The following is a 72,089-nucleotide window of genomic DNA, read 5'->3' on the forward strand; positions in this document are numbered from 1 at the left end:
ACAGAAGCTTCTGCTCCTCTTCTACTCCGTGATTGTGGAGTGTGCTCCTCGATACTGGTATGGTACAGCTCCGCCAGCACAACTGACAGATGAAGGCTCCAAAAGGTGGTCAGAACCGCAGAGATGATCATCGGGGCCATCCTTCCCTCAGTCCAGGACCTGTACCTGTCCAGAGCTATTAAGTGAGCAGCAAAGATAGTAAAGGACCAGCTACACCCCGGCCACAGCATGTTTAACTTGCTTCCTTCAGGCAGGAATTACAGGGCCGCCCCCGCCAGGTCCACCAGAAGCCTCAAAAGTTTCTTTCCCCAAGCGGTCCGCCTGCTGAACTCCTGAACATTGACTGACTAGACGTACATGTAACTAACTTGTGTCCCTACGGTATACCTATCTGTATGACTTTACTTGCCTCCCCCACCTGCTTATCTGTTACCTACTTGGCTGTTGTATAGCAAACCGAAGACAAATTCCTAGTATACGCAAGTATAAGTGGCCAATAAAGCTGATTCTAATTCAGTGGAGCCTAATGTCCCTTTAGGGTGTTCAGGACCAAGGCCACTTCCACAAGAAAACACAGGTAGGCCCCTTTCCCGTAGAGTTTTCTTGAAGATCCGCCAGGAAAGGGAGTCTTTCAACTTGGCGAGAGAGTTGCCCATAAGGGTCACACCTAAACCTCTCAATAAGTAAATATCTCCCCTTGGGGAGGAAAAACAGGAGGCTTGATGGAGGAGGGGATATGAATATAAAAAGGCAAATACCACAGACTAATCCCAAAATATCCTAAACCATAAGGTTGGACTTCAGGAAACCTTTATAGACAACATGAGCACAGAGACAAAGGAGAAATAAGCCATTATGGACACAACAAACTTCTGATGACTCTAAACCTCTGGGAAGTCCATGGTTGACTAAGTAGCATTTTTCATCTCTCCATCCAGAATTCTTAGAAGGGATGCAGCAGGTACATTTTAGGGACAAACGAGAACCACTACATATTAGTTGTTTCTTTTAGTGGTGATGGACAGGAGCGATTCTTTCTGTGGCGTCGCTTCAGTAGGAGGAGTGCATATTCTCTCTCCAATTACTGTAAATGCACCCAAAAGAAGAAAATAAGAAATCCACCTCTCACCAACACTAACTATAGTCTTTAGATTAATAGGTCAGGAAAAGGAGGCACAAATAATGGGGAGGAGGGGAAGGATATAAGCATGAGATATCACCCCTGGGGAGGACAGGGGTCACAGGAAACTACAAACAGGTGCCTAAAAGTCAGGCGAGAACTAGAGACTAAAGCAAACTACAAGAACCCTTGGCAGAACAGGAAGCGACAAACTCTGGAGAACAGGAGGCTACAGACCCCTGGGGAGAACAGGAGACATGGAGGAGACAAAATCCCTTGGGGAGGAAAAACAGGAGGCTAGATGGAGGAGGGGACATGAATATAAAAGGCAAATGCCACACTAATCCCAAAATATCCTAAACCATAAGTATTTGAATAAAGGACGGCTGTGCAACTGCCACAGTGAAGTCCAAGAACAGAGCATTGTTTCCTCCCCCATCCGCAACTTCATATCGCCAGCACCATGCATTCTTTATAGCACCAGGTTGGGTGGGCTTTAACTGTCCTCTGTGAAGGAAAGGGGGGGGGGGGGGGGGGGATTCCCAATCTCACCCTTTTGTGGGTGGAATTTTGAAAAATCCCTCCTTAGTGGGTGCCTACAGTACATCACAAAAGCATATCTACGGTTTAAAATGTTAAGTTCCTAGTCCTTATGGTTCAGGAGATTTTATGACTCAGTGGTATTTACCATAGAGAGAGATAATGCCCATGGATAAAACACTATAAAGAAGTATTAATTGTAAAGCAAGCCAGCAACACACATTGTTCAGGGTAGAGTATGTATCATCAATGCCCATGGATAAAACACTGGGAGGAGTATTACTTGTACAGCAAATGCTCTGAAGAGTATAATCTTTTAATGAGTGACCTACCAGCGATCTTTGCGGATGAAAGTTTCCCATAAATATGATCTCTATGCCTGGTCTAGAAACTGATCAGCAACATATCACATGGTGAGTACAGAGCCATGCTACATTAGGCCACCTGGATCCACCACAACAGCGACCACCTAGATTCTACCGGTGCCAGGAATTCTACTGCAGGTCAAAACATTGGCGCTTAGATAATGGGAAAACAAAACTAATCTACACTAGTGAAAGGCTGAAAAGGCTCCTTTGCAGCATGGTAAAAAAGCTGTACAATTACCCTATCTTTTCCAGTGCTAGGCAATTACCCGAGTTTCCCTTACCTATACATCATCTACCGTTACTGTCTGGTATGTTCTCAGAGTTTCCTTTTACTTCATGGTATTTGGTCAATGCTGTATGGATTTCTCTTGCAGAATTATTTACATCTATATCAATGTTTTGGTACTCTCTTATTGCTCATCTTCCTGGTAATTTATGGTTATTGTACCATATACTGTATATCAATGATTATATGTCCTTGTTTATAGGGGGGGGGGGACATTGTTGAAAAAGAAAATAGGCTTTGTTTACCTACGGGTAAATCCTTTTCTCGTAGTCCGTAGAGGATGCTGGGGTCCACATTAGTACCATGGGGTATAGACTGGTCCAGCAGGAGACATTGGCACTTGAAGAGTTTGAGTGTGGGCTGGCTCCTCCCTCTATGCCCCTCCTACCAGACTCCATCTCGAAACTGTGCCCAAGAAGACTGACATCTTCGAGAGAAGGATTTAACACAGATAGTGGCGAGACTCACACTAGCTCACACAAACAAGGCACATAAAGCTAACTAGCTTGAAAAACTCAGCAACTGCTGAAAATAAGATTTTACTTACCGATAAATCTATTTCTCGTAGTCTGTAGTGGATGCTGGGGACTCCGTCAGGACCATGGGGATTAGCGGCTCCGCAGGAGACAGGGCACAAAAATAAAGCTTTAGGATCAGGTGGTGTGCACTGGCTCCTCCCCCTATGACCCTCCTCCAAGCCTCAGTTAGGATACTGTGCCCGGACGAGCGTACACAATAAGGAAGGATATTGAATCCCGGGTAAGACTCATACCAGCCACACCAATCACACCGTACAACTTGTGATCTGAACCCAGTTAACAGTATGACAACGTAGGAGCCTCTGAACAGACGGCTCACAACAAGAACAACCCGATTTTTTTGTAACAATAACTATGTACAAGTATTGCAGACAATCCGCACTTGGGATGGACGCCCAGCATCCACTACGGACTACGAGAAATAGATTTATCGGTAAGTAAAATCTTATTTTCTCTAACGTCCTAGTGGATGCTGGGGACTCCGTCAGGACCATGGGGATTATACCAAAGCTCCCAAACGGGCGGGAGAGTGCGGATGACTCTGCAGCACCGAATGAGAGAACTCCAGGTCCTCTTTAGCCAGGGTATCAAATTTGTAGAATTTTACAAACGTGTTCTCCCCCGACCACGTAGCTGCTCGGCAGAGTTGTAATGCCAAGACCCCTCGGGCAGCCGCCCAGGATGAGCCCACCTTCCTTGTGGAATGGGCCTTGACAGATTTAGGCTGTGGCAGGCCTGCCACAGAATGTGCAAGTTGAATTGTGCTACAAATCCAACGAGCAATCGTCTGCTTAGAAGCAGGAGCACCCAGCTTGTTGGGTGCATACAGTATAAACAGCGAGTCAGATTTTCTGACTCCAGCCGTCCTTGAAATATATATTTTCAATGCCCTGACAACGTCCAGCAACTTGGAATCCTCCAAATCGCTAGTAGCCGCAGGCACTACAATAGGCTGGTTCAGGTGAAACGCTGACACCACCTTAGGCAGAAAATGAGGACGCGTCCGCAGTTCTGCCCTGTCCGAATGGAAAATCAGATATGGGCTTTTATACGATAAAGCCGCCAATTCTGACACTCTCCTGGCTGAAGCCAGGGCCAGTAGCATGGTTACCTTCCATGTAAGATATTTCAAATCCGCCGATTTGAGTGGCTCAAACCAATGGGATTTGAGAAAATCCAAAACTACATTAAGGTCCCACGGAGCCACTGGGGGCACAACCGGGGGCTGTATATGTAGTACTCCTTTTACAAAAGTCTGGACTTCAGGAACTGAAGCCAATTCTTTTTGGAAGAAAATCGACAGGGCCGAAATTTGAACCTTAATGGACCCCAACTTGAGGCCCATAGACAATCCTGTTTGCAGGAAATGTAGGAATCGACCCAATTGAAATTCCTCCGTGGGGGCCTTCCTGGCCTCACACCACGCAACATATTTTCTCCAAATGCGGTGATAATGTTGTGCAGTCACCTCCTTCCTGGCTTTTACCAGTGTAGGAATGACCTCTTCCGGAATGCCTTTTTCCCTTAGAATTTGGCGTTCAACCGCCATGCCGTCAAACGCAGCCGCGGTAAGTCTTGGAATAGACACGGTCCCTGCTGAAGCAGGTCCCGTCTTAGAGGTAGAGGCCACGGATCTTCCGTGACCATCTCCTGAAGTTCCGGGTACCAAGTTCTTCTTGGCCAATCCGGAGCCACGAGTATCGTTCTTACTCCCCTTTGCCGTATGATTCTCAGTACTTTTGGTATGAGAGGCAGAGGAGGAAACACATACACTGACTGGAACACCCACGGCGTTACCAGAGCGTCCACAGCTATTGCCTGAGGGTCTCTTGACCTGGCGCAATACCTGTCCAGTTTTTTGTTGAGGCGAGACGCCATCATGTCCACCTTTGGTTTTTCCCAACGGTTCACAATCATGTGGAAAACTTCTGGATGAAGTCCCCACTCTCCCGGGTGTAGATCGTGTCTGCTGAGGAAGTCTGCTTCCCAGTTGTCCACTCCCGGAATGAACACTGCTGACAGTGCTATCACATGATCTTCCGCCCAGCGAAGAATCCTTGCAGCTTCTGCCATTGCTCTCCTGCTTCTTGTGCCGCCCTGTCTGTTTACGTGGGCGACTGCCGTGATGTTGTCCGACTGGATCAACACCGGCTGACCCTGAAGCAGGGGTTTTGCCAGGCTTAGAGCATTGTAAATCGCTCTTAGCTCCAGTATATTTATGTGAAGAGATATCTCCAGGTTTGACCATACTCCCTGGAAGTTTCTTCCCTGTGTGACCGCTCCCCAGCCTCTCAGACTGGCATCCGTGGTCACCAGGACCCAGTCCTGTATGCCGAATCTGCGGCCCTCTAACAGATGAGCACTCTGCAACCACCACAGAAGAGACACCCTTGTCCGTGGCGATAAGGTTATCCGCTGATGCATCTGCAGATGCGATCCGGACCATTTGTCCAGCAGATCCCACTGAAAAGTTCGTGCGTGGAATCTGCCGAATGGAATCGCTTCGTAAGAAGCCACCATCTTTCCCAGGACTCTTGTGCATTGATGCACAGACACTTTTCCTGGTTTTAGGAGGTTCCTGACAAGTTCGGATAACTCCTTGGCTTTCTCCTCCGGAAGAAACACCTTTTTCTGAACCGTGTCCAGAATCATTCCCAGGAACAGCAGACGTGTTGTCGGGGTCAACTGAGATTTTGGAAAATTCAGAATCCACCCGTGTTGTTGCAGCACTACTTGGGTTAGTGCTACTCCGTCCTCCAGCTGTTCTCTGGACCTTGCCCTTATCAGGAGATCGTCCAAGTAAGGGATAATTAATACGCCTCTTCTTCGCAGAAGAATCATCATTTCGGCCATTACCTTGGTAAAGACCCGAGGTGCCGTGGACAATCCAAACGGCAGCGTCTGAAACTGATAATGACAGTTTTGCACCACGAACCTGAGGTACCCTTGATGTGAAGGGCAAATTGGGACATGCAGATAAGCATCTTTTATGTCCAGGGACACCATAAAGTCCCCTTCTTCCAGATTCGCTATCACTGCTCTGAGTGACTCCATCTTGAACTTGAATTTTTGTATGTACAGGTTCAAAGATTTCAGATTTAGAATAGGTCTTACCGAGCCGTCCGGCTTCGGTACCACAAATAGTGTGGAGTAATACCCCTTTTCCTGTTGTAGGAGGGGTACCTTGACTATCACCTGCTGAGAAAACAGCTTGTGAATGGCTTCCAATACCGTCGCCCTGTCTGAGGGAGACGTTGGCAAAGCAGACTTTAGGAATCGGCGAGGGGGAGACTTCTCGAATTCCAACCTGTAACCCTGAGATACTACCTGCAGGATCCAGGGGTCCACCTGTGAGCAAGCCCACTGCGCGCTGAAATTCTTGAGTCGACCCCCCACCGCTCCTGAGTCCGCTTGTAAAGCCCCAGCGTCATGCTGAGGGCTTTGCAGAACCCGGGGCGGGCTTCTGTTCCTGGGAAGGAGCTGCTTGCTGCCCTCTCTTACCCTTTCCTCTGCCTCGGGGCAGATATGACTGTCCTTTTGCCCGCTTGTTCTTATAGGACCGAAAGGACTGCGGCTGAAAAGACGGTGTCTTTTTCTGTTGGGAGGGGGTCTGAGGTAAAAAGGTGGATTTTCCGGCAGTTGCCGTGGCCACCAGATCCGATAGACCGACGCCAAATAATTCCTCCCCTTTATACGGCAATACTTCCATATGCCGTTTGGAATCCGCATCACCTGACCACTGTCGCGTCCATAAACTTCTTCTGGCAGATATGGACATCGCACTTACTCTCGATGCCAGAGTGCAAATATCCCTCTGAGCATCTCGCATATAAAGAAAAGCATCCTTTAATTGCTCTAAAGTCAATAAAATACTGTCCCTATCCAGGGTATCAATATTTTCAGTCAGGGAATCCGACCAGACCACCCCAGCACTGCACATCCAGGCTGAGGCGATGGCTGGTCGCAGTATAACACCAGTATGTGTGTATATACTTTTTAAGGTAGTTTCCAGCCTCCTACAGCTGGATCCTTGAGGGCGGCCGTATCAGGAGACGGTAACGCCACTTGTTTTGATAAGCGTGTGAGCGCCTTATCCACCCTAGGGGGTGTTTCCCAGCGCGCCCTAACCTCTGGCGGGAAAGGGTATAATGCCAATAACTTTTTTGAAATTAGCACTTTTCTATCTGGGTTAACCCACGCTTCATCACATACATCATTCAATTCCTCTGATTCAGGAAAAACTACAGGTAGTTTTTTCACACCCCACATAATACCCCTTTTTGTGGTACTTGCAGTATCAGAGATATGTAAAGTCTCCTTCATTGCCGTGATCATATAACGTGTGGCCCTACTGGAAAATACGTTTGTTTCTTCACCGTCGACACTAGATTCAGTGTCCGTGTCTGGGTCTGTGTCGACCGACTGAGGTAAAGGGCGTTTTACAGCCCCTGACGGTGTCTGAGACGCCTGGGCAGGTACTAACTGGTTTGCCGGCCGTCTCATGTCGTCAACTGATTTTTGTAATGTGCTGACATTATCACGTAATTCCATAAACAAAGCCATCCATTCCGGTGTCGACTCCCTGGGGGGTGACATCACCATTACCGGCAATTGCTCTGCCTCCACACCAACATCGTCCTCATACATGTCGACACACACGTACCGACACACAGCAGACACACAGGGAATGCTCTATTGAAGACAGGACCCCACTAGCCCTTTGGGGAGACAGAGGGAGAGTTTGCCAGCACACACCCAAGCGCTATAATATATATGGGAACAACCCTATATAAGTGTTGTATCCTTATAGCAGCTTAAATATAGTAATATCGCCAAAAAAGTGCCCCCCCTCTCTGTTTTACCCTGTTTCTGTAGTGCAGTGCAGGGGAGAGTCCTGGGAGCCTTCCTCACAGCGGAGCTGAGCAGGAAAATGGCGCTGTGTGCTGAGGAGAATAAGCCCCGCCCCCTATTTCGGCGGGCTCTTCTCCCGGAGTTTGTGAGATCTGGCAGGGGTTAAATACATCCATAAAGCCTCAAGGGCTATATGTGATGTATTTTTAGCCATAAAAAAGGTATTATACATTGCTGCCCAGGGCGCCCCCCCCCCAGCGCCCTGCACCCTCAGTGACCGCTGTGTGAAGTGTGCTGACAACAATGGCGCACAGCTGCAGTGCTGTGCGCTACCTCATGAAGACTGAAAAGTCTTCTGCCGCCTGTTTCTGGACCTCTTCAATCTTCGGCATCTGCAAGGGGGGTCGGCGGCGCGGCTCCGGGACCGGACTCCATGGCTGGGCCTGTGTTCGATCCCTCTGGAGCTAATGGTGTCCAGTAGCCTAAGAAGCCAATCCATCCTGCACGCAGGTGAGTTCACTTCTCTCCCCTAAGTCCCTCGATGCAGTGAGCCTGTTGCCAGCAGGACTCACTGAAAATAAAAAACCTAAAAACTTTTTCTAAGCAGCTCTTTAGGAGAGCCACCTAGATTGCACCCTGCTCGGACGGGCACAAAAACCTAACTGAGGCTTGGAGGAGGGTCATAGGGGGTGGAGCCAGTGCACACCACCTGATCCTAAAGCTTTATTTTTGTGCCCTGTCTCCTGCGGAGCCGCTAATCCCCATGGTCCTGACGGAGTCCCCAGCATCCACTAGGACGTTAGAGAAACATTACTTACCAAGTAACAATGCAGTACATAACTAAACAAAAGTTGTACTGAACCAGATAACGGTTGCAAGAAAACGTAAGCGCTGGGCGGTCGCCCAGCATCCTCTATGGACTACGAGAAAATAGGATTTTGGTACTTACCAGGTAAATCCTTTTCTTTGAATCCATAGGGGGCACTGGAGTACTCTTGGGATATGGACGGCTTCCACAGGAAGTAGGCACTGAATAACTTAATTTTGGAACTATACCTCCCCTCCATATCCCTGAGTACCTCAGTGTTTTTTACTGAGCCGAACAGGAGCGATAGAGAGGTTGACAATGGAGCATTACATATAACATAACGGACAACAATAAAGTTGACCCAACATTACTGAGAACTAAACAGTTGACACCATAACTTGTTAATCTGAACCAGTCGGTGAAAGTGTGTTACCATAAGATCTACTGAACCTACCCCAAACCAGGTAAACTGCTCTGGGTGGGCGTCCAGTGCCCCCTATGGATTCAAAGAAAAGGATTTACCTGGTAAGTACCAAAATCCTATTTTCTTTTTCATCCACTAGGGGTCACTGGAGTACTCTTGGGACGTACCAAAGTTTCCCCCGCGGGCGGGAGAGCTGTTTGGCACCTGTAACACTAGGCGGCCAAAGCTAGATGCTGATGCCGCAAACGTATCAAACTTGTAGAGGCGCACAAACGTGTGCACCGAAGACCATGTAGCCGCCCGGCAAAGCTGTGTCGTAGAAGCTCCACGACTCGCTGACCATGATGTTCCCACAGCACGTGTGGAATGAGCTGTTATCGATGTAGGCGGCTGTAACCTAGCATGAAGGTAAGTCTGACGTATGGTCACTTTAAACCAACTGGATAAGGTCTGCCTAGAAGCTGGCCAACCCATCTTGGCAGCATCATAGAGAGCAAACAACGTATCCGTCTTACGAACGGTCGACGTTCGGGATACATAAATGCGTAATGCGCGTACCACATCCAACCTACCAGAGTCTCCTGTTAACATAGGAACTACTCTTGGTTGATTGATGTGAAAAGATGACACTACCTTTGGTAGAAAAGCAGAATTCGCTCGGAATTCCGCTCTGTCATCATGAAACACTAAATACGGTGGTTTACACGACAAAGCACCCAATCTGAAACACGCCTTGCTGACGCTAAGGCTAAAAGAAACATTATTTTCCCAAGTGAGAAATTTAATATCCACTTGTTGTAAGGGTTCATAATAAAAAGACTAAGAAATCTAAAAACCAGATTCAAGTCTTATGGCGCAGTAGGTAGAGTGAATGGAGGCTGAACTCTGAGGACACCCTGCATAAAAGGTGTGAACCGACGGCAATAGGGCCAATCTACTATGAAAATAAATGGACAACGCCGATATCCGCACTTTTAGTGTGGATAAACTCAGACCTCTATCTAACCTAAGCACGCCAAATTCTGTAATAATGAGCTGCCGTAACCGGCTTCCTAGCTCGTAACATGGTTGGAATACCCGATTCTGGAATGCCCTCTCTTCTTAAGAGGGCTGTCTCAACAGCCACCCCGTCAAACGCGGCCGCGCTAAATCGGGTAAAAGGAACGGACCCTGCTGTAACAGGTCAGAACGTAATGGGAGCGGCCAAAGACCGACTGCGAGTAGACCGCGGAGATCCGAGAACCAAGCTCTCCGAGGCCAAAGAGGCGCCACTAGTATAACTGTGACGGACTCTCCTTTGATCCGTTTTAGCCACAGAGGGAGCAGCGGAAACGGTGGAAATAGATACGCGAGACTGTATGGCCACGCGATTGTGAGAGCATTCACCGCCACTGCCTTTGGATCTCTCGTTCTGGACACGACCTAGGGCGTTTGATGATTGTGGCGAGATGCCATCAGGTCCACCTGCGGGTAACTCCACTTCTGGACTAGCATGTGAAATACTTCTGGATTTAATGCCCATTCTCCTGGATGAAAATTCAGACGGCTGAGATAATCCGCCTCCCAGTTGTCCACTCCCGGAATGACTACTGCCGACAATATCATTTGGTGATACTCGGCCCAATAGAGGATTCAAGCTACAGATGTGACTGCTTACATCTTGGCTTTTTTTTTTTTTTTTTTTTACAAATTTGGCACAACATGCAAAACACAGCTAAACTGTTTTTCATGAGAAGTGAGTGGATGAATTTTAAAATTTTTGTTTGCCATAAAAGAATATGTATAAAGTAACATATTAAGGCAGCAAATTAAGAAGAAAAAAAAACACAAGACATGACTAAATCTCTGAGTATATAGCATGCAAAACCGTGCCATACATGACGAGACGCAGCAAAGATGCACGTGGACACATCTGTACCTCCCGCATTGCCATACGGCTTTTCGTTCCTTCTTGTTTGTTGATGTATGCGACCGCCGTCGCATTGTCTGACTGCACCTGAACAGCCTGAGCCTACAGCCTGTGCACTGCTTATAGTAGCGCATTGTAAATTGCCCGGAGTTCCAGGACATTTATAGACAGCAATCTTTCGTGATCCACCCAGAGACCCTGGAGCTGATAATTTTGAACTACAGCTCCCCAACCTCTGAGACTTGCGTCCGCCGTGAGAATTATCCAATTCCAGGCACCGAACCGTTTCCCTGCGGTTAGATTCTGTACTTTGAGCCACCAGAGTAGAGACTCTCTGGCCCTTGGAGACAACCTCACTTCTGCAGTAAATCTGCAGATGCGAGCCCGACCACTGTGCGAACACATCCAATTGAAAAGGACGTGAGTGAAGTCCTCCGAACTGAAGCGCTTCGAAAGCCGCCACCATTGTCTAATAGGCGAATGCACAAGTGAACCGAGACTGTGCGTGGCTTGAGCACTAATTGTACCAGATGACGAATGACCTGTACTTTCTGTTCGGGTATGTAAATTCTTTGATTTACCGTATTGAGAATCATACCTAGGAATTGAAGTCGTTGAGACGGAATCATTCAGGAATTCGCGTAGACAATGGTAGGAAATCAGATTTTCCTCCCCACTTGGTCTGCGATCTATCTCGTTTGGAATCCGACTCCGCCTGTTAGGAACGTAGCCAAAGTGGACGTTATGCGCTACTAGCGAAGCTGAAAACGCAAGAACCAACTGCCAACGTCCAAAGAAGCTGTAGGCAGCAAGAAGTGTAAGGTGGTCTTTATTTAGGGCAAACCTGAACTGGAATGCCCTGCCACTACAGCCTTGTTACCTCAAACCCTTACCAAAGCAGGGCGAAGCAACAGCCCTACTGCTGTGTAGGGTAAACACCCAATAAATGCAATTGTCTCTGATTGGAAATTGTTCAGCCTTCGCTGAGAACCTGACGTACTGGCCTGGTGCTATGAGGGTAACTGAAACTGTCTGTGCAGTCTTTACGCAGAGTACTAATCACTATAAGATCACGGCAACTTAAACGAGCCAGGTAGGAGACGAACCTACAATCTTGTTATGCATAGTCAGATGCGTTATACATTGCGCCACTGGCCCAGATTCGTATTTGTCCGACACACTGTGTGACCGACTTTGCAGCGAAGCTGCTTGTTTGATTATGCATAAATGCATATAGCAGAGGATAGTTTCAATCTGCCTACCTCTGGGTTATGGGCCCAGCATGCTTCCATTGCAGTACTCTGCTGCACATGTAAGTGCAAGAGATCATGTACTCCAACCAGTAAGTACACCACGGAAGTAACGTGTGTATAAACCTGCATTACCGTGCATGTGGTTACCAGCAATAGTGAATCTTCCTGTAGAGTCATGCTGTACAAAAACAATTAATAAATTAAACTCCTAACAACACCCCGCTCCTCCAGAGTCTAAGTGTTGTAGGGCAGCAACTTCCGAGAAAGAACCAGGAAGTAACATTAAAAGAAAAAAATTGTCCTACCATGGATTTTTTTTTTTTTTTAAACACCTGTTAAACCAGGATCTGAACCAGTGTCCATGCAAACACAATGTTCACTGTGGCCGGAAAGCCTAACCACTTGGCTACAGAGCCACCTGTAAAAACAATAAGCAAAGCTGCTGTGGTGTGGCCACGTTTGCAGTGCTCAACAGATAGTGTTAATAAGCACTGAGTGCTGACCAATTATTCTTGCTTACTGCAAAATAGACTTTTAATGTCAGTATATATATATATATATATATATATATATATATATATATATATATATATATATATATATACACACATACATTTTTTTTTTTTTTTTTTTATAATAATATCAAACACAGTGCAACATCCAATTGAGGATACAACCATCATCCACAAACACATGTATGCTAAGCCATATGGAAGCATTTCCAATGTACTCACTGAGGAAACCCATGGCCAATTATGTACTGAGACTGTTAACACTATCTGGTGTATAGACAGTAGTTGAACCCAGGATTCGAACCAATGACCCTGCAAGCAGCATCTACACTGTTGGCGGGAAGCCTAACCAGTAGGCTACAGAGTCTCCCTGATACACAGGTATAACACATTTTTACAAGTCTGAAACTAAATGTGACCTCGCACAGGCTTAAAACCTGAGATGACTGCTGCTTGACCACAGCTTAGTTAATGGGCCCTTCTAGTGGCCGGCGCCGGGAGCGTGCTCTGGAGAGCTATCCTGACTGTAAAACCTATGGTAGGTTTATATTGATAGTGTAAGGCCAAACTGAGCTATTTTTAACAGTTTAAACTAGCATGTATTAGTATGCAATCTAGTTGGATCACCAGTTTCCCCCAGATGGCAAAACAGTATGCAACCCTGCTTAGCTTCCAAGCTCAGATGAGTTTGGGCGTATCCAGTGTGGTGTGGCTGTAGAATAAAAATACCTACAGCACCTTGTACTCCCAGGTGGCTAATCAGGCCCAACACTGCTTAGCTTCCAAAATCAGATGAGATTGGGCGTATCCAGTGTGGTGTGGCCAAGTGAATTAAGCCAAAGCTGCTGCAGGTGAGTGAACTCACACGGCTCCACAGATACTGTTTTATAAGCACCATGTGCTGACCAATTGTTATAACATATCTTACTTTACAACAAATGAACAAAGCCAGTATTTGGCTGCCACAACCATGATTCAGATTTGCAGTCTTTAGGATAATATCATTATAAACAGTTATGATATAAATAATTATGTATATCCATGTTTTAGACATGGCAGGGAAACTGCTTATTAGTAATTGCTGGTGTCTTACTCATGCAGACGGACAATACTCAAAACAAAAACAAAGACAGACAACTTGCACGACTCAGTAAATAGCACTAAGGTGTCTCTATAAATATATATCTGGCCAAGTGCAGTGCACGCCAGCCATATGCCTGCTCCCAAATTCCCCTTAACACCCCTGCGCCTTCAATGGAGGAGAGATGTAACACAGGAAATTCTGGAAATACAACAGGAAACATGGTTAATCTTGTTTTAACAAAGACTTCATAGCCTTTTGTAATACATATGCAGCGCTGCTGTATTCCCTTATCAATAAGAGTTGAATCATGAGATTTTATCCAGTGACCCTGACATTTCTGTGTGCAGGGAACATCACTGTGGCAGCAAGGTTACTCACTAGGCTAAGAAACCTGCCTTTTGACTCTCATTTGTGTGTCCCCCCATGCTCCGTATACCGTTCTCTATACACGGAGCCGGGCTATGGTGGAGAGGGAGCCCGAAGCGGCATCGAGGGCCTGGGCCACACACACACACACACACACACACACAGACAGTATCCCACACAGTGGGGCGGCAGCGTGAGCTGACCGCCCCGTTCAACATACCTGGACCCTGTGGTGAGGGCTATGACGGGGTTTCTCTGTAAGTTCCGTCCAGCCTTTACTGCAGGTTTTAGTCCTGCAGGTGGTAGTGAGGGAGCTCTTTTTAGAGAGGTCCGACACCCACAGCTGCTAAAGCAGCCTTCACTTATCCCGGACCCACGCCTATTGGAAGGGGGGAAGGGATGTGGTAAATCGTTGAAAAAAGAAAAACTTAGAAAAAATCCAATGAAATGTGGACCTCTGTGGCAGCAAAGCCACAAGCCTACTAACTGTGTCGAGCACAGAAAAAACACTGAGGTACTCAGGGATATGGAGGGGAGGAATAGTTCCAAAATTAATTTATTCAGTGCCTACTTCCTGTGGAAGCCGTCCATATCCCAAGAGTACTCCAGTGACCCCTAGTGGATAAAAAAGAAAAGGATTTATCGGTAGGTAACCAAAATCCTATTTTCTCTTACGTCCTAGAGGATGCTGGGGTCCACATTAGTACCATGGGGATGTACCAAAGCTCCCACGAACGGGAGGAAGGGCGTGGAGGCTCCTGCAGAACCGATTGGCCTCTGATCGTCTGAAGTTCAGTCAGGGTATCGAACTTGTAGAACTTAGCAATCATGTTCGACCCAGACCAAGTTGCCGCTCGGCAAAAGTTGTAACGCCGAGACACCCCGGGCAGCCGCCCTGGAAGACCTCACCTTACGAGTAGAGTGGGCCTTAACAGATTTAGGACACTGCAGTCCTGCCGTAGAATATGCATGCTGGATCGTGAACCTAATCCAGCGAGATAGTCTGCTTTGAAGCAGGACACCCAATTTTCTTGGGATCATACAGGTCAAACAAAGAGTCCGATTTCCTGTGAAGAGCAGTCCTCTTCACATAGATTTTCAAAGCCCTCACCAACATCCAAGGACTTTGACGAAATTGAGAAGTCAGTAGCCACTGGCACCACAATAGGTTGGTTGATATGAAATGCCGACCCAACCTTTGGAATAAACTGCTGACATGGCCGGAGCTCAGCTCTATCTTCGTGGAAGATCAAGTAAGGGCTTTTACAGGATAAAGCCCCCAATTCTGATACACGTCTACCAGAAGCCAACAACGTGACAGCCTTCCATGCAAGAAATTTGACCTCAAACCTCCTGCAGAGGCTCAAACCAGTCCGACTGGAGAAACTGCAACACCACGTTAAGGTCCCAAGGTGCCGTAGGTGGTACAAAGGGAAGTTGGATGTGCAGAAATCCCTTCAAAAAAGGTCTGAAGCTCAGGGAGGGCAGCCAATTCTTTCTGGAAGAAAATGGACAGGGGGCGAAATCTGGACCTTCACAGATCCCAACCTCAGGCCCATATCCACACCTGCTTGCAGGAAGAGAAAACGTCCCAGTTAAAACGCCACCACAGGAAACTTCTTGGACTCACACCAAGAGACATATTTTTTCCAAATACGATGGTAATGTTTAGACGTTACCCCTTTCCTAGCCTGTATCAGGGTAGGAATGACCTTCTTCGGCATGCCCTTCCGAGCTAGTATCAGGCATTCAACCTCTATGCCGTCAAACGTAGCCGCGGTAAGTCTTGATAGGCGAACGGCCCCTGCTGCAGCAGGTCCTCCCGGAGAGGACTCGGCTCTTCCTGCAAGAGATTCAGAAGGTCCACGTACCAAGCCCGCCTTGGCCAGTCTGGAGCAATGAGGATCGTTTGAACTCTTGTTCTCCTTACGAGCTTTAGAACTCTTGGAATGAGTGGGAGTGGTGGAAACACATACCACGGAGACACCAGGGCATCCACTGCCACTGCTTGTGGGTCCCTCGACCTGAAACAATAGCGTTGAAGCTTCTTGCTGAGACGAGAGGCCATCAAGTCTATTTGAGGCAACCCCCAAAGGTCTGTTATTTCCTTGAACACCTCCGGATGGAGACCCCACTCCCCCGGATGGAGATCGTATCTGCTGAGGAAGTCTGCTTCCCAGTTGTCCACTCCCGGAATGAAGATTGCAGAGCGCGCCAACGCGTGTTTTTCTGCCCAGAGGATGATTCATGTCACCTCTGACACTGCAGCTCTGCTTTTTGTTCTGCCCTGTCGGTTTATGTAAGCCACTGTCGTTACATTGTCCGACTGTACTTGAATGGCCCAATTTCTTAGAAGATGGGCCGCCTGAAGAAGACCGTTGTAGACTGTTCTTAGTTCCAGGATGTTGATCGGAAGGCTGGCTTCCAGACTTGACCACCTTCCTTGGAAGGTTCCCCCCCCTGATTGACTGAGCCCCCGCCCCGGGGGCTTGCATCAGTGGTTAGAAGGACCCAGTCCTGAATCCCGAACCTGCAGCCCTCCAGAAGGTGAGGCAATTGGAACCACCAGAGGAGTGAAATCCTGGCCTTTGGCGACAGACTAATTCTCTGGTGCATGTGTAGATGAGATCCCGACCACTTGTCCAGGAAATCCAGTTGGAACCTCCCGTACTGGAGAGCCTCGTAAGAGGCCACCATCTTCCCCAAAAAGCGAATGCATTGATGAACAGACACCCGGGCTGGCTTCAGGACATCCCGGACCATTGTTTGTATCACCAACGCCTTTTCCTGCGGAAGAAACACCCTCAACACTTCCGTGCCGAGGCTCATCCTCAGAAAAGACAACCTCCGGGTTGGTTCCAAATGAGATTTTGGAAGGTCCAGAATCCAACCGTGGACTCTGAGTAGGCGGGTTGTGAGTACAATGGACTGCAACAGCTCCTCCTTGGACAATGCTTTTATCAGTAGATCGTCTAGATACGGAATGATGTTTACCCCGTTTTCGGAGTAGAACCATCATCTCCGCCATCACCTTGGTGAACACCCTTGGTGCTGTAGAGAGGCCGAATGGCAGGGCCTGGAACTGAAAATGACAGTCCAGTAATGCAAAACAGAGATAAGCCTGATGCGGTAGCCAAATCGGAATGTGGAGGTACGCATCCTTGATATCCAAGGATACTAGGAATTCCCCCTCTTCCAGACCTGATATCACCGCCCTGAGAGACTCCATTTTGAACTTGAACTCCTTCAGAAAAGGGTTCAGTGATTTTAGGTTCAGAATGGGTCTGATCGAACCATCCGGTTTCGGTACCACGAAAAAGGTTCGAATAGTAACCCGTGGCTTTTGAATGAGGAGGCACTGGTACAATGACCTGTGCCTCCACCAACTTCTGAACCACTGCTTGTAGGACAGTCCTGCCAAGCATGATTTGAAAAATCGGTGAGGAGGGAGATTTTGAAACTCCAACCTGTATCCCTGGGACACAATATCTATCACCCAGGGATCCAGGCCGGCCAATACAGAGACGTAACTGAACTGTCTGAGCCTCGCTCCCACTGGTCCCACGGTCCACCGTCATGCGGAGTACTTCGGCGTACTGGAATCAGGCTTAGTTTCCCAGGAACCTGCCGCAGCAGTTTTCTTGGATTTAGCTCGACCTCCCCTAAAGAAGGTATTTCTAGGCTTGTTAGGCCGAAAGGACTGCGATGCTGATGAAGATAAGGATTTCTTCGGAGCAGGTGCAGCTGAGGGAAGGAACGGAGACTTACCCGCCATAGCCGTGGATATCCACGCATCCAAAGCTTTCCCAAAGAGAGCCTGACCTGTGTAGGGTAGGGACTCCACACTTTTACTGGATTCCGCGTCGGTCGACCACTGGCGCAGCCACAGTCCCCGACGAGCTCAAACAGACATGGAAGAGATCCCCGCAGCCATGGAACCCAGGTCTTTCATGGATTCTACCATAAAACCTGCTGAATCGCGAATGTTACGCAAAAACAATTCAACATCACCCTTTATCCATTGTATCCAAATCCTCTAGTAAGGTGCCTGACCATTTTACTATAGTTTTGCAATCCATGCACTAGCAATAGTGGGACGTAATATGGCCCCCGAAGCAGTGTACATTGATTTAAGCGTATTATCAATCTTTCAATCAGCCGGCTCCTTTAAGGCGGTAGATCCCGGAAAAGGCAAAGCCACCTTTTTGAGTCTCTCGACACAGAGGCGTCAACAAAGGGTGTGCTTTCCCATTTTTTCCTATCCTCCTTAGGGAAAGGAAACGCCACCTGGACCCTTTTAAGGATCTGGAATTTTTTTTCAGGGTTTTCCCATGCTTTCTCACATATAGCATTCAATTCCTTTGACGCAGGGAAGGTTAGCGAGGCTCTTCTTTTCAGTGATAAAAGCCACCTCAACCTACTCCGGTGTGGTATCATTAATATTCAACACATCCCTGATAGAGGCTATCATTGCACCCCCTTTGCAAGAGAGTCAGACCCCCGCAACACATCCCCATTACCGTCTGTGGTATCAGAATCGGTATCCGTGTCATCTTGCATGACGTGAACAAGTGCACGTTTGTGGGGGTATATAGCAGAGCGTCCTGAGGTACCAGAATCGGGCCATACTGCCATAGAGTTCTGTAATACCTGGGTTGCAGATTCATTACTTGCAACCCTGTCTGAAATCTGAGAAATCCAAGATTTGATAGAGGAAAATCACTTAGGTTCCCTTGCTGGAATCTGTGCTAGACCAGTGCTATCCTGATTACATGGAATAGGATCATCCTGGGAGGACATATCCTCCGCAGCATATGTCACAGTGTCCCTGGACATAGCTAAAAGAGACCACAAAACACTCCACACACACACACACACACACACACAGGGGAGGGCAGACAGAGTCTCTGACCCCACCCCCCCCCCACCCCCAAAGATGATCTGCGCTGTGCAGGCAGGAAAATGGCGCTGAACGCTGCTGGGTCCGCTCCGAGGAGAAGCTCTGCCCCCATAATGGCGCTTTCTTCCCGCTCTTCATCAGATTATACTGGCCTGAGGATTGATGCTGGCTGAGATCCTGGGACCCCGACAGGCTTTGTGACCAGTGTAGGGTGTAGGTGCTGGCTCAGGGCACCCCTCAGCGCACCGCACTATGTACCGCTGAGCCATCCCGGAGCGCAGTTAATACTGCGCTCCTACCCTGCTGCGGCCATCTTCACACCAGCCACCCGCTTGCTAAGGGGGTCGGTGACTTACTCACCACAATCTTCAGCTGTGTAAGGGGTTGGCGGCATGCTGCTGGGATGAGCGATCCCGTGGCGGGGAACAATCTATCCCCTCAGGAGCTCAGTGTCCTGTCAGCGGAGTAAGTGTCTCAGACCCCGCAGGGCAGGCACTGCTCCCCCCTTAGTCCCACGCTGCAGGGAGGCTGTTGCCAGCAGCCTCCCTGTAAAATAAAATAAAAAACTCTAAAATAACATTTTACTAGAAAAGCTCTGGAGAGCTCCCCTAGCTGTGACCGGTTCCTCCGGGCACATTTTCTAAACCGAGTCTGGTAGGAGGGGCATAGAGGGAGGAGCCAGCCCACACACTCAAACTCTTAGGGGGAGATTCAATTGTTTGAAAAGTCAGTTGGGTGTCTGTTTTTTCCTGTCTATTAGATAGGAAAAAAACAAGACACCCAACCAACTTTTCAAACATTTGAATCTCCCCCTTAAAGTGTCAATGGTTCCTGGTGGACCAATCTATACCCCATGGTACTAATATGGACCCCAGCATCCTCTAGGACGTAAGAGAAAAGCCATATAATACAGTTTAGATATCAAACGCAGCCAGTCCAGTATAAGTCAAACGACAAAAAATAATTTCTCACTGTTTATATTACAATTATACCATTTGTAGAATGTGAATATATATTGTCTTCAGATGTTCCAATAAACCAGGGGTGGGGAACCTTTTTTCTACCAAGGGCCATTTGGATATTTCGAAAATCCATTGTGGGGCCATTCAAAAATTATCAACTTAAAAATTACCCTGCCCCCCAATAGTTATGCCCCTTAGAGGTACTGAGTGCGCGCGCCAAAAAATGGGTGTGGCCAATTAAAATGGGACATGATACACATATGCCTCCAATAGTGCAGTGCCAGATACACATATGCCAGATATACAAATGCTCCCACAGTGCTAGATACACAAATGCCCCTCCAACACCACTGTGCTGCTCACCGCTGCTCCGTCTGGCGGCGGAGTGTCAGCTGTCAGGGGAGGGAGGAGAGCACGGCTATGTCGGGCGGCGGCAGCGTGTAGGACCTCAAACTAGCTGCTGGTTCGTGAACCAATCAGAGCTCGCAGACCGGCAGCAGCGACTCCTGATTGGCTCACAAACCGGCGGCTGGTTTGAGATCCTGGCCGCTGTTGGACATAGATGCGCTCTCCTCCCTGCCCTGACAGTTGAGACACGTCCCCGCCGGACTGAGCGGCGGCGTGTCTCGCTGACACACAAGCAGGTGGGCCGGAACAAATGGCCTCATACGGCCCGCAGGCTGGGGGTTCCCCACCCTGCAATAAACATACTACTGACAGATGTGCAGTTCCTGTGAATAAACAACCAATACGGATACAGGGCGGGATGTAATGAGGCTCGAATTCGGCGGGCCGAAAGGCTGACCTTTTTTTTTTTTTTTTTTTTAAAGGGCAATTACTTACGAGGCAAAACCATGCCTTGTGATTGCCCCTTTAAAAAAACAAAAAAAAAGTGAGTTCAGTCAGCACCACGCACGAGTCATTACATCCCTCCCTTGATTTTAAATTCTAGACTGAACCCCCAATTTCATTAAACCATTTAAGTTTTGGCAACTAAGCGTATTGTCCAGTGTTGAAACAAGTGATGCAATGTGCACTGAACCTGAGCAACTACCTTTTGTCTTCTGTCCAACTTGGGCAATGAAAGCCAGTAGCTGCCGTGGCACAGTGGGATTACACTGCTCCGGAATGTTAGTGAATGAGCCCTCCTGGCTGTAAGTGCGGCCTGATTCAGAGACGTACGTTAATGGCCGCGAGAACAGGCACTGGTGCCATATCTTTTGCTTATGAGATCACAGATGGCTGCTGAAAACTGTCGCAATACCCATGTTTTTTAGCCGTCACTCTGCAGTACTTCCCCCAAACTGTTCCCGACTCAATCACTTTGCAAATAAACCATCACTGCAAGTGGCATCGCTAAGGTTCCTTAGGCGCATAGCAGGTCGATCATAATACATGCGCAGTCGGACAATAATAGCTCATCTGCATAAGTATCAGCATTGCGTACACATCTGAATCCGTCCTATGATGCACAATGCCATGTGAAGGGAACTAACTGTGTAAGCATCCAGTACCCCTCACACCATACAGTGTAGCAGCCTCACCCAGGGAAGGCCATGTGACCTGCATGAGCACCGGTTAGGTTCATTGATGTATCTGACCCGACTCAAAAACAGAGTAATTAACACTTAAATAAGCAGCCAAAATTACACACCGTTAGCTTAAAATGTTTAATAGATATATAAAAACGAAGCCCGAAAATGTTAATTGGCTAACACACACACTGCAACCAGGTGACGTTAGTATGCAGAACAGTCCTTCGTCGTGAGCCGACAGCACGGGGCAGGCCTGACATTACTTGTGATCTGTAATGTCTAGCAGGCCAAGTGGCCATGAGCTGGGGGAGGGGGAAGCAGAAGCGTACGGTCACTGGGTGTAAAGGCTCTTTCTTCCCGTTATACAATGCCCTGAAGAAGAGAAAGAAAGGGGAATGCACTCAGCATGCTGCTAGTACTTTATGTAACAACCAGAAGTCCAGAGGGTAATGTCTGTTCTGCTACATAAAATGTACAGGACTCAGTTTTAGGGGTTTATTCATGAAACAGAGAAAACGCCCTGTTTTGCGGTACACAGGGCTTTTCTCTATTTACTGCAATTCACAGAGCGGGTTACCATGGAGAAGGTTCTGTCTTCTTCAGCGGCACCCCTGCTCTGTGGCTGAATCGCATCACCACACTTTTGTATGGCGAGTGCAATTCATGTAGGATAGGAAAGCCCAGCTTTCTGTTCCGCTTTGCAAAATCCCATCACCATCTCAGAATGGCGGAGGGAGGCTTGTAAGGGAGAAGAGCAGTGAAGACATCCGTCTCCTGCACAACGGTTTCCTGCTTTCTCCCCGCCTCCTTCCGTGACAGGAGCCAATTACAGGAGCCCAGGGCATACACATTTGCATATGCTGGGTCTCCTCCTCCTGACTGCCTGGGCCGCTGTCACAGTTCCCCCGAGGCATTGCTCCCACCGCCTGTCCACCTCCGCCCCCCCCCCCAGTCACTCCGCCGCTGAGGTGACCCGACATATGCATATGCCTGGTCACCACCTCCGCACTGCCGGCTGCACCTACCCTGCGCCGCTGAGATGATTGGTCTCACCTCGGACAGAAGCCGCCGGCGCATGCGCAGAAGACGGAAGAGGACTGGAATTAAGGAGCGCATGCGCAGAATCACAACACTGCCAATCAAGTAGCGGTAGGAGGAGTGAAGACAGAATCGTTATGGGACCAGATACCGCATCGCATCAGGAAGCCGGCAAAGGATCATGAATTGGGATAAGTATATGAAAAAAAAAGCAGCCCGTAAGAATGCGATGTTTGGTGGTAAGTAAAAACAAACCATCGCATTCTCACATGAATAGACCCCTTCATGTCTAGTAAAACGGACTAAAATTATTACCTTAAAAAGCATCCACCTGTTGCCAACATACAACGCAGCAGCAACATTTCTGTCGGCTTCCTTGGTACATTCTGACAAATATTGGCTCCACCCACAAAGATGGCTGCCTGCACTGTAAGGAGGCAACAGGTCCTGGTTCACCTTAATGCGCATGATCCAAGCTGCATTATCTCGCACCGCTAAAACAATGATTAAACGTTTCTTGCATGCTCTGCATAACGCATTCCAAAGTGGTTGCTACTATCCTAATTAACCATTACAAGACGGGATTACGCACTGCGCTTTAAAGCCATCAATGTCAGCAAATGCCAGCAGAGCACTTGTCAGAGTGTTGTAAACGGGCCTGACACTCTTTGGGGGAAAACCTGAGAGGGTGCAAGTGGATTACAATGAGGCAGTCCGAGCATGTGTAGCAATGTATTTCAGTTCTCCTTTTCCATCCAATCACTCACGTTCATGAAAACAGAACAGGTTGGCCAAAGCCGCTACACCAGTGGAGGAGTACAGTCTGCTCACAGTGCTTCTCAGATTTAACAAGAAAAAAAAAGTCCTAAACAAAACTAATCTCTACATTTTGGGATCTCCGTGATCTATAGCACCGGGTATCGAGGGGTTTCGGACTAAGTGTTCCTGAAAGGTTCTGTGGTTTTCTGCAGTCTTTGGACCAGTACGGCATTCTGCAGCCGGGCTTCCTGTAGGGTGATGGTCTCGTCCAGCAAGTCACACAGTGGGAAGGAGGTCGCCAGCTTAAAAGGCATCTTCCCTGACTTACAAGGGATGTTCTCCAGAAAGTTTCGGACATCGGTGATCCTTAATGCAAAATAAAACAAAAAGACGTTTTTAATACAGGGTTGTAACATGTACGCAAGAGACAAAACACGAGGGTATTCACATTTGTTACACAACATTTATTACACACCAGTTTCATGGAGGACCACAGACCATCCACACAGAAGAGGAGTGACCAGTCCTTAGGGAGAGAGGGGCTTTATAGGGGGACATAAGGCCAAAGACGGGAAGACAGTGAGAGCACACTAACCTCACAGAGAACTTATAATGCATAACTCCACTCCCTCAGTCACACCACACAAGATCCCCGAAATGTGATGCAGGAGACAGATATATTGCAGATAAATGTGGTTCTAGAAGCTACGGAATCATGTGGTGTGTTCAGAATATTCATGGGGTGTTTGTGCGGAATAAATCAAAAGTCCAATTTGTTTTTGTCATATGATATTAGAGATCACAGTTTAGGACTCTGCAAATAGTTCTCATGGTGCGGAAATAGGTTCCGGTATGCATGATCTACAATGTTAAGGTCAACAGTCATTAGGTCAACATGGACATGGTCGACACGGATTTTTGAACTGTTTTTGGTGTTATTTTTTCCGTAACATGACCAGAAACCCCAATTAGTGTACCGCGTCCTCTTGCATGGCTCGCCATGATTTGGGCAAGGTGCCTCGCTACGCTCGGCACAAGTTACTATTCCCAGTCGTAATCCACGTGGATGGCAAAGTATGAAAAAGGTAAAAATCTATTTATTTATTTTTATTAAAGCCATGTCGACCATTTTCATGTATCAACCAATAGGGGTCGACCTAATGAGTGTCGACCATCTGAACGGATACCGCGGAAATAGCACAATCTAGAGTCGCCTAGTAAAGCTGCCCACACAGGCACTTATTATAACAGTGCAGCCTGCAGGGAGGTTGTACTATTCGTAGGGAAGGAGATTTTACATCATAGGTGATCTATGGAGATATAGTCGTCTATATAAAGCCAGGATAGCAGGTTTCCTGAAGTACTGGTGTGCGTAGCTTACATACGGATATGGACTCATAAAAAAGGCAAAAAAATCTGCATTAAAAAAATAAGATGAGTTTACAGAGGTCTAATTAGAAGGACATATGATAATCGGGGTGTTCCCTGACCCAAATGGCTTTGTCTTTTTATATAGTCACAGACACCAATTCCTATTAACTTACACTACAGAGGGGAATAACCCCAACATAAGTTACAGAATAACAGAGCACAGCGTAATAATGGGATTTTAACACCTGATAAATCCTGGTCTTTGAAGTCTATGGCGGACACTGGGTGTAGCTGCTGCTGGAGAAGTCCGAGCACTAAATAGAAAACCTTGACAGCACAGGCTCCTCTTCTCCATTTTCCCTTTCATTCATGGGGGGCACTGGAGACACTGGGTGTCCCAAAGCTGCCCCATAGGGTAAGGAACACGCTGTAGGACCCTTTCACCCAATGCTAGACTCTCTAGAGGTGTCACATCTGTACAATATTCCATCAAGCCGCGATTGGTCAGGCACTAGTCACACACTGAGCAATTTTCCCCCCCTGCCCAGCGATGTCAACGGCTTTCCATAGCAGGACGCTATGGAAAGCCGCTCACCCCGCCGTTCATCTACTGGTAATACCAGTAGATGAACGGCGGCTGCCAGCGATGAAGTGGGAGCGCGCATCAGCGTTCACAGCTCATTGGTTGTGCATACACACTGGGCGGCTTTGAGCTGAAAGCAGCTCAACACACCAAAAGTGATCTGCTTTCAGCTCAAAATCCCCCCGTGTGTATGGGCCTATAAACGGGACATAGGGGTCATTCAGAGTTGACAATTTTCGCAGCGCAGCGATCAGGTGAAAAAATGGCATTTCTGCGCATGCCCCGCACGGGTACAAAGCCCTTTGTGGTTGTGCTCACGTTCTAGCAAAGTTTTCCATCGCACTGGCGGCTGCTAGAAGATTGACAGGTTGGGGGCGTTTCTGGGTGTCAACTGAGCGTTTTCAGGGAGTGTTTGCAAAAACGCAGGTGTGGCTGGGCGTTCGCAGGGCGGGTGTACGACGTCAAATCCGGACACGGATAGGCTGAAGTGATCGCAAGCGCTGAGTAGGTTCAGAGCTACTCAGAAACTGCACAAACTGGTTTTGCAAAGCTCGGCTGCACATGCGTTCACACTTCTGCTGAGCTAAAATACACTCCCCAGTGGGCGGCGGCATAGCGTTTGCACGACTGCTAAAACTAGCCAGCGAGCGAACAACTCGGAATGACCCCCATAGAGCCCAACAGTGCAAACATCTTAGGGATCAGACCTTCGTAAGTAACCAGCTAGCACGGCATACAGCCTTATAGCTGTGCAAACACTTGCCTTAGAACATCATACGAGTATACTATAAAAGATATCCTTCAGGACAGAGGGTGACAGCATTAACATGTAAACAGCGCAACCTATAGGTGGTCTGATGTACTGACACACACTTACATGAAAAGGCACAAATGTACACAGAAATGAAACAACGAAGGGGATATAAGCTCTCCCATGGAATATTTACACGTCAGCAGGTGCAAGGCTCCATTCATTAATATGGGCTTAATAGAGCCTCAATAAAATAGGTCAGATTTTATAAGTTACATATCTTATATTACACTAGTTATCAAACGCATGGATTGATGTAAAGAACCATTTGCAATATAATGGCATAATCTTAAATAAAAGGGAAAAAAGCAACACATGTGCCCCTTTAACATATATTCACAAATAGGAGACCTATGGCTGTAGCTATGCACAGGGGTGGAGAACTAAATCCCGGCAGCTGGGATCCCGACAGTCAGGAGGCTGACAGCGGAATCCAGACATCCCTGTATTTTCGCCCTACCCCTCAACCCTGGCCGCCCCCCTGCCAAACCCTGGCCGCCCCCCCTGCTGCAGCCAAACCCTAATCCCAAAAACTACACCTGGGATGTGTCGGTATTCTGACTGCCGGGATTTTCCCCGCATTCCATGCACAGCAGGTAATGTTTCAGCAGTAGCATTCATATTACCTATGTGAAGTGTTGAATTTCTGGACAACCCTCTTGCCGTCAGCCAGCCAGATCTTGATGTTTGTAAAAGGCTCCTTCTCATTCAGCTCCACAGTAGGAAGGATCAGCTCATCCTCGTTATCCGTATCGGCCCAGGCTTTGGTAACTATTTTTGGGGCAGCGCTGAGGCAATGAAAGGACATGAAAGTACCTGTTATACAGATTTCTCCCACAGACCCCCTACAATGGGGGTAATTCAGAGTTGATCACAGCAGCAAATTTGTTAGCAGTTGGGCAAAACCATGTGCACTGCACGTGGGGCAGATGTAACATGTGCAGAGAGAGTTAGATTTGGGTGGGTTATATTGCTTCTGTGCAGGATAAATACTGGCTGCTTTATTTTTACACTGCAATTTAGATTTCTGTTTGAACACACCCCACCCAAATCTAACTCTCTCTGCACATGTTACATCTGCCCCCCCCCCCCCCCCCCCCCCCTGCAGTGTGCATGGTTTTGCCCAACGGCTAACAAATTTGCTGATACGATCAGGTCTGAATTACCCCCAATGTCTCCAGAAGTAACCATAATACTCATATGCTGTCTCTGACAAACAAACGAAATGGTGTTTTCTGTCTGGTCAAATAGTTTTCCTGTCCAAAAACAGCGGTGAAATGGATTAACCACTTAGCTGGCGCAGTCTTGTGTTATGCGACCACAGCCAGCTGGGCTTTCACAGACACTGTCCCATCCCAGCGCCAACCCCCGGCTGTAAAAATAGGATTTTGGTACTTACCAGGTAAATCCTTTTCTTTGAATCCATAGGGGGCACTGGAGTACTCTTGGGATATGGACGGTTTCCGTAGGAACAAGGCACTGAATATTCAAATTTAGAACTCTCCTCCCCTCCATATCCCAGAGTACCTCAGTGTTTTTTACTGAGCCGAACAGGAGCGATAGAGAGGTTGACAATGGAGAATTACATATAACAAAAACGGACAACAATAAAGTTGACACATAACGTGACTGACAACTAAACAGTTGGCACAATAACCGATAGAACTTGAAACTTGAACCAGTCGGTGAGAATGTGTTACCATAAGATTCCCTGAACTTACCGCAAACCAGGTAAAACTGCTCTGGGTGGGCGTCCAGTGCCCCCTATGGATTCAAAGAAAAGGATTTACCTGGTAAGTACCAAAATCCTATTTTCTTTTTCATCCACTAGGGGTCACTGGAGTACTTTTGGGACGTACCAAAGCTTCCCCCGTGGGCGGGAGAGCAGTTTGGCACCTGTAACACTAGGCGGCCAAAGCTAGAAGCTGATGCCGCAAACGTATCAAACTTGTAAAAGCGCACAAACGTGTGCACTGATGACCAGGTAGCCGCACGGCAAAGCTGCGTCGTAGAAGCCCCACGACCAGCTGCCCATGAAGTTCCCACCGAACGTGTGGAATGAGCTGTTACTGATGTAGGCGGCTGTAACCGAGCATGAAGGTAAGCCTGACGTATGGTCAGTTTAATCCATCTGGATAAGGTCTGCTTAGAAGCTGGCCAACCCATCTTGGCAGCATCATACAGAACAAACAACGTATCCGTCTTACGAACTGTAGATGTTCGGGACACAAACTCGTAAAGCGCGTACCACATCCAAGGTTCTAGAATTTCCTGTCAACACAGGAACTACTATTGGTTGATTGATGTGAAAGGATGACACTACCTTTGGTAGGAAAGCGGGATTCGTCCGAAGTTCCGCTCTGTCATCATGAAACACCAAATACGGTGGCTTGCATGACAAGGCACCCAAATCGGAAACACGCCTTGCCGAAGCCAAGGCTAGAAGGAAAATTGTTTTCCAAGTGAGAAACTTAATATCCACTTGGTGTAAGGGTTCAAAATATGAAGACTGTAAGAAATCTAAAACCAGATTCAAGTCCCATGGCGCTGTAGGTGGAATGAATGGAGGCTGTACTCTGAGGACACCTTGCAGAAAAGTGTGTACAGACGGCAATAGAGCCAATCGTCTTTGAAAGTAAATTGACAAAGCAGATACCTGCACCTTTAGTGTAGATAAACGCAGTCCTCCATCCAGCCCCGTCTGTAGAAATAACAAAAGACGGGATAACTTAAAAGATGATGTCGGAAACTTCCGATGCTCACACCAACCTATATAGGCACGCCAGATTCTGTAATAATGAGCTGCCGTAACTGGCTTCCTAGCACGTAACATGGTTGGTATAACAGATTCTGGAATGCCCTCTCTCCTTAAGAGGGCGGTCTCAACAGCCACCCCGTCAAATGCAGCAGCGCTAAATCGGGGTAAAGGAACGGACCCTGTTGTAACTAGTCCGGACGAAGTGGGAGCGGCCAAGGCTCGTCTGCGAGTAGTCCTCGGAGATCCGAGAACCAAGCTCTCCGAGGCCAATGAGGCGCCACTAGTATGACTGTGACGGCCTCTCTTTTGATCCGTTTTAGCAACAGAGGGAGCAGCGGAAGCAGGTACACGAGGCTGTACGGCCATGCGACGGTGAGAGCATCCACCGCCACAGCCTTTGGATCTCGCGTTCTGGACACATACTGGGGCGTTTGATGATTGTGGCGAGATGCCATCAGGTCCACTTGAGGGTAACCCCACCTCTGGGCCAACATGTGAAACACTTCTGGATGTAATGCCCATTCTCCTGGATGGAAATCCCGACGGCTGAGATAATCCGCCTCCCAGTTGTCCACTCCCGGAATGAACACTGCCGACATCACTTGGTGACGCTCGGCCCAATTGAGGATTCGAGCTACTTCTCGCATTGCCATGCAGCTTCTCGTTCCTCCTTGTTTGTTGATGTATGCGACCGCCGTCGCATTGTCCGACTGCACCTGGACAGGCTGAGACCGAAGAATGTGCACTGCTTGTCGTAGCGCATTGTAAATTGCCCGGAGTTCCAGGACATTTATAGACAGCAATCTTTCGTGATCCGCCCAGAGACCCTGGAGCTGACAATTTCGAACTACAGCTCCCCAACCTCTGAGACTCGCGTCCGTCGTTAGAATTATCCAATTCCAGGCGCCGAACCGTTTCCCTGCGGTCAGATTGTGTACATTGAGCCACCAGAGTAGAGATACCCTGGCCCGTGGCGACAACCTCACTCTGTGGTGAATCTGCAGATGCGAGCCCGACCACTGTGCGAGCACATCCAGTTGAAAAGGACGTGAGTGAAGCCTCCCGAACTGAAGCGCTTCGAAAGCCACCACCATTGTGCCTAAGAGGCGAATGCACAGATGTACCGAGACTGTGCGTGGCTTGAGCACCAATCGAACCAGATGACGAATGATCTGTACTTTCCGTTCTGGTAGGTAAATTCTTTGATTTACCGTATCGAGAATCATACCTAGGAATTGCAGTCGTTGAGACGGAATCAGATGTGATTTCTTGAAGTTGACAATCCAACCGTGCTGAACTAGGACATCGTACGTTAGCAACGCATGTTGGAGGAGCATCTGTTGAGACGGAGCTTTGATGAGCAGATCGTCCAAGTACGGAACTATGATCACTCCCAGGGATCTGAGATGAGCTATCATCACAGACATCACTTTGGTGAATACCCGAGGCGCTGACGAGAGGCCAAACGGTAGAGCCTGAAACTGGTAATGGTTCTGCCGGATTGCAAACCGCAAGAACCTCTGATGAGGTGGCCAAATCGGAATGTGTAAATACGCATCTTTGAGATCCAGCGCAATCATGAATTCCTGTGGCTCTAAACCTGCAATTACTGACCGCAGAGATTCCATCTTGAATCTGTAGTAAGTGACGTACTGATTGAGGCCCTTTAAGTTCAATATTGGCCTGACCGAGCCATCCGGCTTTGGTACCACAAACAGACTGGAATAATAACCCTGCCCTTGTTGGTGTACAGGGACCGGAATCAAAACTGCTGACTCCAACAGAGATTGAATGGCAATTTGCAGAACCGCCCTTTTGTCGTCCGACACAGGCAGTCCTGTCTTGAAAAACCGCAGTGGCGGGAGACAGTCGAATTCTATTTTGTAACCTTTTAGCACTAAATTGCGGATCCACCCATCTGTGGACGTCTGAAACCACGCCAAATGGAACGTCTGAAGGCGTGCTCCCACAATTGGAGATCCAAGATGGGCTGGGAGTCCGTCATGCCACTGGTTTGTCGGTGACCTTAGCGTCTTGACGACTGGCGTTGGTTTGGTGGAAACCACGCCCTCGACCTTGTCTACCGGCCGTGGCTGGTCCTCTACCACGGCCTCGAAAGGGCTGAGGCCAAAAGGATTTGAACGCCGGCCCCGAGTATTTCCGTCTAGGCGCCGTTGGAGGCAATGGTAAGAAAACAGACTTACCACCCGTGGCCTCAGCAATCCATTTGTCCAATTCAGGACCAAACAACTTCTCGCCACCGTAAGGTAACGCCTCTATACCTCTTTTGACCTCCGCCTCCGCTTGCCAAGAGCGCAGCCAGAGTGCTCGTCGTGCTGTAACTAGCGACGAGGAAAGGCGAGAAATGAGCTGACAGACGTCAGTAGAAGCTGTACATAGATAATCAGCAGCTTCCCAGATTTGATCAGCGAGAAGTATAAGGTGATTGTCATGTAGGGCAGATTTGAGTTCTGTTATCCATACCATGAGCGCCTTAGTTACCCAAATGCCAACCAACCCAGGTCTAAGCAACACCCCTGCTGCTATATACATGGATTTTAGCATAGCTTCAATTTTACGGTCTGAAGGGTCTTTAAGCGTAGTAGCCGTCGGTACTGGTATGGTTAATTTCTTAGTAAGTTTAGACACAGACGAATCCACCAATGGCGGATTCTCCCATGTAGCTGTCACAGACTCCGGAAACGGGTAACTAGACTTAAACCTGCGAGGAATAGAAAACCGTTAATCCGGATTCTTTCGTGTTTCCAGTAACATCTTATTAAGAGATTCCGAAACCGGAAAACACATCGGAGTCCTCTGTCGTTTAGCAAAGACGACTTCATCATTCGTCAGAGGCTCCTCAGATTCTGTAAACCTCTGAGACTGACGCACCGCTCTGATGAGATTATCAATGCCTGGGCTGTCAAAATCTTCACTATCTGACTGCTGGTCTACTTCGCCCTCCTCACCGTCATCTTGCGCAGTGAGGTCTGGCATAGAGTCGTCAGACTGTAACATAGCAGAAACTGGTAAATCATAAGACAAATGAAATTTATCCCTACTATCCACAATGGACTTGGACTTTTGGCAAGGCTGAGACCCCTCCGGTAGTCCTAGTGGTCTCACCCTAGACTCAGATCTTGCCGCTTCCCGCTCCTGTCGAGCGGCGGCCAATTCAGATTGCAATCCAGCCATGACATCTGCTAGCATAGCCCATGGAGGGTCCGGGAATGAAACCGGTTTGGACAGCGGAGCCGTAATCGTATTTGTAGCGGAATCCACAAAACATACTGTGCATGTGGTAGATCCATCCGGTAACACTGACAGACAAGGCAGTGGTTTTTAGGTTTTGCTGGTGCCTTACTCATTATGCCGACAGACAACACAATACACAAAGACAGACAACCTGCACGACTCAGTAAATAATACTAAGGTGAGATATATATATATATATATATATATATATATATATATATAGATATAGATATAGATATAGATATAGATATAGATATAGATATAGATATATATATCTGGCAAGGTGTAGTGCACGTTCCAGTACGATATGAAACTGATCCCAAATTCCCACCAACACCCCTGTGTCTTCGGTGGAGTAGAGATGCAGTACAGGATCTGGAATCACAACAGGAAGACAGGAAGCAAGATTAAAATGGCTGCCATGCCTTACAGTGTAGGGTATATGTAACATGTAGCCAACCCTGTAATATAGGCTTAACAGCCTATTTCCCCCCGTATGCAGCCCTCCGCTAATGTCCTGTCCCCCCTCTGCTCCCTCCCCCCTCCCCCCTCGTGTACCGCTGTCTGAGCGGGAATGCCGGGGCGCGGGTACCTGCAGGGAGCCGGGGAGCGCTGTAATGGAGCGTCCTGCAGCGGCAGCCGGCGCGTGTGTGGCGGGCGGGTGCGAGCGGCGGGTGAGCGCGGCGGTCGGCGGGTGTGAGCGGCGGCCGGCGAGGCTCAGTGGTGGAGGCGGCGCGGTCCGGAGCGGTTGCCGGGCGGCCTGTCAGGGGAGGCGTTGCGGGTGCAGTGCGAGCGGCGTCCGTCTTCAGTGAACAGTGTCCCCACACAGCGAAGCGGCAGCGTGCGCTGACTGCCCCGTACCCCCAGCATACCTGACTCCAGAGGCGAAGGCTGTGACGGGGCTTCTATCTGTAAGCTCCGTCCAGCTGTAGCAGCAGTCAGGGAATGTGCTGCGTGTGGCTGTGAGGGTGCTCTTTGTGAGGACCGACACGCCATGCGCTGCTCCGTACAGCGGCACTATCCCGGACCCAAGTTTTTACAGAAACTGGGAAGGGATGTGCTGTTAGTAGAAAAGGTAAAAGGCAGAAAAAAAAAAAAATTTAAAAAATAAAAATAAAAAAATATTCAAAGTAGTGTGGTTTAAGCTCCACACAAGCCGTTGCTACGAGAAGCACAGAAAAAACACTGAGGTACTCTGGGATATGGAGGGGAGGAGAGTTCTAAATTTGAATATTCAGTGCCTTGTTCCTACGGAAACCGTCCATATCCCAAGAGTACTCCAGTGACCCCTAGTGGATGAAAAAATAAGAATTTACTTACCGATAATTCTATTTCTCGTAGTCCGTAGTGGATGCTGGGGACTCCGTAAGGACCATGGGGATAGCGGCTCCGCAGGAGACAGGGCACAAAAGTAAAAGCTTTAGGATCAGGTGGTGTGCACTGGCTCCTCCCCCTATGACCCTCCTCCAAGCCTCAGTTAGGATACTGTGCCCGGACGAGCGTACACAATAAGGAAGGATTTTGAATCCCGGGTAAGACTCATACCAGCCACACCAATCACACTGTACAACCTGTGATCTGAACCCAGTTAACAGCATGATAACAGCGGAGCCTCTGAAAAGATGGCTCACAACAATAATAACCCGATTTTTGTAACAATAACTATGTACAAGTATTGCAGACAATCCGCACTTGGGATGGGCGCCCAGCATCCACTACGGACTACGAGAAATAGAATTATCGGTAAGTAAATTCTTATTTTCTCTGACGTCCTAAGTGGATGCTGGGGACTCCGTAAGGACCATGGGGATTAGACCAAAGCTCCCAAACGGGCGGGAGAGTGCGGATGACTCTGCAGCACCGAATGAGAGAACTCCAGGTCCTCCTCAGCCAGGGTATCAAATTTGTAGAATTTTGCAAACGTGTTTGCCCCTGACCAAGTAGCAGCTCGGCAAAGTTGTAAAGCCGAGACCCCTCGGGCAGCCGCCCAAGATGAGCCCACCTTCCTTGTGGAATGGGCATTTACATATTTTGGCTGTGGCAGGCCTGCCACAGAATGTGCAAGCTGAATTGTACTACACATCCAACTAGCAATCGTCTGCTTAGAAGCAAGAGCACCCCGTTTGTTGGGTGCATACAGGATAACAGCAAGTCAGTTTTCCTGACTCCAGCCGTCCTGGAAACATATTTTCAGGGCCCTGACAACATCTAGCAACTTGGAGTCCTCCAAGTCCCTAGTAGCCGCAGGTACCACAATAAGCTGGTTCAGGTGAAACGCCGACACCACCTTAGGGAGAAACTGGGGACGAGTCCGCAGCTCTGCCCTGTCCGAATGGACAATCAGATATGGGCTTTTGTGAGACAAAGCCGCCAATTCTGACACTCGCCTGGCCGAGGCCAGGGCCAACAGCATGGTCACTTTCCATGTGAGATATTTCAAATCCACAGATTTGAGCGGTTTAAACCAATGTGATTTGAGGAATCCCAGAACTACGTTGAGATCCCACAGTGCCACTGGAGGCACAAAAGGGGGTTGTATATGCAGTACTCCCTTGACAAACTTCTGGACTTCAGGAACTGAAGCCAATTCTTTCTGGAAGAAAATCGACAGGGCCGAAATTTGAACCTTAATGGACCCCAATTTGAGGCCCATAGACAGTCCTGTTTGCAGGAAATGCAGGAATCGACCGAGTTGAAATTCCTCCGTGGGGGCCTTCCTGGCCTCACACCATGCAACATATTTTCGCCAAATGCGGTGATAATGTTGTGCGGTCACCTCCTTCCTGGCTCTGACCAGGGTAGGGATGACATCTTCCGGAATGCCTTTTTCCCTTAGGATCCGGCGTTCAACCGCCATGCCGTCAAACGCAGCCGCGGTAAGTCTTGGAACAGACATGATCCTTGCTGAAGCAAGTCCCTTCTTAGTATCTCTTGAAGTTCCGGGTACCAAGTCCTTCTTGGCCAATCCGGAGCCACGAGTATAGTTCTTACTCCTCTCCGTCTTATAATTCTCAGTACCTTGGGTATGAGAGGCAGAGGAGGGAACACATACACCGACTGGTACACCCACGGTGTTACCAGAGCGTCCCAGCTATTGCCTGAGGGTCTCTTGACCTGGCGCAATACCTGTCCAGTTTTTTGTTCAGACGGGACGCCATCATGTCCACCTTTGGTCTTTCCCAACGGTTCACAATCATGTGGAAGACTTCCAGATGAAGTCCCCACTCTCCCGGGTGGAGGTCGTGCCTGCTGAGGAAGTCTGCTTCCCAGTTGTCCACTCCCGGAATGAACACCGCTGACAGTGTTATCACATGATTTTTCGCCCAGCGAAGAATCCTTGCTGCCATTGCCCTCCTGCTTCTTGTGCCGCCCTGTCTGTTTACGTGGGCGACTGCCGTGATGTTGTCCGACTGGATCAGCACCAGTTGACTTTGAAGCAGAGGTCTTCCTAGGCTCAGAGCATTGTAACTTGCCCTTAGCTCCAGTATATTTATGTGGAGAGAAGTCTCCAGACTTGACCACACTCCTTGGAAATTTCTTCCCTGTGTGACTGCTCCCCAGCCTCTCAGGCTGGCATCCGTGGTCACCAGGACCCAGTCCTGAATGCCGAATCTGCTGCCCTCTAGTAGATGAGCACTCTGCAGCCACCACAGAAGAGACACCCTTGTCCTTGGAGACAGGATTATCCGCTGATGCATCTGAAGATGCGATCCGGACCATTCGTCCAGCAGATCCCACTGAAAAATTCTTGCGTGAAATCTGCCGAATGGAATCGCTTCGTAAGAAGCCACCATTTTTCCCAGGACTCTTGTGCATTGATGCACTGACACTTGGCCTGGTTCTAGGAGGTTCCTAACTAGCTCGGATAACTCCCTGGCTTTCTCCTCCGGGAGAAACACCTTTTTTTGGACTGTGTCCAGAATCATCCCTAGGAACAGCAGACGTGTCGTCGGAATCAGCTGCGATTTTGGAATATTTAGAATCCATCCGTGCTGTCGTAGAACTACTTGAGATAGTGCTACTCCGACCTCCAACTGTTCTCTGGACCTTGCCCTTATCAGGAGATCGTCCAAGTAAGGGATAATTAAGACGCCTTTTCTTTGAAGAAGAATCATCATTTCGGCCATTACCTTGGTAAAGACCCGGGGTGCCGTGGACAATCCAAACGGCAGCGTCTGAAACTGATAGTGATAGTTCTGTACCACAAACCTGAGGTACCCTTGGTGAGAAGGGCAATTTGGGACATGGAGGTAAGCATCCTTGATGTCCAGGGACACCATATAGTCCCTTTCTTCCTGGTTCGCTATCACTGCTCTGAGTGACTCCATCTTGATTTGAACCTTTGTATGCAAGTGTTCAAAGATTTCAGATTTAGAATAGATCTCACCGAGCCGTCTGGCTTCAGTACCACAAATAGTGTGGAATAATACCCCTTTCCTTGTTGTAGGAGGGGTACTTTGATTATCACCTGCTGGGAATACAGCTTGTGAATTGTTTCCAATACTGCCTCCCTGTCGGAGGGAGACGTTGGTAAAGCAGACTTCAGGAACCTGCGAGGGGGAGACGTCTCGAATTTCCAATCTGTACCCCTGGGATACTACTTGTAGGATCCAGGGGTCCACTTGCGAGTGAGCCCACTGCGCGCTGAAACTCTTGAGACGACCCCCCACCGCACCTGAGTCCGCTTGTACGGCCCCAGCGTCATGCTGAGGACTTGGCAGAAGCGGTGGAGGGCTTCTGTTCCTGGGAAGGGGCTGCCTGCTGCAGTCTTCTTCCCTTTCCTCTACCCCTGGGCAGATATGACTGGCCTTTTGCCCGCTTGCCCTTATGGGGACGAAAGGACTGAGGCTGAAAGACGGTGTCTTTTTCTTTATACGGCAATACTTCCATGTGCCGTTTGGAATCTGCATCACCTGACCACTGTCGTGTCCATAAACATCTTCTGGCAGACATGGACATCGCACTTACTCTTGATGCCAGAGTGCAAATATCCCGCTGTGCATCTCTCATATATAGTAATGCATCCTTTAAATGCTCTATAGTCAATAAAATACTGTCCCTGTCAAGGGTATCAATATTTTCAGTCAGGGAATCCGACCAAGCCACCCCAGCGCTGCACATCCAGGCTGAGGCGATCGCTGGTCGCAGTATAACACCAGTATGTGTGTATATACTTTTTTGGATATTTTCCAGCCTCCTATTAGCTGGCTCCTTGAGGGCGGCCGTATCTGGAGACGGTAACGCCACTTGTTTTGATAAGCGTGTGAGCGCCTTATCCACCCTAGGGGGTGTTTCCCAACGCGCCCTAACTTCTGGCGGAAAAGGGTATAACGCCAATAATTTTCTATCGGGGGAAACCCATGCATCATCACACACTTCATTTAATTTATCTGATTCAGGAAAAACTACAGGTAGTTTTTTCACACCCCACATAATACCCTTTTTTGTGGTACTTGTAGTATCAGAAATATGTAACACCTCCTTCATTGCCCTTAACATGTAACGTGTGGCCCTAATGGAAAATACGTTTGTTTCTTCACCGTCGACACTGGAGTCAGTGTCCGTGTCTGTGTCGACCGACTGAGGTAATGGGCGTTTTAAAGCCCGACGGTGTTTGAGACGCCTGGACAGGTACTAATTGGTTTGCCGGCCGTCTCATGTCGTCAACCGACCTTGCAGCGTGTTGACATTATCACGTAATTCCCTAAATAAGCCATCCATTCCGGTGTCGACTCCCTAGAGAGTGACATCACCATTACAGGCAATTGCTCCGCCTCCTCACCAACATCGTCCTCATACATGTCGACACACACGTACCGACACAGCACACACACAGGGAATGCTCTGATAGAGGACAGGACCCCACTAGCCCTTTGGGGAGACAGAGGGAGAGTTTGCCAGCACACACCAAAACGCTATAATTTTACAGGGACAACCTTATATAAGTGTTTTCCCTTATAGCATCTTAATATGTAATAATATCGCCACAAAAATGCCCCCCCTCTCTGTTTTAACCCTGTTTCTGTAGTGCAGTGCAGGGGAGAGCCTGGGAGCCTTCCCACCAGCAGTTCTGTGAGGGAAAATGGCGCTGTGTGCTGAGGAGAATAGGCCCCGCCCCCTTTTCGGCGGGCTTCTTCTCCCGTTTTTCTGACAACCTGGCAGGGGTTAAATACATCCATATAGCCCCAGAGGCTATATGTGATGTATATTTAGCCAGCATAGGTACTTTCATTGCTGCCCAGGGCGCCCCCCCCAGCGCCCTGCATCCTCAGTGACCGTTGGTGTGAACTGTGCTGAAAGCAATGGCGCACAGCTGCAGTGCTGTGCGCTACCTTAAGAAGACTGGGAAGTCTTCAGCCGCCGATTTCTGGACCTCTTCTCTCTTCAGCATCTGCAAGGGGGTCGGCGGCGCGGCTCCGGTGACCCATCCAGGCTGTACCTGTGATCGTCCCTCTGGAGCTAGTGTCCAGTAGCCTAAGAAGCCAATCCATCCTGCACGCAGGTGAGTTCACTTCTTCTCCCCTAAGTCCCTCGTTGCAGTGAGCCTGTTGCCAGCAGGACTCACTGAAAATAAAAAACCTAATAAAACTTTTACTCTAAGCAGCTCTTTAGGAGAGCCACCTAGATTGCACCCTTCTCGGCCGGGCACAAAAACCTAACTGAGGCTTGGAGGAGGGTCATAGGGGGAGGAGCCAGTGCACACCACCTGATCCTAAAGCTTTTACTTTTGTGCCTTGTCTCCTGCGGAGCCGCTATCCCCATGGTCCTTACGGAGTCCCCAGCATCCACTTAGGACGTCAGAGAAAGAAAGAGTACATCCATTCTGTACAATTGCAGAACGGATATACTCCTGCTGCTCTGGCCCCCTGGGAATGATGTCACGGTCTGTGACTGCTGACATCACTCCCGAAATCTTGCCCCAGAAAGCTGTGCGAACAGGACTATGGGGCACATGCACCAGAATCAAAAGCGTGTGGTGTGTAACATAGTTGTGTAAATAGCTTTAAAAATAAAAAATAAAAATGTTGTTTACATTTTTAATGTAAGTTGTTATGGGCGTTCAAAATGATCAAAGTTGAACAATTATATTTCTGTTAAATCTTGACCAAACTTGCAAATCACAACTAAACCAAAGAGGTCAGCTAATTACCTCACACGTGTATCTTCAGTGTCTGATAAAGTATTGCATTTATATTGTACAGCGCTCCAGCATATGTTGGCACTTTATGGTCAACCGATAGCCTTAGTTAGTGGGCAACTTTGTAGGACTCTCACCTTCCCAGTCGGTGACCCTGCCCGGAGAATGGATCCATGCGTTTCTTTCTGATCGAGTACTCTTCACTTTTCCGGTCTACAACGTTCACAGCCACCTCTTCTTTCTCAAACGTCCTCTCCAACTCTGAGGGGAGCTCCCTGGCACAGAAAATATCAAAAGGCGCTGCAGCATTACTGTATTCTGCAATACATACACCATTTTGTTTCACGAATATACAGCGTTGTGTCCTGTAATCAGTGCTGCCCAAAGCAGTGTGCCACTACCATGAAACCTGTATGTTACAGACAACACTACAGCACATCTGGCTACAAAATCTATTCAGTAAGATGAAAAGGGACAAACCAGTAAGGCTGACACTAGTGATATACTGTACAGGCCGATACAATTGCTTGGGCCGACTCCCAGGTTTTATTTACAATGTCGTGTTGGCCAAAATGGACGATTTCAAGCCATTTCGTGTTCAGGGGAAGTGGCCGGATCACTTGCCAAAACCCTCTGAAGCCTATCACTAACTGATTCGTATGGGGCTGCTCCGAGTATAACACCCCTTTAACAGCGCCCGAGGTGGGTCGCACACGGGAGACTGACACGGGAGCTCCCAGGGTGCGCCCCACCGCCGCTGTCTGAAACCCGGCATATTGCCGGGTTGGTGCCATCAGTGGTGGCGGTGCTTGGAGATCACAGGATCTCCAATCACTACCCGTACACACACAGTGAACGGGAAACGGGTCGCATCGACACGGCTTCCGTTCACACCGCACAGTGAGCTGGGATGAACATGAGTTCAACCCTGCTCGCGACCAGTGTTGAAATACCGGGTCACTCGACCTGGTACATTTCCCCTGGCACCTTTCAGACCACACATGAACACTGGTTATGTGCGCTCATGTGCCAATAACCTGTGTCCATATCTGGCAGTCTGAAAGGGGTATAAATCATTACATACACAGGCCAATAACTTTTAATGATATTTATGATCATGACTAATAGTGAGTTTTCATTATTCCCCACCACTAGATTTTGGGGATGAACTATGCAATAATGGACCAATTTTCTGGTAATATAGTGTAGTAAATTAACACTGGTACCCATGGATCGGAAAATATATAACGTCCCTAAGATCCTTCCTATCCTTTCAAAGTTTAATTAAATAAAATACTGCTAAGTCCACAAATAATAAAAAAATAATACTGCAACCATAAGAGAACAGACTCACACACACAAAGTATGACTGACTACTGCTAAATACAGTTGGGAGAAAGCAGGACTCCATCGCCTCCAGGGGGCAGTATGGGGAGGGTTTGTGATTGGTTAGTGTGATACCAATTGGCAATATGTGTATTCTTGTATCCTGTCAAAATTGTAACAAGCCCTGAATAGAACATTAAAAACACATCATTAAAGAAAACACTGGCTAAGAGTGATTATTGACATTTACGGAGAAAAATAAAAATAAAGGAGTACGTCTCCACTTACCCTTTCCTCATAGAGTCCATGAACTGACGGTTTGCAGCATCGGTGTAGTCCCTGAGTTGTCCGTCATTGATTGTAAACCCGTTTTTCCACATCTTGATAACAACATCTGCCTACAAGGTGACACAAAGCACCCTGTATCACAACACGGACCGATAGCAAACCTGACTAAGGAGCCACTCTGACACTAAGGGGAAAATATACTAAAGTGCGGGTTTTTAGTAGTGGAGATGTTGCCCATAGCAACCAATTAGATTCTATTTATCATTTATCTAACACAGGCATTCCCAACCTCGGCCCTCAAGGCACACCGACATGGCAGGTTTTAGCGATATTCAGGCTTCAGCGCAGATGGTTAAAGCAAAGTAACTGAAGAGCTAATTAAGGGTTTATTTACTAAGCCTTGCAGGGAGATAAAGTGGACGGAGATAAAGTACCAGTCAATACACTCCTGTCATTTTTCACAGCCTGTAACATGGCAGTTAGCAGCTGACTGGCTGGCTGGCACTTGATCTCTGTCCACGGCTTACTACCTGTGCTCAAGCATGGCTACCACTAAAACCATGACTGTTAGTGTGAGGACAGGGGGTTGGGAATGCCTGCTCTAGCTCCTTCTAGAAGATGCTATGGGCACTATAGTAAATATACCCCTTACAGAATGGAGAAGATTTGGAACACAGGCATATGAATGAAGAATGGGTAGCAATAAGAAGTCGCCGCCCCTCCCTGAAGAACTGATGCAGTCTTCATCTTTAGCGGTTACATGGTTACACTTTCAAGTATAAAACAGAAACAATAATGGCAGACACAGGACTGTACTAAACACACAGACAAAGGTATCCACAGAATCAGTAAGAGCTGGAGACCTGCAATTTACTGCACCTAATAGGTTGCAGAATTATTACTCTTTATTGAGATATACATACACAATTTTCATCATCTTCCGGAGAAGCGTTAGCGCCAGCGTCGTCTTCTTCAAACAGGCTGTTCACAAAGGAGTCGCATCTCTTCCTCTCACTGGACATTCTCCCAGCCCTGGAAGCTCTAGAATTATTATTATTATAATACTACTACTACTACAAATGTGCATTACAAATTACAAAGGCTTAACCACACTAGGAGCATACACTGATACTGCTGGACAGGTAACAGCAGGGAAGCCGGCATTCACTGCACACTGAATCTCCAATAAGGAGCAGCATCCAGTCAGATTGTATAGTGATATTTTTAACTACTTTTTAGACGCTATTTTGTCCATGTACAACTCCATTTTGTATATGTATGACCTCATTGCTTTATATATGTACTTTTTATCAGGATTTGTGCTTTGCAGACATAGTCTCACGTTAAGTTACAAGTTGTCTTTCACCTTTGACCTCGTGTGAAAGACATAGTGAGCAAGGAGTGCACACGGCTTTCAGGCTGGCTGATTATAATAAATATATGTTCCTATTAACAGTATCTCAGATGGAAACTGTTTAGTAAAATGTTTGGGGTATTGAATTCATAATTGGGTGAAAGGGGACACCTGTCAAGTATAACAAACTATGTTATGTTAACAACGACTGCACCCAGCTTCACAGACCCTGAATGTAATCTCTGTTAAGACAATGTTAGCGTATCCTTGCAGGGCTATAGAGCCTGGAGACTTACACATAGATTAGTTCTGATTGAAGCTAGGTTTGTCTGCAGCGAATTTAGACTTCTATAACCCACCTCAGTTTAATCAATTCAGCTGGAGTTATTAAAGAGTGATCCCGAGGGCTACTGGAGCACATCATTTAAACTACTTGATCATCATATGGGACATATGTTAAAACATCTGAGATAAGAACAAAGTATTCTAATTTGTTCTTGCTATTATTAGAACCGAGTATAGAGTATAACTTAATACTTGCATGTTTTCATTATTGTAACTTAGATAAATAAATGCTTATCCTTTTTAATATATGTCCCGTGTCTCCATATTTAATACATCGTATCCCAGAACCCGGTCACTTGAATTTTCCAGCCGACAACACAGATAAATAACTCCTGATGGAACGGACAGTACCTGTCTTGGGGCTTCATTGTGTCAGATGTGTCAGCCTCCCTCATCTTTGTACAACTTCATCCTGCTACGCGGAAGGGAAAAGAAAAATGAATGTGCTATTATGGCCCATTGTGTATATATAGTGACAACACACTACATGCGCAGTTACAGCAGATTTATGGCTCTAATATGCATCATTAATATGTGCACAAAGTCAGTCAGAGCCAGGCAAGTACATGCCAAATAAAAGCTTGGGTGATGCCCGGGTTGGGGAACTGGTGCAGAGTTCTAGAAACCCTCTACCTTCACTGGCAGAACCATAGTCTATACAAGCAGTAGTATGTGGTATCCTGGCGTCACCATGCAACCCGCTAACACTGAATATCCTATGTAAGGTAGCAGTGATGGCCCTGCTACAGTTTGTCTGCAGCATGTGTCCGCAACCTGCGGCTCTCCAGCTGCTGTGGAACTACACATCCAAGCAATGCCCTGCCTCAGTTTTAGCTGGTCTTAAAAGCAAAACTGTGGCATGACATGTTGGGGTGTGGAGAGCTGCAGGTTGCAGTCCCATGGTCTATAGGTAGGCATTTGGAGACACCGGCTGGAATGTCCACACGCTGTAGTTAGTGGCTGGAATGTGGATACCTTGTCTGGTATGACGGGGCGCTAGTGGAGCATGTTCACGTAATGTGGGAGCCCAGGATGGTTTGTCAGGAAAGATATGTAAAAGACACCAGCTGCCATGGGCAGGCAATATATGGGGGAACAGAGAATTGTTGGACACTAGCTGAACAGACACTGCAGGTTTTGTCCATCAAGTATATTGCGCATTAGAAGAATGCTCTTTGGGACACACATGGCGTGCCTCACATTTTCTCAATATACAGATTTCCTGGCCCTGGCTCCTTTAGGATCAATTTGCCCAGATTTGTTCTAAGGCATCAAGAAGCAGTATTGTGGTTAGTTGCTGCCCAAAGATTTGGAAAGAAAAAGGTGACAACCAACAAAATTTCACTTCTATCATCCAGTGCCCCCTCCAGGCTAAAGTCAGACTGAAAGAAAATACAACGTATAACCAAATCTCATGAAACCTTTTACAGCACAAATGCCACATTAGGGTGTGTTAAAAAAGGACTGCAATACCTGTGGAAAGTAAATAGAGGTTTTGCTCATCCCCCCCCCTCAGGTTGGTGTCATAAAGGTCCATACACACTTGCTGATAAGATGAGCGATGTCACTCATTTCCCCCCTTCCTGAGCGACGCCACTCATTTCGTCGGCAAGTGTGTATGCCGCCAGCGACGATCAATGCACGGCCCCACAGGTCGGCAATGATCGTCGCTGTTGGCAGTGCATGCAAGCTCGATCTGGACTGTCGTCCAGAAGCTGCATGCATGGCCGGCCGCTGCGTGACGTCACTGAGCAACATGAGCGGTCACATCGCTCAGTGTGGACGGGCGGCCGCCGACCGCCCGGCCGGCCAGGCGGGGAAACACTAGTTGAGGTCGCTCACAGGGATTTCGGGATTGGCCATAAACCTAGCTTTTTTTATATGCCGGGCAGCATTGAGCGCCCACCGGAGGCTCAGACGCAGCCCGGCTCCCCCTGCTCACCTCACCTCACACGTGGCTCCGGCTGGGTGCACTGCACAGCATGACGTGAAGTAAGAGGTCACGCTGCGCAGCCAGCCGCCCGTCGGACCTCACCGCCACCCTGCACTGGCTGCCCGCCCAGGATGTGTGCCACCCACCCGTCCAGATTGCTGTGAGTTATTTGGGCTGGGTAGGGCGAGGAAGGGGGCGCGGGGGGACACATTGAAATGTAGCCAATCCTGGGTATCCCAGGATTGATCATTTTTCAATCCCGATTGGCCTCCCTATCACTGTTAAATAAAAACTCCTAAACACGGTTGGCTGGTTTAAGCCAAGTGTTTTGTTTTTTGTTTTAAACCACTCTGGGGGGTTTTGTTTTTTATTATGCTGTGACTACAGGCACAGTGCCATGACTGCTTAAAAAAAACAAAAAAAACAAAAAACACAACCTATTGTACTAAAAAATTTTGTTTTTTTTGCAAAATGCTAAATGCCAGTGGCATGCTGAGTGATAATGCTTAACTCCTCCCTTTTGTGTGGGTTTCTCTGAAAAGTGCTTTTGCAGTTTACATTTTCTATTACTACTTAGATTTATTTAATTATACTATTAAGTAGAACTAATGCTTAACATTAACTTGTTCTTATTTTCAATTTCATCTATTTGAGTGTACTTTGTATGTAGTAATAGGTTTAGTCTATTTACATATATTCAGACGGAATAGGAATAAGCGGTAAAAAAAAAATGTTTTTATTGAAATATGTTAAATAAGTGAAAGCCTAATAACATTATTAATGCAACAAAACATAAAAATATTATTGATCAAGATATCCAATACATGATTCAATTTTTTTTTCTCATTAAAACATGCATATACATTTTTTTTTCTTTAAAAAGGTTTAAACCCCAAAAAGTGTTTTGTTTTTTATATAAAAACAAGGCGTTTTTTCTCCAACCCTGCCCCTAAACATTACGTTTTTGTACTTATGTTAGAATCTCCTTTCTGAGTCCTCTGGCGGAGACTGGCTGCACTGGGGTAGACTGCTGCAGCAGGAGTTTAGGCACTTTAAGTTTACCAACAAATGCTCAAGCTCCTCCCCCTCCTGCAACATTCTACTGACAAAGCTCTAAAGGACCGAAAGCAGAAATAAACAAATAAATAAATGAATATTACTACATTGTATTTATAGGGCGCCACAAGTGTTTTGCAGTGCCGTACATACGGCAGGCATTAGAACAATACAGGGTACACAGACCTTAACATTACAGTAACAGAAACAGCACAGGTAACAATTAACAACAGAGTTCTCAGTACATACTACAGCCGAGATGAAAGGAAGCAAAGGAGTAGTCGTCCTACTACTGGGGGCAGGCAGACGCTGGAAGAAATAACCGTAATGAGCGAGAGGAGGGTATAGACATTCGCTACACGGAGAGACGGAGAGCACAGGCAGCAGAGTGCTGTGCTGTGCTCTCCGTCTCTCCTGACTCTCACATATCGGAACTGACAAACAGCTGACCGCTGCTTGCACCCGCCAGGGCACCATCAGACCGGCGGCTCCTGAACTTCCTCACCAATCGAGATGTCAGGGGCTTTACCAGGCTGACAGCACCTATATGAGAGGAGACGGTTCATAATATTATAGAAGGGGATAATCTACCCCTACACTTGGCGCGGGTAATATCAACTCTCTTTTTCACCTTCATACATTAATTTGGTTGTATAGTGTATATCGGAAGTTGTTGGCCCGCAGTGGCTGAATATTTGTCTTCATTTGCCTATGTGAGCATTTATTACTATCGCTTTTGCACTTTTTCACAAGATTATCCTGACAGACTTCGAGCCAATAGGTTCTTTCCTGCCTCATCAGTTACATCAATATCAGCAATATTTATTGACTTTATTATAATATTTCATTACGATTACGCCTTGTACATGTATGATGATATTGGCAGTGATTTAATCTAAAACCTGAATAGATCTTCTCCAGTCAGGACACACCACTGCAACTTAGTTACAGCCTCACTGCTATTTATTCATGTCTCTGGAGTACTAACAACCTGCAGTGGATCCCTCTGTAGCAGTTACACTGTTATTCTTTCTAGTTGCAATTCAGTTACAATCTCACTGCTATTTATTTGTCTCTTTAAAGTACTAACAATTTGCAGTGGATACTTTTTTATAGCAGTTACACTGTTATCTCTTCTTTTTGTCTCTGTTTCTTTATCTCAAACATCCTCTATCCAGGCAATTCCAGCCAATTATGGAATAGATGTTATAGCTCATTCTACTATTTCCAAAATTAGAATATTTGTGATTTAATTATCACTAGCCTATCAGACTGATATTACTGTCCACTTATTTCCTTCCTCTCTTTATTTTCGTGGACTCTCACCATTGATTCAGGGCCACGTCCCTGTCTAACATTGGCAGCAGATCCACCTGGCTTCCTCTATCCCTGGTATCTGTCCTGAATAACTTTGTAAATTCGTGAACTCTCATCAGTGATTCCAGAGCTTCGAATTATTGGTCATTCTCTCTACTATCATACCACACTGGAAAAGAGTCGAAGCCGTCCGATCTCGGAAGCTAATCAGTGCTGGGCTGGGTCAGTACTCAAGTGGGTGACCATTGAGGAATACTCAGTGTAGTAGAGCTCATTGTTTGAGCCTACACAGTGTCTAACACAAGATTCACACTGCTCTTCAATTTCCACCTTTCTTCTTCTTCCCCCCCCCCCCCCCCCTTCCCCTTTGACTGGATACAAGAGAGATATTTACATTATCTATAAGTACAACCAGTATCCAGACTGTATTACTTATATATCTCGACAGGGGAATGCATAACAGTGACTGGCTTATTAATAGAACGTACCGTCAAACACAACGTTTAGAATTTCCTTCCTTCAGCCAGAACCCAGTTCTCATTGAGTATCAGCACACTGGGCTATTTTGAATATCTTGTTAATTGTTTGACCACCATTATCCTCTTTATGAACCACTGATCTTCTTCATTTTGTTGAATTATTAAAACTTGTATTTTAATTTATTCTGACTAATTTCTATATTCATTTAAAGTTAAGAGTGCGCCCAAAAAAAAAAAGAGTCTTCTTCTCTCCCTATTGTTTATGTTCTCATACTGACTCGGGGTGCACCACCAAATAATATCAGAATTTGAAAACAGAGTTTTCTTGCAATTATTTGGTTTTGGTTTTAGAAAATCAATTTTCTATATCTAATATTTTCTGTGCGGTATTGTCTCCCTTCATATTAAATTATAGAGGTTACTTCAGTGCTGATTGGTTGCCATGGGCAACTTCTCCACTGGCTCACTTCTCCACTTTTATCACCGCTTAGTACATCTCCCCCAAATTCAATCACAAGGATACTGGCATAGACTGCACAACAAGTCTCTACACACCATTCTCTCTTCAGATTACAAATAAATGCTTTTAACCTCACATGATTTAGTGCACTAATTACATGCATCATGGAATACCTGGAAAACAAGTCTGGAACTGGAACATACTGTAACAGCCATGGTGAATCACCACAATAGCAGAGATACCTAGTAACCCAGTCATGCAGCAAAGTAATACTACACATCATCAGTAAGGGGGAGAAATATATCAGAAGAAAAATAATTTTATATATATATATATATATATATATATATATATATATATATATATATATATATATATATATATATATACACACACACACACACAGACTGCCCCCACCCAATACACACTCACACATACATTTTACGTGTGTGTGTATATAAAAATATATATATATATATATATATATATATATATATATATATATATATACACACACACACGTAAAATTGATGTGCGAGTGTGTGTTGGGTGGGGGCAGTCTGTATCACACCACACTTACACACATGCCCCCCCAACTCGGGCAGCGGGGCGGCCAGCCCCCCCTGGGGATGCCCCGGCCTGTACTCACCATCGCCATGACAGACACCCAGCGCCCGTCAGCAGCAGCGTAGCCGCCCCTCTCCCGGCAGGGCAGGGCAGTGTCCTTTCCGACATCCGCACCTAAAATCCGGAAACCGCTGCCGACGACACACACTGTCAGCTTCTCGCGAGAGGCCGCCCGGCCCGCAGGCGCCATGTTTAGTGTGGGCATAAGGGTCACCTGACACTAGTGATGTATAAGCATACATGAATCAGCAGAGGCCCTAACGGTGGACACTGTGGGAAGGACTGAGAATCTGATTATTTTGTTGCTGTATACTGTAGAATTATTCTATAAGGCATGATCCTGGAATTAGCAGAGGTGGTGTCTAAAACTCAGGCTCTATGTGCTAAGCCTGGCAGGGTGATAAAGTGGGGACATATATTAAAGCAGGCCTCCCAACTGTCCCAATTTTGGTGGGGTGGTCCCGTTTCTTGGGCACTCTCGCTCTGTCCCACCAATGCCGTGTGCCGCAGTGTCCCATGGGTTGGGAAGCCTCTTGTCACTGCTCTGCGGTGCGCACAGCGTCTATTCACGGGAGACAGAGGGACTGGGGGCATGGTAGTATGGTTATGGTTAAAACCAAGTTGGGGAAAGAACCTCTGATGTCACCTGGGGGAGGAGCAAGGCTTGAACAGGGTACCCGAAATGTACCCTCGCGGGCTCGATTTGCTCGCCACGCTTCAGGCTCTGTGGCTTGCTCCACTTCGCTCGCCACCAGGTTGGTGGCGTGGATAGGGAAAGTACTATCGCATGGCCTTGCTCCTGTACCCAGGGCCGGTTCTTGCCCTTGTGGCGCCCCGGGCAAAAGATAGGGGCGTGGCTTAATACAGGGGCGTGGTCAGTCACGCCCCCATTTGTCGCGCCGCTGAAAGGAAATAAAAAAAAATAAAAAAAATATACTTACGATCGCCGCTCCTGATTCCAGACCTGCAGACCTCCGCCGACGCCGCTCTTCTCCTCAGATCTATTGGAGAGACGTCAGTCATGACGTCTCTCCCATAGCACAGCATAGACACTAGAGGTCAATTATGACCCCTAGCGTCTGTGCCACCATGCTGTGCGGTGCGCGATGACGTCATCGCGCACCGCACAGCAAAGGTCCTCTCCATGAAGGAAAACTAGACACTTAGCGTCTGATTCCCTTCACAGAGGGGGGGGGGGGGGGACCAGCGCCACGAAGGGAAACTAGACGTGTAGCGTCTGGTTCCCTTCTCACAGCGGGGGGGGGGGGGGCACTGCTGGGGGGCACACTGCACAGTGGCGGGTCTTGCCATGGTGCGGCGCCCTCCGGATGGCGCCGGCGCCATCCGGAAGGCGGCGCCCCGGGCAAAAGTCCTGCTTGCCTGTGGCAAGATCCGCTACTGCCTGTACCTGACGTAAGAGGTCCTTTAGCCCACTTGGTTCTAGGATGGTAGCATGGCCAGCAGCACACAGAGCATTGGGCATCCATCACAGTGACAGAAACTGGGGCATGGCTCGCGAGCGGTGCATTTCCGTGAATCCATGCCCACTTTTACATATGCCACACCCCTTTTGGGTGCGTGCTGCTATGCTGGCAAGCAGGGCCTGCGGCGCAGGAAGGATGGGGCCGCAGTGTGATTGACAGCGGAGGCCTGCGCGATGACACGCGCAGCCACTCCAACAACAACAAAAAAGCACGGCAGACAACCTGACAACCTTAGTTCCGATGCGTTCACAATCTAATTGCGGGCGCATCGGGAGGTGGACTGACATGCTGGACGGTCTTGCCCTGTCCTGGGCGTCCCCCAGCATGTGAGTAGATGGGCGGAGATCTGGCTGCGTATGTAGTGATCTGCGTCCACCTCTGTATTTAGGCCCTTTGTTACTTTTTTTGATTTGCTGAATCATTCCCAGAGCAGATGTAAGAAATGTATGAACCTGACTATAGCTATTTACATTCACCTGTCAGTGGGTTATGGCAGGCACGGTGTGGTGCTTTGTGCTTTGTCAGGTACGCCAGCCATGGAAAATGAAGGGATTTAGCTGGCTAGGAGGACAGCGATGGGATCTGTAATGCTCTCACAGGTCTACTACGTTATGTTGGCGGCACTCGGCGCTTGGGATCCCGGCCCTGCATACCAGCACCAAGATCCCGACCGCCGGCATGCAGGCAGTGGGGTGAGCGCAAAAGAGCCCCTTGCGGGCTCGCTGCGCTCTCCATGCTGCGGGTACGGTGGCGTGCGCTATTTATTCTCCCTCCAGGGGTGTCGTGGATACCCCAAGAGGGAGAATAGTTGTCGGAATGCCGGCATATCAAGAGCCTCTCGCTCTCACAGCTCCTTCTGGTGATTCACAGAAATTGCTGCTTGAAATGTAAGTAGTGTAGTGGGAGGGACAGATGTAGAGAGCTCATTATATCACTTTTCAAGCATGTATCAGCTTTATGTTGCTGTACAGAGCAGAATTAAACCTAGAAAACATTTTCCTAATGATGGCTGTGGTTACCGTGATAACCGACACGGAGTAAGTGCAGTATTTACCTGAATGCACGGCCGGTTCAGGGGCTTTTTGCGGGCCGGGCGGCAATAGGGGGCGTGGCTTCATACAGGGGGCGTGGTCAGTTATGCCCCCTGTACAGTAGTAGCGCCGCTGAAATGATGTGCGGTGTGCGATGACATCATCGCGCACCGCACAGCAAAGGTCCTCTCCACGAAGGGAAACTAGACGCTACGCATGTAGTTCCCTTCGTGGAGAGGACCTTTGCTGTGCGGTGCGCGATGACGTCATCTCGCACCGCACAGTAAAGGTCCTCTCCACGAAGGGAAACTAGACGCGTAGCGTCTAGTTTCCCTTCACAGCGGGTAGCGGCAGCGGGACACAGCGGGCAGCGGGGGGCACAGCAGCAGCGGATCTTGCCCTGGTGCGGCGCCCTCCGGAAGGCAGCGCCCCGGGCAAAAGTCCTGCTTGGCCGTGGTTAAATCCGCTACTGCCTGAATGTACAGTAACACATCTATTTTGCTTTAGTGGTGAAAGAAGTACAGCCAATTAGCTGAGAGTTGGCTGAAAATCGCTTAATGCGGGTTAAAACCTGAAGCCGGGACTTTATGATACTCGTTAGATATCTGTGTTAACTTGGGTCTCAAAGAGAGATAACACTCAGAGAAAATTCCTTATATTAATGCAAAAATGTCAGGGTATAGTGCTGCACCCTGCAACACCCCTCCCGATGATTAATAATGTATTTATATATTTTTAAATAATACAATTTGACATTTTATGTAAAAAGCAGAAACATTTTTCCTTCACTTACAAAAGTTTAAACAAATCAATCATTTGATGCCAACTGCATCCAGTACTCTGTTCATGGCCACTCTACGCCTTCTGTGCTGTCTTGCTATGATATTTGCCACTTTTTGGGGGTTCAGGATGATTTCCCCACTCTTCCATGCAATTCACCCAGTTTACACACTGCAGAGTTAATGTGTGACATCAGTCCGATGCTATTTATTGCTGAATTGCGAGGGAATCGGGAGCTTCCTTCATGACAGTGTCATGCTAAGGGGGGAATTCAATTAGCCGTGGTAATTTACCGCAGACTTTTTGATCTCCCTGAGTTATTCAATTTGCCCCTGCTGGCAGCACTTATCTGGGGTTTTTTCTGACTCTGAACAGAGTAATTGAATTCCCCCAATTGTCTGTTAATGTAATGTGGGACATCACATGCTGCTCCTTTACTCTGGAATTCCCTACCTCTCCCCCTCAGACTCTCCCCCTCTCTGCAGAACTTCAAACAGGCTCTCAAGATCCACTTCTTTACCAAACCCAGCAAAATCTCATCCTAACCCTCTGTCCCACGCTCGGTCTAGCCCATCTGTGTCACCCCTGCCCCTCCCATTTAGAATGTAAGCTCTCTCGAGCAGGGCCCTCTTCCCTCATGTGATTATCCTTTTCTTACTTTAATAATCCTCAACTGGCCAAATCCTGCAGTTCTCGGCCACCTTGATACTTATCTCAGTGTCGTCTACTGGTGTAGTTATGCTTAGTTACCCTGTACTTTTCAGATATTGGGGGTGATTCCGAGTTGTTCGCTCGTTAGTTTTTTTTCGCTACGGAGCGATTAGTCGCAAACTGCGCTTGCGCAATGTTTGCTGTGCGCCTGCGCCAAGTAAATTAGCACAAAAGTTTGGTATTTTACTCACGGCGTAACGAAGATTTTTCATCGTTGTGGTGATCGGAGTGTGATTGACAGGAAGTGGGTGTTTCTGGGCGGAAACTGACCGCTTTATGGGAGTGTGCGGAAAAACGCTGGCGTTTCTGTGAAAAACGCGGGAGTGTCTGAAGAAACGGGGGAGTGTCTGGGCGAACGCTGGGCGTGTTTGTGACGTCAAACCAGGAACGAAACTGACTGAACTGATCGCTATGTGTGAGTAAGTCTCGAGCTACTCAGAAACTGCTAAGAATTTTCTATTCGCAATTCTGCTAATCTTTCGTTCGCAATTCTGCTGAGCTAAGATACACTCCCAGAGGGCGGCGGCTTAGCGTGTGCAATGCTGCTAAAAGCAGCTAGCGAGCAAACAACTCGGAATGAGGGCCATTGTCTTCAACTGTGAGTCACTGTTTTCCTGTTTTGATTATGTGCATATGTACTCTGTAACTGGGCGCTGCGGAATCCTTGTGGCGCCATATAAGTAAAGGATAATAATAATAATCATCATCACACTACAGAGCACGCTGCTAATTGAATATGTCCCACAGAGTTAGAGACACAGCGGCAGGATTCAATAAGCTGCAAGCTCCGTAGTGTGGGAGTCGCAACCTCCACTGTGTGGGTACTTTAGACAAATTGGGGGGCATTCATGAGCAATGGTGCACAGGTAACTTTGCTGTAAGCAATCAGATTTTAGCTGTCATTTTTGATCATGAAAGCAAATATCTAATTTTATTTAGTAATTTGCCAAGCAATTTATAACAGCCAATCAGATACAGTGTTACAAGATGAAAGCAAATATCTGGTCTCTGTGGACTGCAGCAGTTGTCTGCGTAATCTGTATTTGCAGGACAGCATATAAATGGGGATTCAGATATCTGTCAGAACCTCACATGATGAGAGACTGATCACATTTCTTCCTATTCTGGAAACCATGCTTTGTTTTCTCCTAGCTCTATCAGATAATGAGTAAAATCCATTAGAATTAGCGTGTGACTGGCCAACAGAATCTCGCAGCTCACTGAATATGACTCATAATGGGGGAGATGTACTAAGCCTTGGAGAATGATAATGTGGAGATAAATAACGCAGCAGCCAATCAGCTCCTAACTGCCATGTTCTTCTGTAAATAAAACCAGTTTGCTCTCTATTTTCCTTAATACTCGGAGGAGACGTACCATCTGCCAGTGCCAGCTGGGAGGAAAACACACAGCATGTCACCCGATCGCTGCATCAATCCATAGCTGTAAAACTCTGCGAGTGCTTCATTATGAAAGCATACTAGATAATAATGTATATAAAAGACATGTCTATATATTGTACTTCGTTCCGTCCCTCTCTGGATTAGCTAGGGGGTGAAATACTTTAGAAAAGGTAATAGTAGGTTAAATATGATCAAATGCTGAAAATTGTATTCAAAAGACGAGAAGCAACACTGTAGCCAGCCATTGTGAAAGAAGAAAATAATGCAGTATCGAGCATTCTGTATACCCCCTTTTACACCACCGGCTTCTAACACGGGTTATTGCAGATGAGCGCTGATAACCTGTGTTGCTGTGCAGTGTAAAATGACCCAGTTGTAATAATCTGGTGTTCCAACTCGGGTAGCAAGCAGGGTTGAACACGTGTTCAACCCGGCAAGCTGTGCTGCGTAAACGGGAAGCGGGGTCGATGCGACCCGTTTCCTGTTCACTCTGTGTGGACAGGCGGTGCTTGGATATCGGGCCTAATTCTGAGTTGATGGCAGCAGCAAATTTGATTGCAGTTGGGCAAAACCATGTGCACTGCGGGTGGGGCAGATGTAACATGTGCAGAGAGAGTTAGATTTGGGTGGGGTGTATTAAAACTGAAATCTAAATTGCAGTGTAGAGATAAAGCAGCCAGTATTTACCCTGCACAGAAACAAAATAACCCACCCAAATCTAACTCTCTCTGCACATGTTATATCTGCCCCACCTGCAGTGTGCATGGTTTTGCCCAATTGCTAACAAACTTGCTGCTGCCATCAACTCAGAATTACCCCCATCATGTGATCCACCACGTCACCGATGATGTCACCAACCCGGCAATATGCCGGGTTGGAAACAATAGCAGCGAGGGGCCTGAGGCGGGTCGCAGTTGGGAAGCACCCGTGTCAGACTCCCTGGTGCAACCCGCCTCAGTAGGTATAAAAGGGGTATTAGAAACAGGGCACTCTGTACTAACTGGATCTGTATACTAGATATATTACTAGTGATGAGCGGGTTCGGTTCATCGGAATCCGAACCCCCCCGAACTTAACCCATTTTACACGGGTCCGAGGCAGCCTCGGATCTTCCCGCCTTGCTCGGTTAACCCAAGTGCGCCCGAATGTCATCATCCCGCTGTCGGATTCTCGCGAGATTCGTATTCTATATAAGGAGCCGCGCGTCGCCGCCATTTTCACTCGTGCATTGGAGATGATAGGGAAAGGACGTGCAGCGTTCTCTCAGTTTCTGTGCTCAGTGTGCTGCAAATATCTGTGCTCAGTGTGCTTGCAAATATCTGTGCTCAGTGTGCTTGCAAATATCTGTGCTCAGTGTGCTGAAAATATCTACGTTCTCTGCCTGAAAAACGCTCCATATCTGTGCTACATTGTAGTATAGGAGGACAGTGCAGAATTTTGCTGACCAGTGACCACCAGTATTATATTGCAGTACGGTACAGTAGGCCACTGCTCTACCTACCTCTGTGTCGTCAAGTATACTATCCATCCATACCTGTGGAGCATTTTAGTTGTGCGCAGTATATATAGTAGGAGGACAGTGCAGAATTTTGCTGACCACCAGTATATAATATATAGCAGTACGGTACAGTAGGCCACTGCTCTACCTACCTCTGTGTCGTCAAGTATACTATCCATCCATACCTGTGGAGCATTTTAGTTGTGCGCAGTATATATAGTAGGAGGACAGTGCAGAATTTTGCTGACCACCAGTATATAATATATAGCAGTACGGTACAGTAGTCCACTGCTCTACCTACCTCTGTGTCGTCAAGTATACTATCCATACATACCTGTGGTGCATTTTAGTTGTGCATAGTATATATAGTAGGAGGACAGTGCAGAATTTTGCTGACCACCAGTATATAATATATAGCAGTACGGTACAGTAGTCCACTGCTCTACCTACCTCTGTCATCAAGTATACTATCCATCCATACCTGTGGTGCATTTTAGTTGTGCGCAGTATATATAGTAGGAGGACAGTGCAGAATTTTGCTGACCACCAGTATATAATATATAGCAGTACGGTACAGTAGTCCACTGCTCTACCTACCTCTGTGTCGTCAAGTATACTATCCATCCATACCTGTGGTGCATTTTAGTTGTGCGCAGTATATATAGTAGGAGGACATTGCAGAATTTTGCTGACCACCAGTATATAATATATAGCAGTACGGTACAGTAGTCCACTGCTCTACCTCTGTGTCATCAAGTATACTACAAAAGTTCAGTAAAATTACCCAAAAATCAAAATTAAAAGCGTCTGATGAGAAGCGTAAACTTGCCAATATGCCATTTATGACACGGAGTGGCAAGGAACGGCTGAGGCCCTGGCCTATGTTCATGGCTAGTGGTTCAGATTCACATGAGGATGGAAGCACTCATCCTCTCGCTAGAAAACTGCAGTGCCACTCCTAGATGGGCCAGGTGTTTGTGTCGGCCACTTGGGTCGCTTAGCTTAGCCATCCAGCGACCTTGGTGCACCTCTTTTTTTCTTTGCATCAAGTGCTGTTTGGGGACTATTTTTAAAATCTGCCATCCTGTCTGACACTGCAGTGCCACTCCTAGATGGGCCAGGTGTTTGTGTCGGCCACTTGGGTTGCTTAGCTTAGCATACCTCCCAACTGTCCCGATTTTCGCGGGACAGTCCCATTTTTTGGGGTCTGTCCCGCTGTCCCTCCCGCGGGCCGCAGTGTCCCGCGGTGGGTGGGGGCAGTTGGGAGGCTCCTGATCACTCACTGCTCTGCTCAGATGAAAGCAGAGCAGCGGTGAATAGACGCTGTGCGCGTGCGCACAGCGTCTATTCCAGTGAGTTAGAGGGAGAGGTGGCATGCCAGCAGCTCACAGAGCGCTGGCCATGCCCCCTCAGTGCCGAAAACGGGGGCGTGGCTCGCGATCGCGGGACCTCCCGTGAAGACACGCCCACTTCTACACAGGCCACACCCCTTTTTCAGTTGCGGGCGCGCTACGCGCGCCAAGATGTCCCTCCTTCGTCTACTTCAATGTTGGGAGGTATGGCTTAGCCATCCATTGGTGCACCTCTTTTTTTCTTTGCATCATGTGCTGTTTGGGGACTATTTTTTTTAAATCTGCCATCCTGTCTGACACTGCAGTGCCACTCCTAGATGGGCCAGGTGTTTGTGTCGGCCACTTGGGTCGCTTAGCGTAGCCGTCCAGCGACCTTGGTGCACCTCTTTTTTTCTTTGCATCATGTGCTGTTTGGGGACTATTTTATAAATCTGCCATCCTGTCTGACACTGCAGTGCCACTCCTAGATGGGCCAGGTGTTTTTGTCGGCCACTTGGGTCGCTTAGCTTAGCCATCCAGCGACCTTGGTGCACCTCTTTTTTTTCTTTGCATCATGTGCTGTTTGGGAACTATTTTTTAAATCTGCCATCCTGTCTGACACTGCAGTGCCACTCCTAGATGGGTCAGGTGTTTGTGTCGGCCACTTGGGTCGCTTAGCTTAGCCATCCAGCGACCTTGGTGCACCTTTTTTTTTCTTTGCATCATGTGCTGTTTGGGGACTATTTTTTTAAATCTGCCATCCTGTCTGACACTGCAGTGCCACTCCTAGATGGGCCAGGTGTTTGTGTTGGCCACTTGGGTCGCTTAGCTTAGCCGTCCAGCGACCTTGGTGCACCTCTTTTTTTCTTTGCATCATGTGCTGTTTGGGGACTATTTTTTAAATCTTCCATCCTGACTGACACTGCAGTGCCACTCCTAGATGGGCCAGGTGTTTGTGTCGGCCACTTGGGTCGCTTAGCTTAGCCATCCAGCGACCTCGGTACAAATTTTAGGACTAAAAATAATATTGTGAGGTGTGAGGTGTTCAGAATAGACTGGAAATGAGTGGAAATTATGGTTATTGAGGTTAATAATACTATGGGATCAAAATGACCCCCAAATTATATGATTTAAGCTGTTTTTGAGGGTTTTTTGTAAAAAAAAAACACCCGAATCCAAAACACACCCGAATCAGACAAAAAAATTTCAGGGAGGTTTTGCCAAAACGCGTCCGAATCCAAAACACGGCCGCGGAACCAAATCCAAAACCAAAACACAAAACCCAAAACATTTCTTGTGCACATCACTATAAAATATTACAGGTTTTTCTTCTATGCTATATGCATGTATAGTAATCTATAGCAGTGATTTTCAACCTTTTTCAAGTCGCGGCACACTGACCAAATTTTTTAAACTGCCAAGGCACACCATCAGTATCCCCCCCCCCCAATAAAAAAAAACAACACACACACATTGGCCCCCTATGGGGGAAAAAACACACACGGTGGGCCCCCCAGTAATTAAACAAATGCGTTGACCTCTGCAGTAATTCCACACATTAGCCCCCCACAGTATTTCCACACATTGCACTCCCACAGTATTTTCACACAGTGACTACCACAGCAATTAAATAAATACAAATTCACTGGCCCCTACCTGGGAGTCAGTGGATATGAAGCTCATTTCCCTCTCCCTGCCTCAGCCACTGGAGTTTATGCAGCCGGAGGAGCAAGGAGCAGCACGGGGTGAGACAGCCGGCAGGTGAGCGGACAGCTCATGTTTCCCTCTCCCTGCCTCAGCCACTGGAGTTTATGCAGCCGGAGGAGCAAGGAGCAGCACGGGGTGAGACAGCCGGCAGGTGAGCGGACAGCTCATGTTTCCCTCTCCCTGCCTCAGCGTCTGGAGTGCATGCAGCCGGAGGAGCAGCACAGGGTGAGACAGCAGACAGGTAAGCGGATGGACGGGCGGGCAGATGACATGGCATGCGCGAGTCACGCTGCGTGTCATAGGTTACGGGCCGCAGTCCAGCGCAGTCAAAAGCAGTGTGGGGATGGCAATTGGTGATGTCAGCGGCTAGGCATCGGGCATCTGTGGCGGCACATCTGAGAACCGCTGGCGGCACACTAGTGTGCCGCGGCACAGCGGTTGAAAATCACTGATCTATAGAGTACAATGGGCCAAATGTAATAGAGTGAGAGATTCAAAAAGTGAGAGATTTATTAAGGTTTTGCAGTTTTTTTAAGCAGCAATCCTTTACACAGCAAGATCAAACAGATTTTGCAGCGTAAATGATTGCCACTTTAAAAAAAAAAAAAAGAAAAACCTTACCAAATCTCTCACATTCTGAACTCTCACTCTATTACATTTGGCCCAAAATATCTTGTTTGTTAAATCATATTCATTTAAATATTCAGAGCCATAACTAGGGGTATATGACTGGTTCCGCCACTTAGGTAAGACTGAGGGGGTGGAATCGTTGGCCCAGAGGCATACCACCCAACATTGCCATTGATAAAAATAGAGAAACTGCGAGCAGTGCTTATAGTGGTCCTAGAGAGGTGGTTGAACTCCCTCCCCTAGTGCCTATCAATTAAAGGGACTGCACTGGCTGCAAAAAGGGTGTGGTCACGCAATAGTATCCCCAATTCAAATTACGCTGCACAGTAGCACAATCTAATTCACATTACACCACATGGTAGTGTCCCTCATCCATGTTATGTCACACATTACTGCCCCTTATACACAATGCTCACAGAAGTAGTGCCACTAATTCACAAAATGCCCACAGTAGTAGTGCCACTAATACACAAAATGCCCACAGTAGTAGTGCCACTAATACACATAATGCCCACAGCAGTAGTGCTCCTTATGCAATTCACACAGTGGTCGTGCCCCTTATGCAGAGCCCACAGTAGTGGGGCCCCTTATGCAGTGCCCCTTATGCCCCCAGGCAGGGCCGGTGCAAGGTTTCGTGTCACCCTAGGCAAAACTTCAGCCTACGACACCCCCCCCCCCCCCCCACACACACACACACAAAAACACACGCACACAGATGGCATCTTACAAGTACCCCTGCCACTTGCTTGCATGGAATACAGCAATATACTTTATTTTTCGTTTTATTGCATTATTTTACTACCTAAATATAAACAAATGAGGGCAGTCAGGGAAACATCTTTTTAATGTGTGTAAATTGTGTCCAATTCTATATCAGTCCCACTTAGAGGTCAATCCAAATAGCTGCGATGATATTGCGGGAGCAAATAACTGCGTCAGTGGGCGCACTCTACAGCGAACCGAACTTGCTCAAAAGTGCGGGCAGTGAGCACTTTTGTATCTAAGTACATAAGGCCATAGTACAGGTTGAGTATCCCATATCCAAATATTCCGGAATATTCTGAAATACAGAATTTTTTGAGTGAGACTGAGATAGTGAAACCTTTGTTTTCTGATGGCTCAATGTACACAAACTTTGTTTAATATACAAGTTTTTAAAAATATTGTATTAAATGACCTTCAGTCTGTGTGTATAAGGTGTATATGAAACAAATGCATTTTGTGCTTAGACTTGGGTCCCGTCGCCATGATATCTCATATGATATGCAATTATTCCAAAATCCCATATCCAAAATACTTCTGGTCCCAAGCATTTTGGATAAGGGATACTCAACCTGTATATATTTATTCATATAGGAGGGCACAGTATATGTTTGTACATACACACACACTGTAAATGGACACTCCAGGATAGTAGATAATGCCGGGGTGCCTTCCCTAAAAGGTAATGTAGAATGCAGGTATCCCCAGGTTATAAGGAAAAGGCGGCACTCCTGTCTTGTGCATAAAAATCGAAGCTGTGCTGTTTATTTACAACGTTTCAAGGCTTGCTGGCCTTTTCATCAGATGCATAAATGTTATAAGTGAAAGGCTTACCTTAAATAGGGAGACATTAGTATCTGTGTGCATTGTTTCCTCCCGCTGTGCTTCCAGGTGTCGGTGCACATGCAACGTCACTATGCCGCCAACACCTGGAAGCAAAGCGGCAGGAGACAATGCACGCAAATACTGATGTCTCCCTTTTTAAGGTAAGCCTTTCACTTATAACATTTATGCACCAGCAGGCCCTGAGACGTTGTGAATAAACAGCACAGCTTAGATTTTAAAGCACAAGACAAGAGTGCCGCCTTTTACTTTTAACCTGGGTATACCTGCATAATATATACACATACATATACACAGCAGTAACAGCTACCCTTATACCGCCTCCCTCCATGACGGAAAACCCCCTTTTCCCGTCCACAGTGATGGGCAAAACCCCCCTCCCCCCACATCACACAGAAGTCACAGCAAACCCTCCTTCCCCTCCACACAGCAGTGGAAGTGGCCGGTGAATTACCCGTACCTGTCAATACACATGAGCGCCTGGCGCCGGCACGCTCCTCCGTCCCCAGAGACACATTCAGTGACATAGATTTTTCTCTCCTGCCCCATCCTACAACAAACACAGCAGCCGGCATTTCCCATCACTCACCCGCCCCGCAGCGCACACTCTAGCAGTCATCAGAACACCCCGCCCACCAGAAAAGAGCAGCGATGGGTGGGCAGGCAGTGACACCCGGCGCCGCTCCCTCCTCCCTCCGTCTCACTCCGCGGTAGCAGCTATCAGTAAACCCTATAGCCCCCGCAACACTGAACACTCCCCACAAGCAGGGGAGTCTGTGAATGGTTAGACCCACAGCCGCTGCTGGCTAGCGCAATCTGTGAAAGGAGGATTAATTTTTTCAGTATGACAGATGTAGCGCCGCCCTCCGGTGGCCGGCGCCCTTAGGCAGCTGCCTAAAGCTGCCTAATGGTGGCGCCGGCCCTGCCCCCAGGAGTAATGCCTCTTATGCAATGCCATAAGTAGTGTCCGCACTAGTAATGCCCCCTGTAGTAGTGCCCCCAGTGGTAATGCTCCCTGTAGTATTGCCCCCAGTAGTAATGTTCCTTTTAGTACTACCCTCTGTAGTATTGCTCCCATTAGTCATGACGTCTCTCCCATAGCGCACACTGCAAGAGCCGGAAGCCTGGGCTCAGGAGTGAACTCCTGCATCTAGATTTCGCTGTGGGGAAGGAGCCAGTGCGATCGCTGGTTACAAAATCTCACCAGGCGCCTGGCATCTCCCTGATCGTTGGACTGACAAGGGTTAGGTGGGCCGGAGAAGGCGTAACTGGTAAAGTCTCAGTAAAGGCTCACTTTAACCCCTGTCTGCGGGGCATGCTCAAAAAGGAAGTGGTTCCTTGTGGGGAAGGGGGCTGCATCACTGTGGGGGCATGCCCAGCACTTTTCGCTTCCTACCTTGCTTGCTCTGGGAAGTGGGTCCCCCCTCGGCACCATCTTCCCAGTGATATTTGGGAAGATGGTGCATGTGCACTAGAGAGCAAAGTCTATTTATTTATATAGTTCTGGTGGTGCTTGCTTAATAATGTACCAGATTTATTACAGCAATGCACTGTAGAAAATATATCATAGCCCTGTGCAGTACAATGTAACATGTATGATATATATAATGTATAATTCTAATGCACAGTAAGAAATTACTTACCTCTCTGGCAAGGTGCAGCAACGCTCCCCTACTCAGCGGCTTCCTCCGCACTGCTCCTGCCAGGGACAGGCTGTTGAGTGATGCGCATGTGTGATCAGGGCCGTAACTAGGTGTGTGCGGAGGGGGCACCGCACATAGCACTGTAGGGTAGGGGGCGCTGTTGGCGGCACTTGTCAATTACCTGTTTTATTTACTTTCACTTGCAGCTTCCTCCCTTTTTGAAGCCCAGCATCTCCTGACCATCCCTGTCTCCTACCCTGACCTCTTCTGTTGCTAATACCTATACAACATTCATGAACTCAACTTGAGATTTCTTTGTTATTCTGTCACACTGTCCTTTATTACATTTCAAGATTCTGACATACCTGGGGTTTGAACCCATTGTCTGTGGCATTGCAGTCAGACAATCTACTCATTTAGATATCTGCGTTTACATAGAAAGGCAGATAATTCTAAGATAGAGAATTCTAACTATTTGAATATTACCTTGTACTTTGTGAAGGGGTGATCAGCATTGTGGCTGAGCAGATCTATGTGGTGTCTGACTGCAAGAGATTGGATGTGTAGCTGCACACTACATAGATCTGCTCAACTGCAATGCTGATTAGTGTTTATGCAAGATCAAATAGCTCAATGAGTAGGGTGTTTGATTAGAATTCAATGGATTATAGGTTTGAATCCTGAGTATCGCAGTATATTGAAATGTGTTATTTAATAAAGGGAAATTTAACTGAATAACAACGCGCTCCCAAGTTAAGTGTATGAATGTGGTATAAAGAGGATTTGTGTCCAGCTATCTATCGCCCACCTGGGCAACCCAAAAAGTTTCTGGAAGATTTTTCAGCTTGGCTCCCTCACTTTCTATCCTCTGACATCTCCACCATCATTATGGGTGATTTCAATATCTCTATTCACAGTCCACAATCTCCCCATGCCTCTACACTATTCTCTCTAACCTCCTCTCTTGGCCTCTCCCAATGGACTGACTCCCCTACACATCAGGAGGGCCACTGCCTTTATCTTGTATTCACCAGACTATGCTCTGTTTCTGAACTCACTAACACTCCTTTCCCTCTCTCAGATCACAAGCTTATCACCTGCATGCTCTCCTCCATTACTTCAAACTCAATGTCCCTGTAGTCTACCAAGCCGCCTCTAACCCGCAGAAATATTAACACTATTCATTTTCAGCAACTATCTACCTCACTGCAACCACTGCTCTCACCAGTTTCTATATTCACCTCTCCTGAGACTGCTGTATCACACCTTAACCAAAAGCTAGAAACAGCACTTGATGAAGTGGCTCCAGCTACCCATCACACTCCACGTAGACTTAGATGTCAACCATTGCACTCTAAATACACTAGACACCTACAAAAACTCTCACGTAAAGTAGAACGCCAGTCGTGTAAATCTTGTAGTTCAAGTGACTTTCTCACATATAAGACCGTGTACCACTCCTATCGTGGTGCTCTGGACACTGCCAAACATATTTTTAATCTTTCATCTCTGCTCAAGCCTCTAAGCCCAAGCGACTTTTAATACATTTAAATCACTTCTTGTCCCTCCCTCACCCAACCCGCCAGCCACTGTCAATGCGCAAGATCTTGCTTCCTATTTCAAGGACAAGATTGATAAGATCCAAAATGAAATGGTATGCTCTTCCACAGCCAGTGACCTGCTCAATTCCCTACCTGAACCCTCTAACACCTACTCTTCATTTGATCCAACAAATGAAGATGAAGTATCTGCACTCTTTTCAGCTGCCTACTTTACTCATGCTCCTGATGAAGCTGGATGTCTTGTAACCAGCTAAACGCGTAGAGCCTGAATCTGTGAACCGACACCACATCAGCTATCTTGGACTCCTGATATTCATCTTTGGCATCAATTGGACAATACGCACCACCACTTGGATCAGCAGCTCAAGCACCCATTATTTGGATCTCACTTTTGGTCATTAATTGACAATTCCTAAGGCTGATGCACATCAAGGGATGACTCGAATCGTTCTGGTAATACCCATTGCTTATTGCTGACTGTTATTATTATTTGGAGGATGCCCTAGCCTATGAAGATTTATCTATAGGAGCCTATATTGTGGATCGGCTGAGATTCAGTCATTCTAAACTGTTGGCAGTATCAATCTTAATCATTGGATGGCATTGTCCACATTTTAACAGTTCTTATTCATATGTATACCCTTATATATACTCTTTTGAATGTATATTGGTAAATCAATTGTTAATTTTATGTTTTAACAAATCGTCCAGATTATTTATATCCTTACAGCCAGCGCTGGTTCCCGTATTGTTTTCATTTTATTTGTCTAAGGGAATTTGACCATCCCTTTACCAGCGGCTGCTGACAGCTCACTTGTATACAGTATTTTCTCTTACGTCCTAGAGGATGCTGGGGACTCCAAAAGGACCATGGGGTATAGACGGGATCCGAAGGAGCTTGGGCACACTAAAAAGACTTTGACTGGGTGTGAACTGGCTCCTCCCTCTATGCCCCTCCTCCAGACCTCAGTTAGATTCTGTGCCCAGGAGTGACTGGACACCCACTAGGGGAGCTCTACTGAGTTTCTCTAGAAAGACTTTTGTTAGGTTTTTTATTTTCAGAGAGACCTGCTGGCTACAGGCTCCCTGCATCGTGGGAGTGAGGGGAGTGAAGCAGACCTACTTCTTCTTAGTTCAAGGGCTCTGCTTCTTAGGCTACTGGACACCATTAGCTCCAGAGGGTTCGATCACTTGGTTCGCCTAGCTGCTTGTTCCCGGAGCCGCGCCGTCACCCCCCTCACAGAAGCCAGAAGAAAGAAGCCGGGTGAGTATTAGAAGAACCGAAGACTTCAGTGACGGCAGAAGACTTCAGTAATGAGGTAACTTCAGTAACGCTGCGCTCCATGCTCCCACACACATCACCAACGGCACTCGCAGGGTGCAGGGCGCTGGGGGGGGGGGCGCCCTGGGCAGCAGTTACTGAAGTTTTGGAGACTGGTAAGAGTGATATTCGGTGCCCGGGCACCGTATAGCAGACCCCCGCCAGTATAAAAAAATTCAAATTCAGGTGGGACTGAAGCGCGCCGGGAAGGGGCGGGGCTTAGCCGCACAGCTCACCAGCGCCATTTTCTTCTCTCCACAGCCGCTGCAGAGAACGCTGGCGGGGGGGGGGGCACACAAATTTTTTTGATGCTTTTCTTATTATTGGTACAGCGCTGCTGACATATATTACTGTGGTGTAATATATGGGCGCTGGGGTGTGAGCTGGCATACTTCCTCTGTGTTTCTCTCTCTGGGCTTCCCTGTAGGCTGTCCCCTTTATTGGCCAGTGTGTGTGTGGGTGTCGGTACTTCGTGTCGGCATGTCTGAGGCTGAGTGTTCCTCCCCAGAGGAAGTTACTGGGGGCGCAGAAAAGGAGCTGGTAATGGCTCTGTCACCGCAGTCGACTACTGATTGGGTTGCTATGTTGAGTACACTTAATGCTAATGTTGCTTTGTTGTCTAAGAGGTTGGATAAATCTGATTCTCAGACACAGACATGGAGAAAATCCATGGAGGATGCTTTGGCTCAGGTGCAGACCCCCTCAGGATCACAAAAACGTTCATTTACCCAGATGGTAGATACAGATGCCGACACGGACTCAGATTCCGATGTCGATTTTAATGAGGCTACTTTACACCCAAGGGTAGTTAAGAGTATTCAGTACATGATTGTGGCTATTAAAGATGTTTTACATATTTCTGATGAACCTGCAGTTCAGGAAACAAGGATTTGCCTATTTAAAGGGAAAAAACCTGAGGTGAAGTTTCCCCTTTCTCATGAAATGAATGCTCTTTGTGAAAAAGCTTGGGAGTCGCCGGACAAGAGGTGGCAGATTCCCAAGAGAATTTTTATGGTGTATTCTTTCCCCTCTGATGACAGGGAAAAATGGGAGTCGTCTCCGCATGTCAACAAGGCTCTATCCCGTTTGTCCAAAAAGGTGGCGCTTCCGTCCCCTGACACGGCTGCTCTCAAGGACCCGGCGGATCGCAAGCTGGAAACGTCTTTGAAGGCCATTTTCGTTAATACGGGTGCATTGCTCAGACCTGCTGTGGCGTCGGTATGGGTGAGTAGTGCTATTGCTAAATGGGCTGATAATTTAGCTTCTGATATGGATACCCTTGATAAAGATAATATTATTTTGACTCTTGGTTATATCAAGGATGCTGCAGATTACCTAAAGGATGAGGCGAGGGATGTTGGCCTCTTGGGATCAAGAGCCAATGCCATGGCGGTCTCGGCCAGGAGGGCACTGTGGATCCATCAATGGAATGCTGATGCCGACTCCAAGAAAAATATGGAAGCTCTCCCCTTCAAAGGTAGTGTCTTGTTTGGTGACGGCCTGGCTGACCTGGTGTCTACCGCGACTGCGGGTAAGTCATCTTTTCTTCCTTATGTTCCCACACAACAGAAAAAGGCACCCCATCAGCAGATGCAGTCCTTTCGACCTAATAAATACAAACGAGGAAAAGGCTCGTCCTTCCTCGCTTCCGAGGGTAGAGGAAGGGGAAAGAAGTCGCCTGCAGGATCAGGCACCCAGGACCAAAAGTCCTCCCCCGCCTCTACCAAGTCCACCGCATGATGCTGGGGCTCCCCTGCGGGAGTCCGGGCCGGTGGGGGGCCGTCTCCGGATCTTCAGTCAGGTCTGGGTTCAATCAGCCCTGGATCCTTGGGTCTTAGACATAGTGTCTCAGGGGTACAAGCTGGAGTTTCAGGAGATGCCCCCTCACCGCTTTTTCATTTCGGCCTTGCCAATGTCTCTTCCGGAAAGAGATGTGGTAAATGCTGCGGTACAAAAGTTGTGTCAACAGAGGGTCATTGTTCCTGTTCCCCCGTCCCAACGGGGGGAGGGGTTCTATTCGAGCCTCTTTGTCGTACCGAAGCCAGACGGTTCGGTCAGACCGATTCTGAACCTAAAATCCCTCAATCCATACTTGAAAACTTTCAAGTTCAAGATGGAATCTCTTCGAGCTGTGATCTCCAGCCTAGAAGGGGGGGATTTTATGGTGTCAGTCGACATAAAGGATGCCTACTTACACGTCCCGATATATCCTCCGCATCATGCTTTCCTGAGATTTGCGGTGCAGGATTGTCATTACCAATTTCAGACGTTGCCGTTTGGGCTTTCCACGGCCCCAAGGGTTTTCACCAAGGTCATGGCAGAAATGATGGTTCTCCTTCGCAAGCAAGGGGTTACAATTACCCCGTACTTGGGCGATCTCCTGATAAAGGCGAGGTCCAAGGAGCAGTTGTTAAGAAATGTGGATCTTTCTCTGTTGGTTCTGCGACAACACGGTTGGGTTCTAAATTTGCCGAAGTCTCAGTTGATCCCGGCCACTCGGCTGCCCTTTCTTGGCATGATTCTAGACACGGAGTTACAGAGAGTGTTTCTTCCGGAAGACAAAGCTCTGGAAATACAGACAATGGTCAGGGAGCTTCTGAGGCCGACAAGTGTGTCGATTCATCAGTGCACTCGGGTTCTAGGGAAGATGGTTGCGGCTTACGAAGCCATTCCGTTTGGCAGGTTTTATGCCCGAGTGTTTCAGTGGGATCTGCTGAACAAATGGTCCGGGTCTCACCTGCACATGCACCGGAAAATAAGTCTATCTTCCAGTGCCAGGATTTCTCTCCTGTGGTGGCTGCAAAGCTCTCACCTTCTAGAGGGACGCCGATTCGGAATCCAGGACTGGGTCCTGCTGACGACAGATGCAAGTCTCCGAGGCTGGGGCGCAGTCACGCAAGGAAGAAATTTTCAGGGAAAATGGTCAAACCAGGAATCTTGCCTCCACATAAATGTTCTCGAGTTAAGAGCCATTTACAACGGCCCGCTGCAAGCGAAGAGCCTTCTTCAGGGTCGTCCTGTCCTGATCCAGTCGGACAACATAACAGCGGTGGCGTACGTAAACCGCCAAGGCAGAACAAGGAGCAGGGCGGCTATGGCGGAGGCCACAAGAATCCTTTGCTGGGCGGAACAGCACGTGAGCGCTCTGTCAGCAGTCTTCCTCCCGGGCGTGGACAACTGGGAAGCAGACTTCCTCAGCAGACTCGATCTCCATCCGGGAGAGTGGGCTCTTCATCAAGAGGTATTTGCAGAAGTGACAAGGCGTTGGGGAAATCCTCTGATAGACATGATGGCATCTCGCTTCATCAAGAAGCTTCCGAGGTATTGTTCCAGGTCACGGGACCCCCAAGCCAGTGCAGTGGACGCCCTGGTGACTCCGTGGGTGTTTCAGTCGGTGTATGTGTTCCTTCAGCTTCGTCTCATTCCAAAGGTGCTGGGGATCATACGACAAACAAGGGTTCAGGCGATTCTCGTCGTTCCAGATTGGCCACGCAGGGCCTGGTATCCGGATCTTCGGGAATTGCTTGTGGAAGATCCTTGGCGCTTCCTCTAAGAGAGGACCTGTTGATGCCGGGGCCCTGCGTGTTTCCGGACTTACCGCGACTGCGTTTGACAAGGTGGAAGTTGAGCGCCAAATCTTAGCTCGAAAAGGTATTCTCGGGGAGGTCATCCCCACTCTCCTTAAGGCAATAAGGAAGGAGGTTACGGCGAAACATTATCACCGTATTTGGAGAAAGTATGTTTCGTGGTGTGAAACCAAAGCAGCTCCTGCGGAGGAGTTTCACTTGGGTCGGTTTCTCCATTTTTTGCAGGCAGGCGTTGATGCAGGCCTGAAATTGGGTTCCATCAAGGTGCAGATTTCGGCTTTATCTATTTTCTTTCAAAAAGAATTGGCCGTCTTTCCAGAGGTTCAGACTTTCGTGAAGGGAGTGCTGCATATCCATCCTCCATTTCTGCTGCCTGTGGCGCCATGGGATCTTGAAGTGGTGTTGCAGTTTCTTATGTCTCCCTGGTTTGAACCTTTGCGTAAGGTTGAGTTAAAGTTTCTCACTTGGAAAGTGGTCATGCTTTTGGCTCTGGCATCTGCCAGGCGAGTGTCAGAGTTGGCGGCCTTATCTCACAAGAGTCCACATTTGATCTTCCATTCGGATAGAGCGGAATTGAGGACTCGTCAACAATTTCTGCCGAAGGTGGTTTCTTCGTTTCACATTAACCAACCTATTGTGGTCCCTGTGGCTACAGATGCTGTGGCGGTTCCAAAGTCTCTTGACGTTGTAAGAGCTTTGAAAATTTACGTCGCCAGGACGTCTCTTACCAGGAAAACAGAGGCTTTGTTTGTCCTGTATGCTTCCAATAAGATTGGAAATCCTGCTTCTAAGCAAACTGTTGCACGCAGGATTTGTAATACGATTCAGCAAGCTCATTCTTCGGCTGGGCTACCGTTGCCGAAGTCAGTGAAGGCCCATTCTACCAGGAAAGTGGGCTCATCTTGGGCGGCTGCCCGAGGGGTCTCGGCACTTCAACTTTGCCGAGCTGCTACGTGGTCGGGTTCAAACACCTTTTTGCTAAGTTTTACAAGTTTGATACCCTGGCTGATGAGGACCTCATGTTTGCTCAATCGGTGCTGCAGAGTCGTCCGCACTCTCCCGCCCGGTCTGGAGCTTTGGTATAGACCCCATGGTCCTTTTGGAGTCCCCAGCATCCTCTAGGACGTAAGAGAAAATAGGATTTTAATACCTACCGGTAAATCCTTTTCTCCTAGTCCGTAGAGGACGCTGGGCGCCTATCCCAGTGCGGACTGTTTCTTGCAGTTGAGTTGATACAGGTTATTTTCGGTTACACGTGGTTGTGTGTCAGTTATGTTCAGCTTGCTGCTGTTGTTAGTTCATACTGTTATCTGGTTTCATGCTACTCCAGTTGTACGGTATGTTTGTGGTGTGGGCTGGTATGTTTCTCGCCCTTAGTTTAACAAAAATCCTTTCCTCGAAATGTTCGTCTCTCCTGGGCACAGTTCCTATAACTGAGGTCTGGAGGAGGGGCATAGAGGGAGGAGCCAGTTCCCAACCAGTCAAAGTCTTTTTAGTGTGCCCAAGCTCCTGCGGATCTTGTCTATACCCCATGGTCCTTTTGGAGTCCCCAGCATCCTCTACGGACTAGGAGAAAAGGATTTACCGGTAGGTATTAAAATCCTATTTTAATTGTTACCTCTCCCCTTGACTCTATACCCTCACAAATTAGTAAAGCTCTGTCTGCTGTGCTCATCCCAACCTTAACTAAAATCTGTAATCTCTCTCTGTCTACTGGTATCTTTCCTTCTCTGTACAAGCATGCAGTGATTACTCCCATTCTGAAAAAAAAACAAACTCTGACCCTAACTCTCTCTCAAACTACCGTTCCATCTCTCAGCTCCCATGCCCCTTCAAGCTACTTGAGAGACTTGCCTACACTCGCCTCACAGACTTTCTTAACTCACACAGTCACCTACAAAAACTCCCACGTGAAGTAGAACACCAGTGGCGTAAATCTCGTAGTTCAAGTGACTTTCTCACATATAAGACCGTGTACCACTCTTATCGTAATGCTCTGGACACTGCCAAACAAACATTTTCAATCTTTCATCTCTGCTCAAGCCTCTAACCCCAAAGCGACTTTTTAATACATTTAAATCACTTCTTGTCCCTCCCTCACCCAACCCACCAGCCACTGTCAGTGCGCAAGATCTTGCTTCCTATTTCAAGGACAAGATTGATAAGATCCGAAATGAAATGGTATGCTCTTCCACAGCAAGTGACCTGCTCAATTCCCTGCCTGAACCCTCTAACACCTTCTCTTCATTTGATCCTACAAATGAAGATGAAGTATCTTTACTCTTTTCACCTGCCTACTCTACTCATGCTCCTGATGAAGCTTGATGTCTTGTAACCAGCGAAACGCGTAGAACCTGAATCTGTGAACCGACACCACACAGCTATCTCGGACGCCTGATATTCATCTTTGGCATCAATTGGACAATACAAACCCCCACTTGGATCAGCAGCTCAAGCACCCATTATTTGGATCTCACTTTTGGCCATAAATTTACAATTCCTAAGGCTGATACACATCAAGGGATGACTCGAATCGTTCTGGTAATATCCATTGCTTATTGCTGACTGTTATTATTATTTGGTGGATGCCCTAGCCTATGAAGATTTATCTATAGGAGCCTATATTGTGGATCGGCTGAGATTCAGTCATTCTAAACTGTTGGCAGTATCAGTATATACTCTTTTGAATGTATATTGGTAAATAAATTGTTCATTTTATGTTTTAACAAACCGTCCAGATTATTTATATCCTCACAGCCAGCGCTGGTTCTCGTATTATTTTCATTTTATTTGTCTAAGGGAATTTGACCATCCCTTTACCTGCGGCTGCTGACAGCGCACTTGTATATAGTATTTTAATTGTTACCTCTCCCCTTGACTCTATACCCTTACAAATTAGTAAAGCTCTGTCTGCTGTGCTCATCCCAACCTTAACTAAAATCTGTAATCTCTCTCTGTCTACTGGTATCTTTCCTTCTCTGTACAAGCATGCAATGATTACTCCCAATCTGAACAAAAAAAAAAAACTCTGACCCTAACTCTCTCTCAAACTACCATCCCATCTGTCAGCTCCCATGCCCCTCCAAGCTACTTGAGAGACTTTCCTACACTCGCCTCACACACTTTCTAAACTCACACAGCCTACTGGACCCACTTCAGTCAGGATTTCGTGCCCAACACTCCACAGAGACAGCACTGACTAAGGTAGTGAATGATTTGGTCACTGCTAAATCTAAAGGACATTTCTCTCTACTTATTCTCCTTGATCTCTCTGCTGCTTTTGACACTGTCGACCACTCTCTTCTCATACAAACACTACAATCCCTAGGTATTCAGGACACAGCCCTTTCTTGGTTCTCATCCTACCTATCTAATTGCTCTTTCAGTGTTCGTTTCTCTGATACCACCTCCTCTTCGCTACCTCTATCAGTTGGAGTACCG

At 47.5% G+C, this 72,089-nt stretch overlaps 1 protein-coding gene across 6 annotated transcripts; it reads right to left on the bottom strand.

The window, feature by feature from the left end:
* Nucleotides 1–21,578: 21,578 nt before the first annotated feature.
* Nucleotides 21,579–49,318, bottom strand: UBXN2A (UBX domain protein 2A). Of its 6 annotated transcripts, none has more exons than XM_063915295.1 (7): nucleotides 49,297–49,318; nucleotides 42,835–42,898; nucleotides 41,708–41,825; nucleotides 40,785–40,894; nucleotides 39,308–39,445; nucleotides 26,646–26,807; nucleotides 21,579–23,620 (listed from the first exon to the last, which is right to left on the bottom strand). In XM_063915295.1, the coding sequence occupies exons 2-7, from the start codon at nucleotides 42,876–42,878 to the stop codon at nucleotides 23,431–23,433; spliced, it is 762 nt and encodes a 253-aa protein (XP_063771365.1). In that variant the 5' UTR covers nucleotides 42,879–42,898; nucleotides 49,297–49,318; the 3' UTR covers nucleotides 21,579–23,430. The 6 variants fall into 6 exon arrangements, with proteins under 6 accessions (XP_063771365.1, XP_063771368.1, XP_063771366.1 ...); XM_063915298.1 differs by having other exon boundaries at nucleotides 41,708–41,816; nucleotides 49,297–49,315; XM_063915296.1 differs by lacking the exon at nucleotides 49,297–49,318 and adding an exon at nucleotides 48,378–48,485 and having other exon boundaries at nucleotides 41,708–41,816; nucleotides 42,835–42,895.
* Nucleotides 49,319–72,089: the final 22,771 nt, after the last annotated feature.

The sequence above is a fragment of the Pseudophryne corroboree genome, chromosome 4 (genome assembly GCF_028390025.1).
Source record: "Pseudophryne corroboree isolate aPseCor3 chromosome 4, aPseCor3.hap2, whole genome shotgun sequence".
Taxonomy (NCBI): Eukaryota; Metazoa; Chordata; class Amphibia; order Anura; family Myobatrachidae; genus Pseudophryne; species Pseudophryne corroboree.

Excerpts from the sequence above, each read along its gene's own strand:
- UBXN2A (XM_063915295.1), bottom strand. The coding sequence starts at position 42,878 with ATGAGGGAGGCTGACACATCTGACACAATGAAGCCCCAAGACAG. Across the intron at positions 40,895-41,707 it reads CGGAAGATGATGAAAATTGT|GCAGATGTTGTTATCAAGAT; the intron begins GTATGTATATCT and ends GTCACCTTGTAG. Across the intron at positions 39,446-40,784 it reads ATGGACTCTATGAGGAAAGG|GGAGCTCCCCTCAGAGTTGG; the intron begins GTAAGTGGAGAC and ends TTTCTGTGCCAG.